This window comes from Staurois parvus, unplaced genomic scaffold, assembly GCF_062004578.1.
Source record: "Staurois parvus isolate SC_StPar_1 unplaced genomic scaffold, SC_StPar_1.0 ptg000086l, whole genome shotgun sequence".
Taxonomy (NCBI): Eukaryota; Metazoa; Chordata; class Amphibia; order Anura; family Ranidae; genus Staurois; species Staurois parvus.
The window spans coordinates 1,296,538-1,365,947 of record NW_028317882.1 but is presented as its reverse complement, the minus strand read 5'-3'; the positions used below and the strand labels follow the sequence as shown (position 1 = coordinate 1,365,947).

General features: G+C 42.6%; 1 protein-coding gene across 1 annotated transcript; it reads right to left on the bottom strand.

Annotated features, from left to right (window-relative positions):
• Nucleotides 1-15,554: 15,554 nt before the first annotated feature.
• GSR (glutathione-disulfide reductase) lies at nt 15,555-68,945 on the bottom strand. Its single transcript, XM_089669975.1, has 13 exons — nt 68,470-68,945; nt 55,103-55,129; nt 52,892-52,980; nt 49,229-49,298; nt 48,068-48,215; nt 41,765-41,819; nt 38,566-38,665; nt 35,318-35,404; nt 32,847-33,005; nt 32,190-32,301; nt 27,244-27,375; nt 23,338-23,471; nt 15,555-15,976 (listed from the first exon to the last, which is right to left on the bottom strand). Exons 1-13 carry the CDS (start codon nt 68,899-68,901, stop codon nt 15,827-15,829), a joined length of 1,695 nt encoding a protein of 564 aa, XP_089526101.1. The 5' UTR covers nt 68,902-68,945; the 3' UTR covers nt 15,555-15,826.
• Nucleotides 68,946-69,410: the final 465 nt, after the last annotated feature.

The following is a 69,410-nucleotide window of genomic DNA, read 5'->3' as shown; positions in this document are numbered from 1 at the left end:
AGAATTCATGTAAAAAGTCGCTTATGAGTGACGGTCCATGCAATCGCCAAGGGTCGGATACGACTCAATGGATAGATAGATAGAATTTCAGCTAAATCCCATTCAGATATTACAAACTCCATTTATACAGATATGTTTAAATTGAATATCAAAAAATGTATTCACGAGGCAATGGGCCGCACACAAATGACAACACTTCCTTTCATAAAACTTTATTCACCTGCATGCTGCATAGCCTCACCTGAGAATCACTCATTTCTAATGCATTTCACCCTTCCGAGCTTGCTGTTTGGGTTAAGCTGGTAATGGTGAAATACGTCATACAATATCCATTGCTTCATGAATAGATTGCACAATGGAGCAAGGATGGGCTTCCATAGTCTGCACCCAATGTACCCCCAGTGAAAAGTAGGATTGATGTTTAGAGTGCTGAGCATTTCATGGAACATCAAATAAATATAGTTTTAATTTCAACTAATTTAAGTACCTGAACCCATCTAGTTATCAACCTTTTGGTACACTGTAAAGCAGCACTGACCCATAGAAGAGGATGGGTCAGTTCTCAGAGCCAATCAGACTGCTGCATTTACATGTAAACTCACAGAACATGCTGGGAGTTGCAAAGAGTAAAATGATGACCCTGTCTTCTGCATTTCCTTCAATGCCCAAACACTGGCTGGGAGCTGACCAGGCTGTATTGTTTAACTGCAACATAGAAAAGTGGCCATCAGGACTGTGCTAACCTCAAGACAGGTTAAACAAAGTTACAAACCTTTTGGCAGGTATAATAACTTTCATATATGTATCTTAAATGATTATCTAGCTCCTTGCCTGGAGTTCATATTTAAGAGCAAGATGGCTATAAAGATGTATACTAGTAAATAGCTGCTGAGTACAATCTTTGGTTCGGTATGACAACGCTACAAATGCTTTGTGAAGCATTAGTATTGAACAGTTCTAACCATATTTCTACTTGTATTGAATGTATCATGGAAGACTGGTTATATATGTGATAGTTTATATTATTCTTTATCACTAAAGTTAAAACACAATTTTTGTTTTTATTTCTAGGTGATGATGCCTATCCCGTGACAAAGTGGCTTCTCACACCTATAAAATATCCGAAAACGAAAGCAGAAAAGAATTATAATGCAGCACACAAGACTGCCCATTCAGTTATTGAGCGCACCTTTGGATCTTTAAAAAGTCGTTTCCGGTGTCTTGATCGGTCAGGGGGTGTACTACAGTATTCTCCAGAAAAAGGAGCACAGATTATACTGGCATGCTGTATTTTACACAATTTAGCTGTCAGCCGAAATCAGCATGTTGACATCCTTGATGATCTTGAAGCACCACCACCAGTGCCACCTGTTTCACGAGAGGAGAACACCGAAGCAGGAAAACAGACACGGATCAAAGCGATTAACCAGTATTTCACATGTAAGAAACTTTTTAATTGCTTATTTTTCTTAAAAGCTCAGTCCATTTTATTTTGCAGCTTTGGGTATGCCTTTTAGGCATCAGCTACTCACCGAATATACTCTTCAAGACTCTTGGTGGGTTTTCTTCACCAAAGTTCCCACCTTGTACCCCTGTCCATCACATTAGAATGTATCATTTCAAGTCTCAGTTCCCCATCTGTATTGGCATGAGCTTGGCAGGAGTGCAGAATTGGGACCTTGTGTACAGTAATTCCACCATCAAAGCCTTTTAGAGACAGTATTCAATACCAGGATGGGTTAAAACTTGCCTGTAACAGTGATTCAAGGTTTCACTGCTGCAGTACAATGCATCTATAGGTTTGTGCTTGAGTATAATCTAGGCATACCTATCAGAATACTGCGTGGATTATGCAGTATAAACACAAGTACTGAATAGGAGACAGGGATACATGACTGAGTGCCAGATTGCAGAAATGCCCTTGACCTCACTCATTGGGTCTGGATTCCTGTTAGTTCTCTCAGATGGTCAAGGAAGCCTTGTACTGTAGTTCTGGCGGTCCTTTTATTGTGTGGCCTTTGAGGAGAAAGCTACATTAAATCATACTTGTTGCTTTCACTTGAATAGACTCTCACAGTTTGGTTTAAAATGTTACTAAACCCACAACAGTAAATTCAGTCTGTATATGCAGAAAAGCATGCTTCTTATACTCACTGTGGAATCTAAGGAGTTAATCTTCCGCATTGTGTAAAAAAGATGTTTGATCCTGTCTTCTCTGATCCTCCCCTTCTCTTGTCCTCAGTATATCTCCTGATAGAACAGAGCCTGGGGGCAAGCTGCACGTGCTCCGTTTGGTGTATATTGCTAGAGTTTTTCTCCTTGGGAATGTGCATGTGATCAGCACAAGGCCAATCAGCGCTATCCAGACAGAGGGTCAGGTGTCATGCAGCCTCATAGGGGAGAATGAAAACTCCTCCTACAAGCTTTAGCCAGTGCTCTGCTGGACACTGATAGAAGTCACAAGACTGCTCTAATTGCTTATGAGAAAATATATTTAGAAATTTATATTTACTAAAATAATTGCATTTCCGTGTTCTGTGTACTGTGGAAGAACAGATAGAGTGAATGCAGGGTCCTGGGTTTAGTAACACTTTAAGTGTATCGTTACCAGAGTCTCTTCGAGATGTGGATAACAGTTAGTTTAACTTCACCATCTCCCAAAAGTAGAAACTTCGGGGTTTGGCTGATGTGGGTCCTTAAAGACAATTTGCACAGAATTTCCTTCTGCATTTTAAAAAAGCTAGACTGCAATAGCTGTAACTACAGATTTACTTAAAATATGTTTACACAATTTTAATGTACCATTACATTTACAAAAGTTTAATTTGTATAACTTGCTGAAATAATATATTTATTGTAAATATATAGTATCTACACCAAACTGATCCAACGTTTATATAAAATATGTTAGGGAGGGGGGCATGCATGTAACACTGTAAGAGTTCCTCGGATTTAATTGTGTGCACCCTATTGATCATGCTGTAATAAAACCACAGCATGGTTCTTGGTCATGTGATCATAACAATTAGTATAATATAGTATTTAGTATATAGCCATTGTAACATGTCTGCAGGAAATCATAGATGTAGATCATAGATTTTTTTTTTTCTTTTTTCCCTTTTAGGAACTTTGACTACTTCATTTCCATTGCGGTTTCCTTATAACATGGATTGTGTACACTCTTCTACATGGACTTACAATGACATGTGTATTGACCTTAATTCCTGCATACAGTTGGGTATTTAATCATGTATAAGTTTAGATTTATAGAATTTGTCAGCGTCATACTTTTGCTCTACTTTTCCTTGTATCAAAATAGAACACTATTTTGTAGCGTGCATCTTATACTTTATTTAATTTTTTTTAAGCTAGATTGAAAATTGAAATATTTCAACAAATTCTTTTAGCAAGTCAAAAATACTTTTTTGTAATGTTGACTCTATATCTATACAAAACCTAGCTAGTGCACCTGTCTTCCTGAAGCTTAACTAAGCAAATTGCTTGCTATTTATGCATTCATTTTATGTTTTCTACATTTATACCCCATTAAGTAAGAACCTTACTTTTTCAGACTCAAATTGATATGGATTAGTCAGAAAAAAGATAAGCAGTTGGCTTGTTGGTGTTTTAAACCTTTGCTATTTGTTCCGCAAAGTATAATGTAAATTGTGCAGCTAAATATATGTTCAGATTCTTACATGTGTAAGTATTACCATTGTCACTCGCACTTTGAATTAAACTTCGGTATGCAGATCTCTCACAAGATCTTATTTATCTTAATTAGTTTTATTGCAGTAGTCTAGTGATTTTTTAATGGTGTGACTATAGGCACATTTTTTTTTTGACTGAACCCAGCCATGGGCTTGACAAAAACATATATTCACTATTGATAAAATGAGCCATTGGTTCCTGCTGCTGTCAGTCAAAACCTGTGAGCAGAGAGTAGGGGGTGGAGCCGAGCTGTGTGTCTGAATAGATGCAAACAGCCCAGCTCGAGATCAAGCATGCACAAGTGCTCCCATAGGAAGCGACTTCCTATAGTAAACACCCGGTGGAGGGGAGGAGCCAGGAGCGATGACAGAGGACCCCAGAAGAAGAGGATTGGGGTTGCTCTGTGCAAAAACATTGTAATTAGGTACATTTTACATGTTTATTAATTTAACTTAAAAATGTAAAGCTTTAAAATCACTTTAAAGTAAAAAATCTTTTATGTGTGCCCTCATCTCCAAAATACTTATCTGATTCTAATCTTGATCTAGCATTTGGAATGACTGCTCTGTCTGTAACAAACTCAGGGGGGGTGGAGGTTAAGTTGAGAATCTTCTATCCCCACAAAGCACATTTCAGGGTCTTCGCTCACCTCTCTGTCTGTCCCGTGCAAGACGATCACACACGCATGCACAGTAGCGGCCAGAAACAGAAGTCGGCCATATGTTTTTCTGGAGGGCAGGACACACATGGGCTGCTGCTGAGGGATTCCTGTGGCCAGGACACAGAGCAGGCCATTCAGTGGGGCACGTGAGTAGTCCCCTGAGGAAGCAATGGCCAGTCAGTCATGAACCGTTCTTGGTGGCTCATAAAGTCAGCAGTAGCAATGAGTGTTTTTATTCAGCACACTACTTGCATAGCTGTATCTTGTGGTCTGTGTTTACTAGTGAAGGTGCACAGGTTTTACACTATCTGAAGTAATGTCATCCAGAGAGAGGAGTGGGGGAGGTGCAGCAGGAAAGGGCACTGAAGAAAGGGTCCTGAGGAACCTAGCCGTAGGTCCGCTGTATTATACTCTCCTGAGAGGTCAGAAGTGACTGGGCAGTCTGAGCCGCTGCGTCTATCTGGTATTGTGGCTAGGCTACTACTGGGACATCTGCTTCGGCATATGTAACCAAGGATGACCTTGTTTCAGCCTTAGTGGGGTTAGAAGATAAGATTGCTGGGATGATTGCATCAGTTTCTCAGGGGACTAAGAAACGGGATAGATCCCGTCATTAGAACCACCAATACTGGAGCAGGAATGGGTGGAGCCTGAGGAGAAGGAAGAACTGGAGGAAGGTTAGGCAGTAGAATCTCTGTCTGAGAAGTCACAGCCTGAGGAGAAGAAGGCGGTCTCTGCCTCCCAGTCTCAGAGATTTTTAGTCCAGAACCTCACTGATATGGTACGGTCTGGATTCAGGCTACCTCTGATAGAAACCTCGGAAGTTATTTATTCTTCTCTGGGCTCTTTGAAGCCTCCACAGAGTACTCAGGCCTCTCCGGTGCATCCTCTTCTGGAGCAAATTATGTATGCTGACTGGGATCACCCAGACAGGGTTTTTGTTCCACCAGAGAGGTTTTTTGTTGTACCCCATGGAAGAAATGGGGTTTGCCTGTAGTGGATGCAGCTGTTTCATCTCTGAATAAATCTTTAACATGTCCTGTGGATAATGTCCAGGTTTTCAAGGATCAAGCAGATAAGAAGCTAGAATCTCTCCTTAAGAGCTCCTTTTCGCTGGTAGGTTCTGCCGCACAGCCAGCAGTGGCAGCTATTGGCATTTGGGTGGGGGAAGGCTTTTAAATTTTGTGGCTGCATGGAGGGTTCTAATGCAAGACAAATGGGTCATTTCCACGATCTCTCTGGGGTACAGACTAGAATTTTGGGTCTTTCTTCCTTCCCGGTTTCTAAAATCAAATGTACCTATAAATCCAGAGAAAAGAAGAGCTTTATTTCAGGAACTCGATTGCCTATTGTCTCAGGGAGTGATCACAGAGGTTCCAGTGGATGAAAGGTTTCAGGGGTTTTATTCAAACCTGTTTACAGTCCCAAAACCAAAATGTGGATGTAAGGCCCATTTTGGACCTCAAGGGGCTAAATCAGTTTCTAACTGTCCGGTCTTTTTGTATGGAATTGGTTCAGTCAGTAGTGGCCTCCCTACAGGAAGGAGATTTTTTTTAGCGTCTATAGACACCAGGGAAGCATACCTTCATGTACCAATATATCTGCCTCTAAGGAAACGTTGTGACTGAGGAATAAGGTTTGCAGTTTGAAGGCCAAGAGGTATCCTTCAATTCGCCTCTGTATGAGGTTGCAAGGGAAGATGGTATCCACATTCGAGGCTTTTCCCAATGCCCAATTCCACTCCAGACCACTGCAAATGTACATTCTGTTTGTTTGGAACAAGACAATTCCGGCCCTGGATTACTGCATCCAGTGGTGTGGAAGTTGGTAACCACCGATGCCAGCCTTTCAGGTTGGGGGGCTGTGCTGGAGGAGGCCACAGTTTATGGAACATGGCTTCCATGTGAAAGGGTTCTTCCCATCAATGTCCTGGAACTTTGAGCAGTGAGGCTGGCTCTGAGTTATTGGACATCCAGGCTTCAGGGTTAGCCTGTAGGGATTCAGTCCGAAAATACAGCAGTGGCATACATTAACCACCAGGGTGGTACCAGGAGTCAAGGTGCTCAGAAGGAGGTGAACTACATTCTCACCTGGGCAGAGAGATATGCTCCAAGTTTGTCAGCAGTTTTCATTCCAGGTGTGGAAAATTGGCAGGCGGAATATCTCAGCTACCGTCAGTTGATTCCAGGGGAATGGGCTTTGCATGACGATGTTTTCAAGGAAATCTGCCAGCGATGGGGTTGCCCAAATATAGATCTGTTGGCATCCAGGTTCAACAACAAGGTCAATCTTTTTGTGTCCAAGGTAAGGGACCCTTGCGTGGCAGGGGTAGACGCCTTAGTGATTCCTTAGAACCAGTTTTCACTGATTTATACCTTTCCTCTGATCCAGCTGCTGTCACGTCTCTTAAGCAGGTTTCAGGAGGAGTCTGTTCCGGTGATACTGATTGCTCTGGCCTGGCCCAGGAGGGCCTGGCACATGGACATAGTGAAGATGGCAGTGGATGGGCCGTGGTCCCTGCTGTATCGGCCGGGCATTGCTCCGTGCTGTATTGGCCAGACCTGTTGTATATTGCACCCAGCTTTAAGGTCGCTAAATTTGATGGCATGGCTATTGAAACCCAGATCCTGAAGGATAAGGGAGTGTCTGAATCTGTCATCCCCATCATGTTGGGTGCTAGAAAGGTAATTTCTAGGAACATTTATTACAGAACCTGGAAGGCTTACATTTCCTGGTGTGAGGTTCACACATGGCACCCACTAAAGTATGTGACTGGTAAAATTCTGTTGTTTCTTCAAGCACGGTTGCAGAAAAATTGGCTGTTGGTACCATTAAGGCACACGTTTCAGCATTGACTATTTTTTTTTACAGAGGCCTGTTGTGTCTCACTCTTTGGTCCACACTTTTTACAAGAAGTGATGCGTATTGCCCCTCCTGTCAGGTTGCCTTTATGTCCTTGGGACCTGAACTTGGTTTTGGAGAGTTTGCAAAAAAACACTATTCAAACCCTCCTACTGGAGAGATTCTACTGGTCCTATTGATTCCTAAGGTTTTGTTTCTAGTGGCAATCACTTCTGCAAGAAGGGTGTCAGAGTTGGCAGCTCTATCTTGCAGAGAACCATTTCTGGCTTTGCATCATGATAAGGTGTTGTTGCAGCCTCAACCGACTTTTTTTTTACCAGGGGTGGTTTCTAGTTTTCATCTCAATCAGGACATCGTTCTGCCTTCATTCTTTCCTAGGCCTCAGTCAGCAAGAGAAAGATCTCTGCATACCTTGGATGTGGTACGCGCTGTAAGGATCTTCTTGAAGGTGACAATACAAGTCAGGAGGTCAGATGCTCTGTTTGTGCTGCCAGTGGGGCCTATGAAGGTGCAGGCTGCATGCAAGGTGACTATTTCACATTAGATCATTCAAGCCTATGGTTGATAGGTAATATCACACTCTTTTGGGTGAAAGCACACTCTACCAGGATTGTGGGGGCATCTTGGACAATCCACCATCAAGCATCAGTGGTTCAGGTTTGCAAGGCCGCTACATGGTCTTTGGTTCACACATTCACAAGGTTCTACCAGGTCATTATCAGAGCCACAGAGGATTCTGCCTTTGGCCGCAGTGCTTTACAGACAGCTGAGTAGGTTCTGAGGAATTATTGTCGATGGCTATCATGGTGTCACCCTCCCCTCAAATTTCTTATTGCTTTGGGACATCCCACATGTCATGAATAGCCTGCTCTGTGTGCCGTGATGTACGATAAAAAAAACTGGATTTTTTCTACATACCTGTAAAATACATTTCTTGGAGTACATCACGGGACACAGGTACCTTCCCTCTTTTGGGAATTTTATTGCTTGCTATAAAAACTGAAGTACTTCCTGTGTAGGAGGGGTTATATAGGGGAGGACCTCCTCTCTGATTGATTGGCCAGTGTCCATTCACCTATAGGTGACCTATAACCCATATAGTCATGAATAGCCTGCTCTGTGTCCCTTGATGTACTCCAAAAAATGGCTTTTACAAGTAAGTAGGTAGAAAAAATACAGTTGTTCTCTAGTTCCCTTGTCGCCTCTTCCCATGTTTGCTTTCAGGACTTTTCCTCAGCCTTTTTCCATCCTCTGGAACTCCCAACCCCAATCTGTCCAACTATCTCCTACCCTGTCAACTTTTTGGTGATCCCTGAAAACCCTATCCTGCCTCCACATAACAACTGTACTTTTATTTTCTCCATAAACTCATCCCGCACAGTGATTACCTTTTGTATCACTTGAACATTTGGTTTAGATTGTAATGTAAACTCTAACAAGCAGGGCCCTATGATTCTTCCTGTATTGAACTGTATTGTAACTATATAAATCCTGTATAATAATAACAATATAATACTGTCTGCCCTGATATTGTAAAGTGTTGCACAAACTGTTGCTGCTATATGTATCCTGCATATGAATAAGTACACCTGTCTTGCAATCCTTAATCCAATTTATCCCAAAAAATGTGCAAGCCACTTACAGTGTCAGAATTTAAAACCATTTATTCTTTTCCACATTGAAATTAAATTATTTCAAGCCATCCCATTACGCTAAATGATTTTGAAAACTTAATTTTTAAAGAATCTCACACATCTTCTTCATTGAAGTCTGTGAATGTACACTGTATCACACATTTTACAGAGCCTGCTGTCTTAACTACAGAGGTGTTGGCAGGAGAAGTTTAAGGAGATGCAGCCATACAGAAATCACATTGCAGGGAGCAGAGTACCATGGGCTATATAAACCAGAAATCGAAAGTAAACCAAAGGAATGCGCAGTGAAGAAGCCGTGGAGCATGCAGGGAATCGGGAAAGTTGTTGAATGTGCCTAAATGAGCTATTTTCTACACCTGGGGTGTCCAAACCTTTCAAAGGGCCATTTTACTGTTCTTCAGAATTTGAGGAAGGGCCAGTTTCTGGCCAGTGGGGGTAGAAAATGTCCCAGGCCCAGCATCCGTTAGAATAAACTTGACCTCAGGGTTCGTGTTCAGTAGGAGAAGTAGTAGTGGCCCATCATTGGTATTAGTTGGAGAAATAGTGCCCATCATTGGTATCAGTGAAAGAATGGTGTCTCCTTGTTGGTGTCAGTAGGAGGAATAGTGGCCCTACCATTCATAGCTAGCTTTGTATTCTATGAATGAATACAAAGCTTCCTCTGGCTGAGCCAGAGAGGCTGGTGGATGACATCATAATCTCTGACTCAGCAAATCAGAGGCAGCTTCGTGTTTATTCATTCATAGAATACAAAGCTGCCTATGAAAGGCTGCTGAGTGTCGCTCAGCCTGACTCTTATTTTGTTCTGAGTGTGAGATAAGAGGTTCTTAATTCACTGCCGGAACACAAGGCTGTATAGTGTATGCAGCTGAGGCTACATACAGTATATACAGTGTGCCCAGTGAGAACACCTGTTAGTGTAGAACATTAGTCTCCAAACTGTGGCCCGAGGGCCGCATACGGCCCTTTGCTAGCCTTTATCTGGTCCTTGGGGCACTTTTCCTCCCAATGATATGAGGCACTGTTCCTTCCACTAGTATCAGTGATGGGGCACTATTCCTCCCACTGACACCAACAGTGTGGAATAATTCCTGCCACTGACACTAATGATGGGGGCACTATTCCTCCCAGTAGTATCATTGATGGGTCACTATTCCTCCCACTGACATCAACAATGAGGCACTATTCCTCCCACTGACACAAACAATGTGGCACTATTCTTCCACTGATGCCAGTGATGGGGCACTATTCCTCCCACTGACACCAACAGTGTGGAATAATTCCTGCCACTGACACTAATGATGGGGGCACTATTCCTCCCAGTAGTATCATTGATGGGGCACTATTCCTCCTACTGACACCAACAATGGGGCACTCTTCTCCCACTGTTACTAGTGATGGGGCACTATTCCTCCCACTGACACCAACAGTGGGAGGAATATCAATGAGGAGAGAGCAGGGGCTGTGCCAAGCTGTGGCTCTTTGTGACTTATGGATGCATAGAGCGGGGCACGGTGGCGAGCACGCACCAGTGCCCCTATAGCAAGTGGCTTGCTATTGGGGGCACTGGTCAAAAGGGAGGAGCGCTAGCGGGGAACCCGAGAAGAAGAGGATTGGGGCTGCTCTTGGCAAAACCATTACACAGAGCACATAATAACATATTCGTTATTTAAAACAAAACTTTACTATCACTTTAAGCATTTTTGTTATGCGTTGTGCTTACAACTATACATTTAAAATGATTGTACTAACAGATTGATATATGGTTGAGGGGGTTTAAGCACCCTATTGTTTGTTGCTAAATGGTATAGATATTGGTTTTCAGACCTTTATTGCTAATTACGTGAAAACCTGTCCCCTGCTTTAGACACCTTTGCTTTTCTAAAGCTGAAACTTGAAATTGCAGCTCTTCCCACCAAAACAGGCAGTAACAGAAATCAGCTTAATCATGCTTGGCAATTCCTTGCCACTTTGTCTTACCTTTTTCAGTCTTCTAATTGATTTACTCTTGTTCCAGATACGTTGGTAAACTATTAACTTACCCTAAGTTAAGCAGCTGTCCTCTTGGCCCTACACAACATTCAGCTATGCAGCTGCTCTTACTGAAAAACATCTATTTCAGCTGGTATATCTAGTAGTATTAAAACAAAAGCAACTTGTGAATTTGTTTTATCTCTCATCCGGTGGGCTTCTTAGTCAATTTATGAGGGGTTCCCTACCATTCACACAACTTTGGGTGGTCCATTCACCATAATCTATTTAAAGATTAGAGAATGTTCACCTGATTGGTCCATTTATGGTTGCAAATATGTCTGTTGGCATGTCCATGACTGTGAATGATGCTTCCTAGCACAGCCTGCTTGGTCAATGTTTATCATCCAAGATGGATTTTCTGAGGTGATCAGATTGTTTCCTCTGAGACAGGTAAGTGCCCAAGTAGTCCCACCTTTTTCCTCTAACAGCATAATCATGTTATTTTGCCTGCTTTCATTTTTGTAGGAGGATCTTTCCTTAGAAAGGTAAAAGGTTACTAAACCCACAACAGTAAAATCAGTCTATGTAAGCAGTAATGCATGCTTATTAAACACACTGTGGAACCTAAGGGGTTAATCCTCTGCATTGTGTAAAAAGGCTGTATGATCCTTATTTCTCTGCTCCTCCTCTTGTTCAATGTCCACGTCTTATCTCCTGATAAGACAGACTGAACCGTAGCCATTCTGCACATGCTCAGTTTAGTGTGTATTGCTAGAGAGGTTTTTCTTTTTTTCTTGTTAGAGTGCATGTGATCAGCACAGGGCCAATCAGCACTGTCCAGACAGGGGTCAGGGGTTTTGCATCCTAGAGCAGAAAGAAAACTCCTCCTACAAGCTTTAACATGCTCTGCTGGATACTGATAGAAGTCACCAGAGTGCTCTAACTGCTAATGATAAAAGGTATTTAGCAGTTTATATTTACTAAAATAATTGCATTTCCATGTTGTGTGTACTGTGGGAGACCAGATATAGTGAATGCAGGGTCCTGGGTTTAGTAACACTTTAATTTGGCAGGCAGTTTGTGTACTGCCCTCTAATGTCTGTACACTAATTTAACTGGGGTGCATACATCAATATGTAATTTATTTCTAAACATTCAGGCAGATGTAATCTGGAGTTTGCATGTTTGGGGGTGCAGAACTGCAGATGTATGGGTGGTAAAGCAGTATTTTAAATTGCAGACGGGTGGTGGCACAAGTACCCACCTCTGTATAGGGTTGGTTACCCCGGATGTTGAATAACTGGGCATCTTTCACACTTTAATACAGATTTGATGCTGCAGTATCAGAAAAAACTGGATTGTGAATAAACATCACAGCTAATAGCGAATTTATTAAGGCAATTAATGTCATGTCTTTAGAACCCATTTAAGACAAGCATTGTACAATAAGTAGTCCACTGCAAGGAAGAGTCAAAGCCTCAGTTATTTAAGAGACAAAACACACAATCAGCAAATGTATGGCCCATCTGTAAAGGGTGAAAGGTGCGACACTGGGCCATCTCTGTTAAATGAGAACAGCCTTCCCCAATAGTTGGGGATGTAACACCTATCGCTGCAGTGCGGGTGTGTTGCCTGCTACTGTATTAGTGCATTAGGGTGCCTTGCAAGAAGTAACACACTGCACCAAGGTATGCACATTATACTAAAATGCATGTTTTACTGCCCATTACAGTAGTGTATGAGTGTAGAGATGAAAGGAAATCCAGTTGCATTATACACTGCTAAAAAATATTAAAGGAACAGCTTTTAACCACTTGCCCTCCTGAGGATTTACCCCCTTAATGACCAGGCCTCTTTTTGCTACTCGGTGCTGCACTAATTCAACTGATAATTGCGCGGTCATGCAATGCTGCACCCAAATGAAATTTACGTCCTTTTTTTCACACAAATAGAGCTTTCTTTCAGTGGTATTTGATCACCTGTCCGCTTTTTATTTTTCACGCTACAAACAAAAAAAGACCAAACATTTTGAAGAAAAACTATATTTTTTACTTTCAGCTATAAAAAATATATAGTAAATTCAAAGTTGGTTATAAATTTAGGCCAACATGTATTCTGCTACATGTTTTTGGTAAAAAAATAAGTCCCAATAAGTGTATATTGATTGCTTTGTGTGAAAGTTATAGCATCTACAAACTATGGTATAGATACTGCAATTTACGCCATTTTTTTGCTATACAGCGCTGCGCTAGTTTAACGGACAATTGCACGGTCATGCAGTACGGTACATAAATGAAATTTACATATTTTTTTCCCACAAATTGAGCTTTCTTTCGGGGGTATTTGATCGCCTGTGCGGTTTTTATTTTTTGCTCTATAAAAAAAAAAAGGCTGACAATTTTGAGGAAAAAAAACAATATTTTGGACGTTTTGCTATAAAACATGTCCAGTAAAAAAAAAAAATGTAAAAATCAAATTTAGTCATAAATTTCTGCCAAAATGTATTCTGCGACATGTCTTTGCTAAAAAAAACCCCCAATACGTGTAAATTAATTGGTTTACGTGAAAGTTATAGCGTTTACAAATGGCGGGAAAGATACTGGGATTTTTAATTTTTTTTTATACTTATAATGGCGGAGATCAGCGACTTATGGTGGTGATCAGCGACTTATGGCAGGACTGCGGCGGCCATTCTGACACTGGGGGGGAACTGACTTGGGGTCACTGACATCCCCAGTGACACCAATACAGTGATCAGTGCAGAAAAAAAAAAAACCACTGACCCTGTACTAATGGCACTGGGGAGGAAGGGGTTAGGTTTATTTACTGAAAGGGTTAACTGTGAGGGGAGTTTGTACTGCACGAAAACACCGCTGATCCGGAGAGATAAACTCTTCTCTCCGGATCAGCATGTCAGGAGACTTGACAGAAAGCAGAGCTACTGCAGCCCTGCTCTCTGTTAGTGATTGCCGCTAATCGGTGGGACACGGCCAGTAATGACCGGCCGTGACCCGGCGACTAACACCCGCGATCGGCAGGACGGGTAGGGCGGGCACGCACCTTGCTGTTTTGCAAACGCACAATTTAAAACGTGGTTTTGCCCAGCCGTTTTTTATTTCCGTAGTATTTCTACAGTGGCTGGTCGGCAAGAAGTTAATCAGAATATAGCATCAAGTCAGTTAAACCCCTGGGATATTGATCTGGTCAGTTAAGTAGCAGAAGGGTTGTTAATCAGTTTCAGTTGCTTTGGTCTTAATGAAATTAACAACAGGTGCACTAGATGGGTAACAATGAGATGACATCCAAAACAGGAATGGTTTTACAGGTGGAGGCCATTGATATTTTTTTCCCTACTCATCTTTTCTGTTTTTTACTAGTTTTGCATTTGGCTAGGGTCAGTGTTACTACTGGTAGAATGAGACGATACCTGGACCTTATAGAGGTTGCACAGGCAGTCCATCTGCTCCAGGATGGCACATCAATACGTGCCATTGCCAGAAGGTTTGCTGTGTCTCCCAGCACAGTTTCAAGAGCATGGAGGAGATTCCAGGAGACAGGCAGTTACTCTAGGAGAGCTGGACAGGGCTGTAGCAGGTCCTTAACCCATCAGCAGGACAGGTATCTGCTCTTTTGTGCAAGGAGGAACAGGATGAGCACTGCCAGAGCCCTACAAAATGACCTCCAGCAGACCACTGGTACAAATGTCCCCAACCAATCAGAAACAGGATTCAAGAGGGAGGCCTGAGGGCCCTGTGCTCACTGCCCAACACCATAGAGATTGATTGGCATTTGCCATTGAACACCAGAATTGGCAGGTCTGCCACTGGCACAGATGAGAGCAGGTTCACCCTGAGCACGTGACAGATATAAAAGGGTCTGGAGAAGCCGTGGAGTACGCTATGCTGTCTGTAACATCGTTCAGCATGACCGTTTTGGTAGTGGGTCAGTGATGGTCTGGGAAAGCATATCCATGGAGGGACACACAGACCTCTACAGGCTAGACAATGGCACCCTGACTGCCATTAGGTATCGGGATGAAATCCTTGGACCCCTTGTCAGACCCTATGCTGGTGCAGTTGGTCCTGAGTTCCTCCTGGTGCACGACAATGCCTGGCCTCATGTGATGAGAGTATGCAGGAAGTTCCTGGAGGATGAAGGAATTGATACCATTGAATGGCCCCCACACTCGACCTAAATCCAATAGAACACCTCTGGGATATCATGTTTCGGTCCATCTGATGCCGCCAGGTTGCACCACAGCCTGTCCAGGAGCTCAGTGATGCCCTGGTCCAGATCTGGGAGAAAATACCCCAGGACACCATCCGTCGTCTCATGAGGAGCATGCCTCGATGTTGTCAGATATGCATACAAGCATGTAGGAGCCATATAAACTACTGAGTACTATTTTGAGTTGCTGCAATGAAATTTCAGCAAAATGGACTAGCCTGCTGCATCATTTTTTCACTTTGATTTTCTGGGTCTTTGAATTCAGTCCTCTGTAGGTTGACAATTTTCATTTCCATTAAACGATGGGGCATCCTTACGTTCCTAACACATTACCCAGTCCATATCAGTATAGATATACAGCATGATATTTTTCCCCAATGAGATCTGATGTGTTTTCAGTGTTCCTTTAATTTTTTTGAGCAGTGTATTACCATGTAATAAGAATCTGAAAAAAAACAAACATATTACCCAACATTGGAATTATTTATTTTGTAGATTAAGTAAATACAACTGATTCTGTATTCACTGTTTAGTTTTTGGTAGGAATGCATTAAAAAGCAAATATACTTTCTCAAAAATATTATGAAATATTCTTTTGCGGAGTTACCAAAGACTTACAAAAATTCAAGAAACTGGTTCATAAATAAGGATGGAGTAATCCGTGGGAGGTGGCTCCAAGAGAACATAGAAGTGCTAGTCGGAAAATATTATCTAATCAAGGCACAAAGCAACAGCTTCAGCGTAGAGTAACCAGCTCCTCTGAAGAGGTGGGGTGAATGGCAACAGTGTTATCAAAGTCTTTTTTTGTAGCTCCCATTTTAATGGCCACAGCAAATCCTTGCAACATCTCATCACACCCATGTCCTTGCATGTGCAAACCAACTACCTGGAAAATAAAATTTCACACTTTCAACCAATGTAAATTATTTCTGATTCCAATCTGTAGTAACACAATACCACAAGCATTTATATAAATTCTGTAGAATAAGCCTCGGTAGTAAATCATTTTTGTATATTTTTGAGCTGTATAAGCAAGAACATGGTGAAAATAAAGTAAGCAAGTAGACCGTATCACTGGTGAGAATACAGCTGAATAATCTGTCAATTCAAGATAAATGTATTAACCAATCAGCTACTGTTCTGTTTTTCTTTTTTATAAGAGTGATGGCAGTAACAAGACCAAATGGTCCATCAAGTCTGCTCCACTTATTTATTTTATACATTTTAACTTTTTTTGCGTGAATATATATATATGTTTATTCCAAGCATGTTTGAGCACTCTTAGCCCTGGTTCACACATCCGTTTTTGGATGTGTTTGAACTGATGGATTCGCACGGCAAGTGAAATAAAATGTGTTCTTATGGAGGGTGCTCACACATATGCAGTCCAGCCACAGTGTAGTTTTGAAAATGGGTTGTCTGCGAGCTTGGAGCTGTGCGATCCGAATTTGAAGTCTATAGAGTTCAATTGGAAAAGGAGAGAGCGAGAGCGAGCAGAAAACCAGACTGCAGCTGTTCATTGAACCTAAAACTGAACATTTTCACACTGCTTATGTGTGAATCTAGGCTTACTGTTTACTGATGCACTACCGCTGCTGGAAGTCAGTTTCTGAGGTCTCATTTGAGGTCAAGATCCCATGTTCCTATCCTTGTATCCTTAACTGCTTCCCACCCAGGCTATTGCAAAATGATGGCTGGGCGGGAACCCTAGTGTTCTGGGAGAACGTCTAATGACATCCTCCCCAGAACGCATTTCGGCACAATCTGTCACTCGCTGTGCCCACCGCACACAATGACAGATCACTGTATCAGTCCACTGTTGGTACCATGTGATCGCTGTGACCAGTTCATGTCTTTCATTGGGTACAATTGTATTGCTAGCTGTGATTGGTCACAGTGATCACATGGTACAGACAGGGACAATCACAGTCTATCTGTACCATGTGATTAGCTGTGGCCAAATCACAGCTAATTACAATACACACTGAATGAATCAATTTCATTCAGTAAAAATATACTTGCTTATAGCAGTGAAATTCACTTCTATAAACAATCATAGTGTGTAAAAAAAAAATACTACTGATCACCTCCCTAGAGAAGTACAGCGTTACTATGGTAACACTGTATTGCTCTGGCCACAGTATGTAAAAAAAAAAAAGTTTTTAGAGATTGAGAATAAAATGCATAATACGGTCACCAGTCAGTGTCCCTGCTCACTGTGAAACCAGTTATATGATAACGTTGTACTGCAATGGTGTATGCTAAGATCAACATGTATAAATACATCAATGGTTCATATAGTGAACTCAGTGTAGAGTTATTCACCCTGAGGTCATCACAGAGGACAAGGGGGCACTCTTTACATCTGGAGGAAAAGAGATTTAATCTCCAAACACAGAAAGGTTTCTTCACAGTGAGAGCTGTGAAAATGTGGAATAGACTCCCTCAAGAGTTGATTCTGGCCAGCTCAGTGGATTTCTTTAACAAAAGGCCTGGATTCTTTCTTGGATACACAGAATATAACTGGATACTAACATTTATAGGTAAAGATGATCCAGGGAATATCCGATTGCCTCTCGGGGGATCAGGAAGGAATTTTCTTCCCCGGCAGGAGCAAATTGGATCATGCTTTGCTGGGTTTTTGCCTTCCTCTGGATCAACTGTGGGTGTAGGATTATAACTTTTTTATGGTTGAACTGGATGGACTTTTGTCTTTTTGTCAGCCAGACTAAAAAAAAAGGTGAAAAAACTATTTTTTTTTTACATTCCTTTATTTCCCCCCAAAAAAATACGTACAACTTCAAAAAACGCGCCATGCCGCTTACTCAATACCTTGGACTGTCTACTTTCCAAAAGGTTAATTTGGGGGATATCTGTACTGTCGTGGCATTTTAGGGCACCAAGAAACGGCAGTCAGTACATCGGGATTGATCAATTTTCAGATATATCCCATAGTTTGTGGACTCTATAACTTTTCAACAGACTAAATAATAAACACCAATTTTGTTATTTTTACCAATGTATCAAAATACATTTTGCCCTAAATTTATAAAGAAAGATTATTTGCAAAAAGTTTTCATTTATTTAGCAAAAAATAAAAACCCCAATGGTGATTAAATGCCGCCAAAAGAAAGCGCTGTGTGAAAAAAATCATAAAAATGTCATATGGTACAGTGTTGCATGACCCCACAAATGTCATTCAAAGTGCGACAGCGCTGAAAGCTGAAAATTGGTCTGGGCAGGAAGGGAGTGAAAGTGCCCGGCCTTGAAGTAGTTTATGTCTTTCCACACACTACATATTTATTGTACACCACACAAGCAGGATTCAGGTTGCATCGAACTTAAAGTGGAACTAAATCGTCCTATCCTTTTCAGCCAAGGGAAGCTGCCATCTTGGCTTCTCTTTGATTTGCATTTGCCATGGTGCTGCACGTGTGATCAGTTATGACACGATTTGATAGAATGATAGTTCAGTTGAGAGTAAAAAGCAAATGTCACAGTTAGCATTTACTACGGCATGTCTTGAATTTAACGTTTAAAAAAAAAAAAAAAAGTTAAATTAATGGGTTTAGTTCCTTTAAAGTCCCTTAACATATAGCACTGACACCTTCAAAACTCAACATTCCAAATAGCATTGACACCTTCAAAACTCAACATTCCAAAGCAACACAACCGAGCATCAGATATACAGTATAGAAGATTATTGTGCTGGGTGGACTGTAAGACTACAGACCTAAAAGGACAATACTTTTACATAATCTGATGCCCACCTTTCTCCCACATCCCATCCCTGCTCCTTCCTATGGACTTCAGATTAGCCAGTGATCTCGACAGGCTGAGGCTTTCTCTACATCACATGATGCAGAGTCACAGGGAAAGTCTAGGAATGTTGACCTGGATCACATGCTAATCTGAGTAAGCACCTAGGCAGAGAAAGTACTACCAACTGGTTTGCTGGGGCCTTGGAGCTTTACAAAGAGTACCATGGGAAAGCAGGTTAAGCACCAGAGATCTAGACTGTTTGTGTATTGTGATATTGGAGGATTTTTAGCTCAACGGTAGAAGCAATTTTAGTGAGTCCATGCCAGTGTGAACTGAGGTTTAGGGCTTGATGGTGCACTTATGTTAAACAAACTCTAAGCTCAACAGGAAAAATAGTTCCTCTTGCAGGGTTTCCATCAAAACATTCAACAAAAAATGTCAAGCCATCTGACTCTCCCTTTAGCAGCACCACTGCTTAGGTCTTAACCTTGGCTTTTGGCTGGTCTCCAAGGCCATCTTACACATTACCTCTGTGTTCGTTCAGCTTTCCCAGCTCTTTCAGCCATTTCAGTTGCAGCACCCTGCTGCAAGGGCCCTCTCCCTGCCTCTTTGGTAATCTGACAACCCAGGCTCTCGCACTCCTCCGAGACCTCCAGATTCCCTCAGTCCTCCTAGACTCGCCTCATTGTCTTGGCTCTACCAGTCCTCCAGACTCCTTAGCCGTCTTAACCCCTCAGCTCTGAGGACATGGAATCTCTCCTCTCCAGCATGAAGTACTGTCTCTTGAGTGGAGAACACCTGTTCCCTGACAGAAGCCCTGAGCTATGCTCAAGCCTGTCATTATAATGGGTGTACACATCTGCACACTCGCCTTGCTGGTCTTCTGCAAGACCTGGACACTGGGTTGGAGATTTTTTTTCCCCTCTCAAAATTCTTTCAAATCTCCAAATTCCAGAACCCATTCCAGGAGTACCAAAACCCAGAGAAAATTAAAAAAAAAAAAAACACTTTTCTCTGTTCAGAATCAATATTCTAGAGCCCACACCATGCAGATGTGCAAACCCTGTGTCACATCTACTTCCATTTTCACAGTTGCAGGGCCTCGCACTGTCACAAAAGACATAATTTATCAATTTAATTGGCAGTTTACAGAGAGGGTGTATTATAAGCTAAGAACAACAGTTTATCAGTTAACTGCATAAATGATATCATTTTGGGTTATAGACCTGAAAACAGCATTTTGGCATCTGTTAGTGAGTGATGGCAGGAAGGGTTAATAAACACCATGAAATTTTAGCACATAGAAAAGTCTCCCCCCAGAGGAACAGAGCACTGAGAGATGCTACTATTTTAGTCTGTTTCATTTGCAGGATACATTCATTATGCTAATTTACATAATTTACTCTTGGAAAAATGATCTGTGCTAATCTAATTAGAACAAGGGCAAATATAAATATAACCCAATTCAACAGTTTCCAAATGGGATTTATGTAGATGACTAGAAATGGAACAGTCTACAAAAACTGTCTGATTCCTGTTGTGTGGATTGCAGCTGAGCAATACAAGTTAGCCCTGTGTGCTCTGCTATTGCAATGCACATACAGTCAGGTCCATAAATATTGGGACATGGACACAATTCTAACATTTTTGGCGCTATACACCACCCCAATGGATTTGAAATGAAATGAACAAGATGTGCTTTAACTGCAGACTGTCAGCTTTAATTTGAGGGTATTTACATCCAAATTAGGTGAACGGTGTAGGAATTACAACAATTTGCATATGTGCCTCCCACTTGTTAAGGGACCAAAAGTAATGGGACAATTGGCTTCTCAGCTGTTCCATGGCCAGGTGTGTGTTATTCCCTCATTATCCCAATTACAATGAGCAGATAAAAGGTCCAGAGTTAATTTCAAGTGCGCTATTTGCATTTGGAATCTGTTGCTGTCAACTCTCAAGATGAGATCCAAAGAGCTGTCACTATCAGTGAAGCAAGCCATCATTAGGCTGAAAAAACAAAACAAACCCATCAGAGAGATAGCAAAAACATTAGGCGTGGCCAAAACAACTGTTTGGAACATTCTTAAAAAGAAGGAACACACCAGTGAGCTCAGCAACACCAAAAGACCCGGAAGACCATGGAAAACAACTGTGGTGGATGACCGAAGAATTCTTTCCCTGGTGAAGAAAACACCCTTCACAACAGTTGGCCAGATCAAGAACACTCTCCAGGAGGTAGGTGTATGTGTGTCTAAGTCAACAATCAAGAGAAGACTTCACCAGAGTGAATACAGAGGGTTCACCACAAGATGTAAACCATTGGTGAGCCTCAAAAACAGGAAGGCCAGATTAGAGTTTGCCAAATGACATTGAAAGAAGCCTTCACAGTTCTGGAACATCCTATAGACAGATGAGACCAAGATCAACTTGTACCAGAGTGATGGAAGAGAAGAGTATGGAGAAGGAAAGGAACGGCTCATGATCCTAAGCATACCACGTCATCAGTGAAGCATGGTGGTGGTAGTGTCATGGCGTGGGCATGTATGGCTGCCAATGGAACTGGTTCTCTTGTATTTATTGATGATGTGACTGCTGACAAAAGCAGCAGGATGAATTCTGAAGTGTTTCGGGCAATATTATCTGCTCATATTCAGCCAAATGCTTCACAACTCATTGGACGCCGCTTCACAGTGCAGATGGACAATGACCCAAAGCATACTGCAAAAGCAACCACAGAGTTTTTTAAGGGAAAGAAGTGGAATGTTATGCAATGGCCAAGTCAATCACCTGACCTGAATCCGATTGAGCATGCATTTCACTTGCTGAAGACAAAACTGAAGGGAAAATGCCCCAAGAACAAGCAGGAACTGAAGACAGTTGCAGTAGAGGCCTTGCAGAGCATCACCAGGGATGAAACCCAGCGTCTGGTGATGTCTATGCGTTCCAGACTTCAGGCTGTAATTGACTGCAAAGGATTTGCAACCAAGTATTAAAAAGTGAAAGTTTGATTTATGATTATTATTCTGTCCCATTACTTTTGGTCCCTTAACAAGTGGGAGGCACATATGCAAACTGTTGTAATTCCTACACCGTTCACCTGATTTGGATGTAAATACCCTCAAATTAAAGCTGACAGTGTGCAGTTAAAGCACATCTTGTTTGTTTCATTTCAAATCCATTGTGGTGGTGTATAGAGCCAAAAATGTTAGAATTGTGTCAATGTCCCAATATTTATGGACCTGACTGTATATTGTGCATTTATTTTTAGTGAGCTAGATATTAACCACTTCAATACCTGGCACTTTCACCCCCTTCCTGCCCTGGCCAACTTTCAGCGCTGTCGTGCTTTGAATGACAATTGCGCAGTCATGTAACACTGTACCCAAATTACATTTTTATCTTTTTTTTTTTTTTCACACCGAGCTTTTTTTTTGGTGGTATTTAATTAGCACTGGGTTTTTCTATTTTTTGCTAAACGAACAAAAAAAACCTGAAAATGTTTAAAAGAAAAAGAAACAAAAAAACAACAACACTTTCTTTGTTCCTATTACAAAATTTTGCAAATAATTTTTCTTCTTTACTGATGTGTGATTATGAGGCTACACTGATGGGCACTAATAGGCTGCACTGATGGCACTAATGAGGGTGCACTGATAAGGCGGCACTAATAGGGCTGCACTGATAATCAGTGTAAATGTCCCATCACAGGAAAGCCGGTTTTCGGCTTTCACAGTGATGGTTATACATCTGTAAATCCGGATGGTTATGCATCTGTGAAAGTGTTGCAGAATACAAATGGAAGTTGTGCTATTCTTCTTACATAGACTACTTTCCCTTAGGCCTTGTCCACAAAATACTGCCGCTTAACAAACACATGAGTTAATGGAGTTGTTTGTTGAGTCCATGTCATGTTTAACACCCATTAAAGGCGAGTTACAAATGCTCCCGAAACACTATGCGTGTTTGACAGGCATTTGACGAGTTAAGAATGCACCCACATACCTAGGTTAGCCTAGCTGCAAACACGTTGAAAACTCACCAATGAGTTTACGGTGTGTTACCATAGACTTGAAGAGAAGCAGTTGAGATGTTTTAACTCCTTCCAAACTCCCAATGAAGCGTCATTTTTGAAGCACAACAATGTGATGGAAACGCTCATGTTCTAATAATGTAAACAGCACTTTGTGCTGTCCATATTATCAATTGCAGACTGTTTTACCATGTGTTTGAAGATAGTTAAAGATGTGCCCCAAACTTCTTTTAATGCCAGTATGAACAGTAGCTTATAGAATCACTACACTCATTCTGGACAAAATCAAAAAGGTCTGACTTGTATGAAGAACCTTCCACCCACTGACACTTTTCCCACATTCCCTTGTCTTTAGAGCCATTTCTCCATTGGTGTCCAAAGCCTATGTAAGCTCTTGTCACTTTGTCCTTTAAAATGTTAAACTTGGCAAACTGAGGAAGCCTCCATTATCTCACCTTTTCTTCTTTATCCACACAGACCAACTTCATGACACATTTTGTTTTCCTCCTGGTAACAGCATGGTACATTGGTGAAAAAGAGGTAGTGTAAATCTTGACATTCTCTCTGCCCTTGGCCTGTACTGCTTCCTCTACAATGGAATTATAATCAGGAAAATGTTATAGGATTATGGTTTACATTTTGGAGATTCCGTTACCCCACCAAACATACTGCATAAAATGTCTGTTCAAATGCAGAATTCAAGATGAATGTAAACAATTAAACAGTAAGTGATATTAAATCTTCAATTTTTTAAACACTTTCAGCAGCCGATGTAATCACTTGCAATGTATGCAGCTTCTTTATTCCTTGCCTATGTTACGGTTTAAGTTGGTGCCATGACTGCTGCCCCAGGTATCCTGTTTCAAGGTGGTTCTTTTCTCTTGCAGTGTCCTATGAAGCCACCCTTGCATGCAGGGACTAGAATTGTGTCTCGCTACGTCATGTTCATCAATAGAATAACACAGACCAGGCACCATAGGATAGCAACCTGCTTCCCTCTCCTTCTCCCCCTTCCTGTCTCCAAGCTAACAAACTGGCTCCAGACTATAGTGTCCACTGTTAACCCTTTCCTGTGAAGACCAGATATTCAGGGAAGCAGCACTGATAGAGCAGGAATCAGCAGCATTGAAAGCTGTAAACTGCAAGTGCCGGGTTAAGAGTTTTAACAAATAGTTTATTGGGGAATGTTTATTTTTTGTGCTCAATAAGTTAAGCTAAAAAACGCTAGGGGTTAGGTTGAATAAAAAAGGACACAATTCCATCAAATTCAACCAATAATTATATAGAAAGTAAATAATATATGTGCAAAAGAAGTTTCGGCTAATTCCTCTAGATCACTATAGATTGGTAGAAGTAGTGTAAGCAGCCAGCTATTCTGCACCCATGACATATTGAGACCTCTAAGATCAGAACAGATCATTAAAAATAATTCCATTTATATATTTTTAATCCACTCATTATTGTTTTTATTTAACTGTCAGCAAGAATTTGTTTTTTTATTGTTAGTCTGGAGTTTTGCTTTAAGATATTTTGGCTAAACCCTATACAACTTACTTTTATCACAAAATATTTGGATCTCTAACTCTTAAAAGCAATCAGAATATGGAACTGTAGACTTTCTGATGAGGAATTTTCTGCCCCTTTCTCTAAATGCAGTGTACTAGCCAAGCAGACCTTTTTATTAATTTGCACAGGGCGACTACTGCACTGCTTGGATCACAGCATTCTACAGCACATGAGCATTGTTTTTTAGTAATGGATTCATCTCATGAAACATTTGGGTGAAAAAGGCAGTTACACTAGACTAGTAGTCTTCAAACTGTGGCCTGCAGGCTGGGTTTGGCTCTAGCTTGCCTTTATCCAGCCCTTGGGACACTATTCCTCCCACCAACAGTGGGATAGAATTCTTCCCACTCCCATTAATGTTGGGCTAGATTTCTCCCACTGACACCAGCCGGGGGGCACTATTCTCTTAGATTGTAAGCTCCAAGGAACAAGGCTCTCCTAACCCTCTTGTATTGAATTGTATTGTTGCTGTATTGTCTCCCTTTATTTTGTAAAGTGCTGAGAAAACTGTTGGCGCTATATAAATCCTGTATAATAATATTCCTCCCACTGACACCAGTGATGGGGCACTTATTCTCCCAATGCTCATACACACAATGAGAATATCAGACGAATGATCGTCCATTTTTTCCCCCCGCATGCTAGTCTCATATCAAAAAAGAAAAGATTACTAAAGTTATGAAAATTCTCATATGGCAGAATACTATTTCGGAAAGTGATGTAATGTATTGTATTGCAATGTATTCTTTCATTTCCGAGCATGTGTGGTCCTAGTCACTCGATTTTTCTCGGACGAATACTGTACTGATTAAATGAAAATTGTTCATTCTGGTATCGGATGAGTAAAAAAAATTTGTGCTTATCCGTTCAGATAATTTTGCACGAACTGTCGTGATCGGCTCTCAAAAGTTGTGTATTAACAATCAGATTATCGGCCGATTGCTCTGAAAGCAGTATTTTGCGTCCGATTTTTTCATCATATGTACTAGGCATAACAGACACCTTCTGCTATCCCCTGTATTAACAAACACCAACACCCATGGTGTAAGATGGTCGACACTAATGACAAGCCACAATCCCCAAAGACTGATGGATAACACCCGAAAGCAACAGAATCATCACGCTTCCCTCTCCCTGAACTGATGGCTAGTTACACTTTTACTTGGTCACTGGATGGGTGTTCCATTCCTGCATTACCCCTGGGAGGGCAGCAATCCATACAAAATTGCAAAAATATGTATCTTATATATTTTTATTAAACATATTGAATACTAAAATATTTACATGAATCCTGTATTGAGGAACAGGGGTTGAACAAAAATAATGAAACACTACATAATTTGCAGGTGTGAAAAGTGACGACATGTTTTGCGTTGAAAGCGGAAGTGATGTAACATTCTTTTGCTTCTGCCACCTAACAGGTGGGAAGCCTCGTTTTCGTCATTCACTGAGCTGCTAGTAATATGGAGTAATGTCAGAGCTTACTGAGATTGAAAGACGGCAAATTGTTGGTGCCGCTTAGCTGTGGCCTCTGTGACTGAAGTTGCCAATTTGTCTGCTGTGTGATGAGACACCTAGCTAACAGGTGGGAAGCCTCGTTTTCGTCATTCCTTGTATGCACTGGTAGTAATACAGAGTCATGTCAGAGCTTACTGAGCTTAAAAGAGGGCAAATTGTTGGTGTCGCTTAGCTAGTGCCTCTGTGACTGAAGTTACCAATTTATTTGCCGTGTCACGAGGTACAGTATCAAAGGTTATGGTGCATATACAGTTTCTGGGAAAACTTCATCTGATAAAGAAAAAGAATGGTCAACATGATCAACTGACTGAAAGAGACAAAAAGGACACTGCGCAGGATTGTGACCCAGAATGGGAAAATAACTGCTGCAAAAGTGACTGCGGAGCTCAATTGCAGTCTTCCGTATCCACAAAAACTGTGTGGAGGGAACTCCATAAGCAAAACATTCATGGGCGAGCTGCAATTGCCAAGCCACTAGTGACTGATATTAATGCTCAGAAGAGGAGAGAGAGAGGTAAACACCCATAAATCATGGACTATAGATCAATGGAAAACTAATATTGTCCAATGAAATCGAGCTTTACACTGTTCCCAACCACCGGACGTGTTAAAACATGGCAAACGCTAAGCTTACGTCTAGTACTGTCTTGTAGCAACAGTAAAGCATGGTTGTGGCACAATCATGGTTTGGGCAGCCATGTTTTGGTATTCTGCAGACCCCATCATCAGCTTGAAGGGTAGAGCCACTGCCAGTGACAATGTACAAATTTTGGCCAACTATGTGCACCCCATGGTGCAGACAGTTTTCCAAAGACCGCGCCATTTACCAAGATGATATTGCTTCATCAGATTTCATCATCCACCATCTAAGATTTATATTTGTCAATTCCCAGGAGAATTTAGGCCGTCTTGGATGCCAAAGGCGATTCAACACCTTATTAGGTAACGATTTTGTTCTTTTACCTGGTGTTTCCATAAATTTGTCCAACCCCTGTATGTAGGCTGCCATTGCTGATCTTCTTCTGAACATGATGATTGCTTGGCTATAAATGACTTTAATACTTGACAATGACCTGGAAAATGTACACAGCCAGGCAAGTAACATTTTCAGAAGTAGAAGTCAATTGTGGCACGTTTTTTTCTATTTGCATGTTTTTTTATCTTCTACATTTTATATACATCTACATTTTACAGATCATCTTCTATATAACCTATAACACGATAGTATACTGTACTTTTTCTAAACAGGAGCTGCTTTCTGGTTATGTACTTCTCACCTTCTGTAAGGCCAACAGTCCCTATTGGAGGGTGGCTAAAGACCACTGTTGGGATGTTGTTATAGTCAAGCTTGGAATCCTCTTGACCTTCAAACAATCTTTGGGCCAATCTTCTTCCAGCTGCTATGGCAACTAAAATCAGAAAACACGGTTATAATGTTGATATTTCTGCTGAAATCACAGGCATGACAGAGTATGGTGATGTTACATAAATGTGTTTTAGGAGTATGACATTCTGTATATTACAGAATAAGAGACATTTGTGGAATGTAAGGCACTATGCTCATAGCCCATCTGAAGTCACAAAAATTCATATGCATTCAGACACTGTACGAACAACCTCCATTTTCATGTCTTGTCTTAAAGGAGAACTCCCGGTACACTAATGTTATTCAAATATATTCCCCAATAGCTACAAAGCATATAAATCTGCTTTGCGTGCACCAAAATGCTTTTGCAAACCTTGTAAAAGCAGCGATATCATCGCTGTACTGCACATAGACAGTGCAGAAAGCAGAGATGCGGGAGGGGCCTAGCAGGTCCACTCACTATAGGCTGTCTGTAGAAAACTACATGGGGTGGTGGAGGATAGAAGTCCAATCACCCTGCACAAGGAGAGAGCTGCAATGACTGGTCTTCATTACAGGAAGTTCCTGCACAGAGGCAAACTTTCATATTGGATTACTGCACAGACCTGGATGATATACACTGAGATTCAAGTACGACTATACATGCCTCATGTATTTAGACGATATTTCCTTATCTCAGAGTACACTTTTCTGTCACAACAGTGTAATTATGACTGGGCAGTCCGATAGATGAACTCAAAGTATAAACTGTTTTGAATAGGTACAAAGGTCCTGTTTTGACCAATGTATGTATGCATATACAGTTGCAAGAAAAAGTATGTGAACCCCTTGGGATTACGTGGAGTTTTGCATGAATTGGGCATAAAATGTGCTCTGAACGTCATCTAAGTCACAACAATAGAAGAACACAGTCTGCTGAACATAATACTACACAAACATTAGATGTTGCCATGGTTTAATTGCACATAACATGTAAACATTCACAGTGCAGGGAGGAAAAAGTATGTGAAGCCCTAGTTTAATGACTTCTCCCAAAGCTAATTGGAGCCAGGTGTGAGCCAACCTTGACTCCAATCAGTGTGATGATATTGGATGTGTTGCTGACAGCTGTCCTGCCCTTAAAAAACACACACCGGTTTTGGGTTTACTGGTTTCAAGAAGCACTGTCTGATGTGAACCATGTCTCGCAGAAAAGAGCTCTCAGAAGACCTACGATCAAGAATTGTTGACTTGCATGAAGCTGGAAAGGGTTACAAAAGTATCTCCAAAAGCCTTGATGTTCATGTGTCCACAATAAGACAGACTGTCTACAAATGGAGAAAGTTTAGCACTGTTGCTACTCTCCCTAGGCTTGGTCGTCCTGTAAAAATGACTGCAAGAGCACAGCGCAGAATGCTGCATGAGGTAAAGAAGAATCCCAGAGTGTCAGCTAAAGACCTACAGAAATCTCTGGCACATGCTAACATTTTTGTTGACACATCTACAATAAGGAAAACATTAAACAAGAATGGAGTACATGGGAGGACACCACGGAGGAAGCCATTGCTGTCCAAAAAGAATATTGCAGCACGTTTGAAGTTTGCAAAAGAGCACCTGGATGTTCCACAGCACTACTGGCAAAATATACTGTGGACAGATGAAACCAAGATTGAGTTGTTTGGGAAGAACACACAACACTATGTGTGGAGAAAAAAAGGCACAGCACACCAACATCAAAACCTCATCCCCACTGTAAAACATGGCGGAGGGAGCATCATGGTTTGCGGCTGCTTTGCTGCCTCAGGGCCTGGACGGATTGTTGTCATTGATGGGAAAATGAATTCCAGAGTTTATCAAGACATTTTGCAGGAAAACGTACGACCATCTGTCTGCCAACTGAAGCTCCGCAGAGGATGGGTGATGCAACAGGACAATGACCCAAAGCATACAAGTAATTCAACAAAACAATGGCTGCAACAGCACAGAATATGCCTTCTGGAGTGGCCCAGTCAGAGTCCTGACCTCAACCCGATTGAAATGCTGTGGCATGACCTTAAGAGAGCGATTCACACCAGACATCCCAAGAATATTGCTACACTGAAACAGTTTTGTGAAGAGGAGTGGTCCAAAATGACTCCAGATCGTTGTGCAGGTCTGATCTGCAACTACAGGAAACGTTTGGTTGAGGTTATTGCTGCCAAAGGAGGGTCAACCAGTTATTAAGTCCAAAGGTTCACATACTTTTTCCTCCCTGCACTGTGAATGTTTACATGTTATGTGCAATTAAACCATGGCAACATCTAATGTTTGTGTAGTATTATGTTCAGCAGATTGTGTTCTTCTATTGTTGTGACTTAGATGACATTCAGAGCACATTTTATGCCCAATTCATGCAAAACTCCATGTAATCCCAAGGGGTTCACATACTTTTTCTTGCAACTGTAAACAACACAAAGATAATAAACAACAATTGTGCGCTGCCAAAAAGGATAAATAAACTCAAATATAAATAAGCTGCTGCAAACACATGGGATGTGTGCTCGTTTATAAAACTCAATATATATGTGTAAAAGTGATGCGCTGCTCAAAAAACATAAAGAACACAAAATCCAAACAACACCTATGTGCATATAAACGTGAAAGTTCAACATAAAGAGTCCAAATGAATACAGAAAAAACAACTCTTCAGGAATTCTTGGTGGGAAGGACCATGTATATACTGGAAAGTAAACCCACAATCCCGGTGCTGCAAATCTATAAAGGAATACACAGCTACGGTGAGTATATGGTAGTGATGGACCCTCATCTTCACATGTGGACCCGTATGAGAAATAGGTCAATCTCCCCTCTTAATGGGGTTAATGAAGTGATCTCTTCCATGAACAAAATCTTCCCTTTGTATATGGTCACTGTGTCCTCCAACAAGCCCTCTAAGTAGTCAGGTCGATTCTGCAAATGGAACTCAACAACCATATAAAAGCAACCATAGCGCAGTACATCCGTTAAAAACTCATAGAAGTTTATTTAAATACACTCACATGGTAACAGTACATAAAGTGCAGTATATCAGTAATGATAGGCTGTATGAAATGTCTCCTACTGAACTGTCAGCGTTCCGGCTCTGACGTCTCCCAAGCTCCTTCCCACACGTATCGTTACGCATCACGTGACTTCATCAGGGGCATGGAAGAGATCACTTCATTACCCCCATTAAGAGGGGTGATGCCCTATTGACCTGTTTCTCATACGGGTCCACATAAGAAGGTGAGGGTCCATCTCTACCATATACTGACCGTGGCGGTGTATTCCTTTAAAGACTTACAGCACTGGGATTGGGGGTTTACTTTCCAGTAGATACATGGTCCTCCCCACCAAGAGTTGTTTTTTCTGTATTCATTTGGAGTTTTTATGTTGGACTTTCACGTTTACATGCACATAGGTGTTATTTGGATTTTGTGTTCTTTATTTGTGTTTTTTGAAGAGCGCAACACTTGCGCACACACACACACACAATGTATGCATATGCCATACTTGAGGGATCTCTGTAGAAGCACAGAATCACTGTAGTAGTAGCAGCTACTACAGCAATCACCACTGTTCTCCAAGTCCTGTGTCTGCTGTATAGTAACCTCAGAAGTCACTCGCCTGGCATGAGCGTCGTTCACAAAACACCATGTATTTTTCAATGAAAGGTATTCTCTGATTGGACGAGGTGCAGATTGTGATGTGACTGCTCCACATCTTTGCCTTGTTGAATCAGAGAGTGCTTTACATTCAGTGAGAAAATGCAAGGCGTTCTGTGAACGGCTTCCATGCCCAGCGAGTGGCTCACATAATTTTTATGCAGAAGGGCAGCTGCTCAGAACAGGACCTAAAAAGATAGCAGCGATCACTGCAGCATCAGCAGCTAGTATAGCAGTTCTCTGCTTCCACAGCACTTCTCAGGTATGGCATATGCACACTTACAATGAGTGGTCCAACCTGCAACTATGCAGTAAAAGCCATACTTTATGTTCAGCTACAATATCATATGAGCTGTGTTCTCAAATGGATTCTGAGAAAAGGATTTCACAGTGGGTACAAAAATCCTAGCTTTTTCATTCGTTGGAGGAACAAGGCTCTGATGATATTAAGGAATATAGGGTTATACTACATCCTTTCCTAATATCAATAAAGTGATTCTAAACGTTCTTTTTTTTTTGTAAGATAACAACCATGTCTATACTTTCTTGCTGTGTGCATTGTTTTGCACAGAGCAGTCTGGATGCTCTTCTCGAGTTCCTGCAGGCTCTCCTGGCTCCTCCTTCCTGTCGGGTGCCCCCACAGCAAGCAGCTTGCTATGGGGCACCAACTGCTCCATGTCGCCATTCACACACGGAGCCACGCCCCTCTCTCCTCATTGGCTGGCTGTGATTGACAGCAGTGGGAGCCAATGGCTCCCACCTGCTGTCTCAGCCAATGAGGAGGCAGAGACCTGGGACAGCCAAGGCTGCCATTCACATTGCTGAATAGCAATGAGGCTCATGTAAGTATTGAGGGGGCTGTGGAGCTGCTGCACACAGGTTTTTTACCTTAATGCATAGAATTCATGAAGGTAAAAAAATGTCAGGCTTTACAACCACTTTAAATCTAACCCCTCAGTGTACGCTGAGAAAATAATGTTACAGTGACTGCAAAAATCCTATTACTCTGCTTTTAGACTCATAAAAAAATATGGCTTTCCATTCTCAAATCACAGATGTAATGCAGCACCTTCAGTATTTGATTAAATAATTTCTTTACTAGCACTTAAACCTGGCAATATAGAGTACTGAATAATACTGTATATACTTTTGTGATAAAAGGAGTGTGCTGCATAAAATACAAGAGAAATGTTACCAGGGGTCAATAATGCTCTTCCACATACATCCCCTACAGCGTAAATTCCCTTTCGGCTGGTGTTCTGGAACTCATCCACTATAATGTGACCTTTTTCATCTAACTGAAGACCCTGTAAGATAAAGCAATCACACACTGAACTGAATTCAGAAGCTATAATTATTAAAAACAAAATATTGTCTAAAATTTGTTTATTTTAAAAGAAAGTTTAAGCACAAAGAAGTAGTATATTTTTTCACTAGAACTAATACAGTCAGGGCCGGTTCACACCTGAATCACACAGGAACTCTGTTTGCATTCCAGTGTGATTACATGTTTGCTGAAATCGCACCAAAAGTAGTGCATGCACTATTTTTAAAAATGCAATGCAACCGGATCACATGGTACATGCAATGCGTTTGCGATCTGCGTTTGGGGTTTCATTAGGAATACACTGACACCCGCAACAGACTGCACATCCAGTGCATTTTGAATGTGGTGCAAGAAACGTGCACAGAATGTGGTGTGAACGGGCCCTCAAATAAATTGTATTTTTGCTAACTGGACAAATAAAACATATAAATAATAATAATAAATATCATCTGCCAAAATAGAATCTGTGAAATGCCAAAATATTTTCAATGTTCCATGCTTTTACATCCAGAAGTAGGTTCTTACCAGATAGTCCAGGTTCAAACCCTCAGTGTTGGGATCTCTTCCAATAGCCCACAGTAGGCAGTCAACATCTTGGATTGTTCTCACTGTTGGCTTGCGCCCCGGGACAGAGCACTGTACACTGATCTCTAGACCTTTATCGGTCTTCTTAACAGATTTTACCTACAGAAACAACAAATCCACAAGTGTTTTTAAATGAAAAATAAAAAAGCAGGAGAGTTATAAAACGGTTTTACTTTCCCTGATCTGTGGTTGGTTGGGCTCCCATTTGATGGTGCCTGCATAGACCAGGCATGCATCCAGAGTGGCCAGGAACACCACTTAGCATTAGAAGGCATTCTTCCCACCACTGCATCTATTTATTGCAGGTACTTATATAGTGCCATCAATTTATGTAGCGCTTTATATATATATATATATATATATATATATATATATATATATATTATTATTATTACACAGGATTTATATAGCGCCAACAGTTTGCTCAGGGCTTTCGAATATAACGGGAGACAATACAGCAACAATACGAGAGGGTTAGAAGGGCCCTGCTCCATGGAGCTTACAATCTAGGAGGGAGGGGCTAGTGGTACAAAAGGTAGTAACTGTGGGGGATGGACTGATTGGAAAAGCAGAAGATTCCAGTATTAGCTGAGGGCAGGATAGGTTTCCCTGAAGAGAAGGGTTTTCAGAGATCGTCCTAAAAGCGAGCAGAGTAGGCGATAGTCTGATAAATTTGGGTAGAGAGTTCCAGAGGATGGGGTAAGCTCTGGAGAAGTCCTGGAGATGAGCATGGGAGGAGGAGACAAGGGAGCTAGAGAGTAGGAGGTCTTGTGAGGAGAGGAGAGTACGGTTTGGGTGATATACATATATATAGTACATTCACATCAGTCCCTGTCCTCAAGGAGCTTACAGTCTAAAAAGGCATGATTTCATGTCAGCAGGGGTTCCCAATATCTGGACATTTTTTCAAGGGTTCATCTTGAATAAAATTCTTGAGAACGGCTGCCTAAAACGGTCATTCTAGCACAGACATAATGCAAACCAGTTATATATCTCTTCTAATAGTACTGTTTCAGAAGCATTAACCAATTCAAGTCCGGACACTTTTACCCCCTTCCTGTCCATGCCAATTTTCAGCTTTCAGTGCTGTCACACTTTGACAATTGCGCGGTCATGCAACACTGTACCCATATTAATTTTTTAGCATTTGTTTGAGACAGATAAAACCTTATTTTGGTGATATTTATTCACCACTGGGATTTTTATTTTTTTTGCTATATAAATTAATAAATCCAAAAAAAAGTGTTTTTCTTATAAAATTTTGCAAATAAATAATTTTTCTTCATAAATCTTGGCCAAAATGTATTCAGCTATATTTTTAGTAAAAAAAAATATAACCCAAGTTAGTTTATAACCAAACATTATACATTTTTCAAAATTGTTTTACATTTTTATGTTATTATTTATGTTTTTTCTTTAACATACTGTCACCCTAGCAGTACAGTGTCACCATAGTGACACTGTACTTACTTGTGGGGGGTGATGAAGATTTTTTTTTTTTCCCCATTTACACTGATTGCTTTTACACCCATAAAGGCTGTAAAATCAATTGTTTCTCCTTCCCTCTGGCTGGAGTACTGCTTGGACCTTGAAGAAGGGGACATTCCCCGAAAGCTTGTCCTCAAAATTGTATGTTAGTGCAAATAAAAAAAAGTATCACGGACAGTACTCAATTGTTTCTGCAGCCATTGAGAAATACTGTGAGAGCTGTGATTGGTTGTTGTGAATAGCCTTGTACCATGTGACCTCTGTGATCATTCACAGATTTCACAAGAAGTAAGCAATGATGTCAGGAACTGACATCTTGTTTACTACTATTCATGTGATCACTGATTGGCCAATTGGCACAGAGAGGTCCCGCACAGCGATCAGTGTTCTACTGTGTCCTCCGGACAGAGCGGGCACCTAATTGCGGTGCCGTGCACTCCAAGGGAGTGTGCACAGGATAAAAATGCGGGCGCTGTTTAAGAACGGCAACCCGTTCCTACACTGCTCCCGTCCAGCCGTTTATATACATGGGCCGGACGGGAAGTGGTTAAGTTTCTAATTTCTAAACAGAATACTAGACATTAGGTGTAAACTCCACCAATCGGAATCCTGCTACCCTCTTACCATCATAAGAGTTTTAGTAATTATCATCAGATGTGGAGGAAGAACGGGCAAAAAGAGAGGACAGGCAATATTAGTAAAAGAGGGTCGGTGGATACACTTTGCAGAGACACAGTCCCTTTGCCTTGCATTGACAAGTTGACAGTGCCTCTTTAAATGGACAACCTCCAAAGCAAGACTAACATTCTACATGTCAATGCAGGGCCAAATGTGACATCACATTTTCTGGTTTATGCTAAAAAAGTAATTTAACAATTGCATCACAATGGAAAGTTGTAGAAGCACTCTAGGACTTAAATTACCTCTGCATATTTCCAGACATCAACACCTGCATTTTCAAGCTCTTCTGTGCAGTTTGTGCTAATCATGGAGTCAAATGTCCTCAGCACCTGCAACAACATGAAAATGACATCAATGATAGTTTGGTAGCTATGAAGTGCCATCAATAATTAAAACAAATGGTGCTATATGTAAGCACTTATATAAACTATGATGCTCCTTTTACAGCCTTTGCAATTGCACATGTACATATGGGCACTCAGAAAAAAAAAAAAACAGATTTACATATTTCAGACTTGTTTCACCCATTAGAATAATGTTGTCTTTCACTCTTTTCACATGTATTATGTAACGGCTTTATTACATCTGTGCAAAGTACAACAAGCATTAGCAATCAAACATTCATCTACTGTAGTCAAATCACCGAAATTCTGATTGACTTCTATGAATTATTGCACATCATCATTGTCTGACCAGATGTCCACCCCCTACCAGAGGAATGAGCACAGATGTACATTAGTAGCCCTTAACCATTCCCATAAAGGGGGATATTTATTAACCCTAGGTTCACACCTAAGTGTTTTCTGCAGCGTTTTGCAGAGACACACTACAGTCCATTTAACATGATTTGCTATGGGACAGGTTCACATCTCCACATTTTCATCCGATGCGTTTTTTGGAAAGGGTTAGGGACTTTTTTTTTTTTAAACGCAAAAAGTTGCATTTATAGTTCTATAGACTTCAATGGAAATGCTGCAGAAAAGTATGTAGTGCCTTTTTTCCATGTTTTGAGTTTTAAATCTGCCTAGCAACAAGAAAAAAAGAAAAAAAAAGAAAAAGGAAACCAAAACATCAAAAAAAACCCAAAATGCATCAAAAACATTGCAAAAACACTTGTGCAAAAACCACAAAATGCAATGCAGAAACGGATCAAACGCAACCTGCATAGGTGTGAACCTAGCCTAAGGCTCCATGCATGCTGGTAACGTTAGCTGTGTAAAGTCACGTTAAAACGTGAGTTTTTCAGCATTTAGCCGCGTTTACGGATTTTAGCAGATGTTTAGAGGGTTTTTTCACAAAAAAATTTTATTTTTCCATCAACAAAATGTCCAAAAATGCTGGTTTGCCGCGATTTACTGCGCTTTTCAGCGTTACAGCATTTTTCCAGCTAAAAAAAAAAAACTCTAGAAACCCACTAGTTCTGTTTTTTTTTTTCAAGCCAAAAAAAACGTTGATTACAGTCTATGTGTGCATGGACACGGACACATTGGATAACATGCTGGGGAGTTTACTGGCTGTAGAAAAAAACATCAAAAGCCAAAAAGAGCTGCTGTAAAAACATCCAGTGTGCATGAGGACTAATGCAGGCCATAGATGGGTCGAAAATTGGCGGATTTTTTGGCCGAAAATAAAATCGGCCGATTTTCAGATCGTTAGTGGGTTAATAGGTCGGCCGTTTTTCGGTATTTTGGCAGATTTTTTTTATCGGTAAAGTTTGAAAAAGATCGGCTGATTTTTGCGGCAATGATGGGCAAATCTTTTTACCGATAAAAAAATCTGCGCATGAGCAGTGACCTGGAAGAGAAGAAGAAGAAGATGAAGGAGGAGAAGGAGGAGGAGGAGGAGGAAAGAATTCCAGTTCGGCAAAAAGTGTCCCTGCAGAGAGCTCCGCTATTTCTTCGACAGTTCTTTGATATTTATAGCGGCTGCAACATTGTATCTATTTGTTTCTGAATAAAACCATCTGTATCCGAAATGGATACAAATAGATACAATGTTGCAGCCGCTATAAATGTCAAAGAACTGTCAAAGAAATAGCAGAGCTCTCTGCAGAGACACCTTTTGCCGGCTGTAGAGGGGATGAAAATTGGTAACGTCGGCCAATTGAACGACCGATTTTTCGTTTCTTTAAAGAAAAATCAGCCGGTTTTCTCCCCATCTATGGCCTGCATTAAACTGAAGCACTCAGGATCTGGTGCAGCTGTGCATGGTAGTCAATCAGCTTCTAACTTTTCAGCTCGTTCAATTAAAGCTTTGACAATAAAACCTGGAAGCTGATTGGATTCTATACACAGCTGCACCAGATTTTGCATGCTCCAGTTTTAATGAAATACAATTTATGAATGCCAGTTCAGTCAAGGCATTCAGCAAAGTAATCCATGTCAATCACAATCACCTGTCAATTTGTGCATGACGCTAATAAATGACAGGTTCCCGCTGGGAATCCAAAGTAAGGTTGTTGACCAAATTTGGTCAATGAGGTCACCTTGGATTTCTGATGCCATTACTGCAGTCAGGAATCTGTCATTTAGTGTGAGTGTGACATGTACAGCCCACCTACCTTCCATTACTATTTTCTTCAATGGTGTTCCGTTTAACAGTTTGTTTTTGTCCTGTTCATGCGAACTGCCAGTAAACTGAACACTTAGGCTAGGTTCACACCTATGCAGATTGCATTTGAAGTGTTTCTAAATTACGTTTTGTTTTGTGTTTTTTTTTTTTTTTCTTGTTGCTAGGCAGATTTTAAACGCATCAAAAACACGGCAAAACCGCAACAAAAATGCAATGCATGCTTTTCTGCAGCATTCCCATTGAAGTCTATAGAACCAAAAACGCAACATTTTGCATTCAAAAAAGTCCTTGACCCTTTCCAAAAAACGCACTGGGTGAAGACGCAGAGATGTGAACCTGTCCCATAGAAAATCATGTTAAATGGACTGTACTGCATTTCTGCAAAATGCAGCAGAATACGCACAGGTGTGAACGGGGCGGACTGACCATTTGGAAACTCTGCCACTGCCCGAGGGCCCGAAGTAAGTAGAGGGCCCGGGGTCAGTAAGGGGCCCCATGAGATGCCCCTGGTACCTTTTTCATAGGCTTTTTTGAGTTTGGGCAAGGACACAGGGGCCCCATGAACCCCTATTGCCCGGGGGCCCCATGAGTTGTTAGTCCGCCCCTGGGTGTGAACCTAGGGTAAACGTGTTTGAGCAATACTACTTGTAAATCGTGTTATCTTTGGCAGTGATATAGCTGCAATGCTTTACATGTAAAGTGCAAATGTGAAGAGCTTGCAAATATAATATAAAAGTTGTCCTATACATAGGCAAGTAAATGCTGTCGGAAACTAGATTTAAAGTGGTGCAGGTAAAAGAAAGTATCATTCCCTGCCATGGTAAAATTTTGACATGGCCTTATGACAAATTGCAGAGAACACTACAAACACATTCCAAATAATTAATCAGGTCCATCAGAGAGGGTGAAGCATTTCTACCTTGTCCTGGCGAATCAGCAGAGCAGCTCTAGATCCTAAAGCTGAAAGAATGCCAGCTATCTCAACAGCAATGTAACCAGCACCCACAATGACACTCCGCCTAGAATAGAAACAAAGAAGATGCTGAGTAAAACTGGCACCTGTGACATTTTATTTTAGTTACAGTAGAGCAAATGCAAAAAATTCACAAATGATTCAAGCAACAGTAACAAAGCGGCCATTGTCGGGAGGTTCCTCTCCATGCCTGGTGCATTTGCTTTAACAGGTACAAGGATGAAGAAAAAAAAAAAAAATGGTGCCTTGATTGCCCATGGCAAACAAAAAAAAACTTGATTCATTTTTGCAGCAGTGGAAGAATAAAAACAGATTTTTTTTTTTGCTCTGGGAAGGAGATAAACCTTTCTATTCAGTTGCTATAACTTAGATTATGTCTCCCTCTTTTGTCTCAACCTCTTTTTTAGATTGTCCACTCAACGTATTGGAATAAAGTTGTACCTTGGTCTTTTAGCAGTGGTGTGGCACTTCAATTTACATTTTTGTTACATTACACAAAGCAACCTCTAGTCTATCAAAAGCAACGTGCAGAATTTATTCTTTTTTTTCTTTGTGCTATTAACCATTTGCCTACTGGGAACTTATACCCCCTTCCTGTCCAGGCCAATTTTCACCTTTTCAGTGATGTCACACTATGAATGACAATTGCACGGTTATGCAACACTGTACCCATATGAAATTTTTATCTTTTTTTTTTTCACACAACTAGTTCTTTCTTTTGGTGGTATTTATCCACCACTGGGTGTTTTATGTTTTGCGCTATAAACAAAAAAAGCGCAAAAAATTTGAAAAAAAAAAAAAGTTTTTCTTTGCTTCTATTATAAAATTTTGCAAAGAGGTAATTTTTCTCCTTCACTGATGTGCGTTGATGAGGCTGCACTGATAGGCAGTACTGATGGGCGGAATGGATAAGCGACACTGATGAGGTGGCACGGATAGGGACTGATGAGTTGGCAGTGATGATGCTGCTCTGATATGCAACAATGATAGGCACTGATAGGCAGCACTGATGGGTGGCACTAACTGCCAGCACTGCTGGGCACTGGAGGGTGGCACTGCTGGGCACTGATCATCAAAGCCCTGATGATCGGTGCCGATCCGTCTAACAATTGCCGTTTATCGGCAGTACTTTCCTCACGCTGTAACAGCATGAGGAAAGTGCAGCCGATTTCCGGAAACTGTATTTACTCGTTGATCTGCTGTGTCATTGGACACAGCTGATCACATGGTAAAAGGCCGCTGTGATTGGCCTTTTACCACATCACATGATCAGCTGTGTCCGTAGGACACAGCGGTTATGGAGATCGCCGGGTGCACGTGTTCTGGGAGGACGTCATATGACGCCCTCCCAGGACTGGACAACCGTGCTGTAGCCATCATTCGGCTATAGCACAGTTGCCAAGTGGTTAACAGACCTAGGGTGATGGTATTGTATATACTCAAAATGGACCTCAGAATAATACAATATATATATATAAAAACTTCACAAACATATAGGATATCTGCAAAACTCAAACATTAGACACCGAAGCCAAACACCCAGATCATGCAAATGATAATTGCATTTAAATATACAAATGTAGAATATTAAAAGTGTAGAACAGGGGGGGGCTCAACCTTATGAAGGGTGAGGGACACTTAAGTGATTTGGTAACCAGTTGCGGGCCACAAGGAAATGAAATGGTTGAGAATTTAGCAAAAGAAAGAACATATTCCTCCTACAGCCGCTGAATGCCAGCAGGAGGGAGAGGAGGAGGAGGAGAAGCCAGCTTTCAGTGGTTGCAGGAGGAAAATGGAGAGGATCGGTTCCTGTATATGCCTCCCGCCAAAGTGAACAACAGAATGTGACAGAGAGGTTGCACAGGCCCACTAGAGAATGAGGCCACTGCAACCCCTGATGCTACACCAGTAGTTGGGGGAAGAGTGTGGTTAAAACACAGGGCTTTACCGTCCCTCAAACCACAAATGTAATTAAGCCCTTACTGTCCCGAGCCCCCTAAAAGGCTGCTGTCACACTGATGTGTTGCAATTTACCTGCACCGGCTTTTCTGCAGGATAGCTGCGCTTTGCCATAGACTTCTATTACATCCTGAATGCAGATTCTGGTGCTAATATGTCCATTGCGAAAGTGCAGTGTATGTGTTGTTTAATATACGGGACCTTCTTTTTCAGCTTCTCCCGGCATCGCTCCCCTTCTCCAGGCTGCAGTGCACTGGTCTCAGGTGCAGTGCACTTAGTAACACTCCACCTGGGACAGGAGCCAGGTCTACAGAGGAAGCATCAGCTTATGTGGCTCCTGCTCCCTCCGCGGCCACCTGCTTTCTCCGCTGCCGGCGCAATGCACTGGGATGGTGAGTCAGCGAGCTTACTGTCCTGAGCCCCCTATAAGGCTGCTTTCACACTGATGTGTTGCAGATTACCTGCATCAGCTTTTCTTCAGGTTAGCTGCGCTTTTCCATAGACTTCTATTACATCTTGTGGGTGTGGTGCACTTTCTGAAAGTGCACCAAAGCTGACTGCAGATTCTGGTGCTAATATGCCCATTGCGAAAGCACAATGTATGTGTTTAATACACTGACCTTTTTTATCAGCTTCTCCTGGCATCGTTCCCCATCTCCAGGCTGCTGGAAAGGTCCCAGGCCAAGTGCACTTAGCAACACTCCACCTGAGACAAGAGCCAGGTCTACAGAGCAAGCATCAGCTTATGTGGCTCCTGCTCCCTCCGCAGCCATCTGCTTTCTCCGCTGCTGGCGCAGTGCACTGGGATGGTGGGTCAGCGAGCCCATATCGCAATCAACTGGTTGCCGACCCTGTGCATGCACTTCCCCGGTTTGTGGTCAAGGGCCACATCAGAGAGCTCCGCAGGCCACATGTTGGGCATCCCTGGTGTCTACACCAGGAGTGCCCAATGTGTGGTCTGAGAAGCTCTCTGATGTGGCCCTTGACCTCAAACCAGGGAAGTGCAGTTCACAGTGTCGGCAACCCATTGATTGTGATATGGGCTTGCTGACCCACCATTCCATGTGCCAGGAAAAGTGGGCGGTTTATGGCTACATTACTGCTAAATCCTGAAACTCTGACTTTGCTTATTGACAACATACTGTATAGGTAAATAGTTTTCCAAATTATAAATGAAATTACTTACTTTGGCAAATCTTCAAGTTCAAAAAAGCCATCACTTGTGATACCTAAGCTTGCTCCTTCAAAGTGAAAAAAAATAAAATGTTACAAATCAGTTCAGTGAAGTAATCAAAAATGCCACAACTATAATCTATGCTATCTTTTCTAACTAAAGCCAAAACTTTTTTTGTGGTTTAGGACATAACAGGAAAGGGTTACCAACCCTGTTAGCTTTCTATTATCTGTGTACCCACTAGGTAGCTTTTACCTCATTTTATGTGCAGTGACAGGGAGTGAAGGAAAAAACACCAACAGGGACGCAACAACAATAAAAAGCAATGGAGAATTTTGGTACTCTCTGTGAAAACTTTTTCCTTTGAAGGACATAGGAATTCAGAGACTATTGGGTTATACTGCCATATACAGGGGGACTGGCAAGAAAAACAAATGTAGGCAAGCTCCAGGATAACCCCTCCTCTATCCAGGATGATTCAGTTTGTACCATGTACGTGAACAATAACACAGAGTGGTAGGACCTGTGTCCCTCAATGGACTTCAAGAAAAAGATTTATGGTGATTACAAAAATCTTATTTTTTTTCTTGTCCACTGAGGGACATAGTAAACTCAGCAAATATCGCTAACAAGCCCAAGAAAGAAACGGGGACTGTCTGCAGCCCAGAAGCCACTTAAAGCGGAATTACAGTGCATCTAAAGCGGAATTACAGTGCATCTAAGCACCACAAACCAAAAACACTATTTAATTCATTTTTAATATTCAAAGCAAACCCACCCATCCATCCATGTATCCATGATTTATTTTGCTAATAAATCACTTTGAAAAACACCCCCTAACATTTCTGGCTGTTGCCATCTTGAGTAAGGGCAGCCGATTCATGTAGCATTTACTTCCTGGATTCCATCTGCCCTTAGCTCAGGCATGCAGGCAGGAGGGTGTGCTTAGTTGAGAAAATCCCTGCTCCCCTCCTGAAGACTCCTGGGAAAAATGAAATCATTTGCATAGGCTAGTAAACCAGGAAGTAACTGAAGAAATGTATAAAACAAGTAAATACACCATACTTTCCCATCTATTTACTAATGCTAGCAACATAAGGATTAAAAACAGTCAATGCTGATTGAGAGAGTGAAGTTCCATTTTAAAGACCAATACCCGATTCTGAAGTGGATGAGCCCAAGCCCCATACCAAAAGAGGAACCTGCCAATGTGACCAGAGAGAGGACACAGAGAAACAACCTGAAGCTCCAGACCTAAAAAGGTCACCACCTGAGGGAATGATTCCACATAAAGGGGCACCGAGCCTGAACAAACAAGAGGATGATCTTCCAAAACCTACCTACAGCAGGTAAAACGATACTAGATTACCAAAAAGGAAGAGAAGACCCACAACATGATGTGGCCAACAGAAGCCCCCCAGAAGAGCAGGTCTAAAGAAAGGACCTAGGATTCAAAAGGACCTACATCAGGTGGATAAAGGGATGAGAACTCATCTGGGGGGGGAGCATTAAAGGCTAAGTTTGTCTTTCTTGTTTCTAAAATCCAGCTCCCCTATGCACCAATAGACCATTAATGTACCTCAGTTGCAAAAATATACAAGCTCACTTTAATCTGGAGAACAAGGTCATACCTTAGCCTTTGCAAAATTTCTTAGAAAGCTTTATCACTTCCTGGAATGTAGACAGAGGACATAGGAGCCAGTAAGACCTGGAAACAAATTACCAGCTGATCTCATTAGCACACACATCCTGCACTTGCCTAATTAAACCCACAACCCTTCACCCATCAACTTTTTTTTCCCACAGTATCTGTGGCATCTCTCCCCACATGCATTTACCTGGCTACCCCAGCGTCTCTACAGACGGGCTCAGGCTGCATGATAAACTCCCTGGGGCCGCATGCAGCCCATGGGACACCCCAGTTGTAGTGCAAGGGCCTGCTTGATTGGATATAGAGTGATTGGATAGATGGTGTGTCCTCCCATTATATAGTTTTGGTAAATCTAAAGGAGATTGTACAGTGTATGGTCACATTTATACATCTAAAATTACCTAGTTGTGCTTTCAGTGTCATTCATTGTTAATGGCACACCAAACACAGAAACAAGCACACATTTCGCCACATGAAAAAATGGGTGACAAATGCAGCAAAACAAGCCGTAAAAAACATGCAACATGCACCACGCCAAAATGTCCCATAAGCTACTTTGCCACATGTAGCGCAGCCCATTGAAATCAACGGGCTGCCCTGTGTGTGTCACTGGAAAAACAAGCCAAAAAACATGCGCTTCCTCCACTCTCGGTGTGAACGGGGCCTAAAAGTGAACAATGAGGCTTCATTCACATCTGTGTGTTTCTGAGCACATATCAAACGGCACAAAAAATGTGCACTTTGCCATGTGTTTCAGAAACACGCTGCAAATAAGCATCGTGTTTGTGTTGTCATTACACCACCCCAAGTGCGGCAAACACATGAAAAACTGCAGTAACGCACCGTGCACAGCTCCGAAGATAGTTCTGGAGTTTTTCTGGGGTGATTGCTGCGTGTATGGCAGCCCGTTCAACTGACGTATGCGTGACAAGTGAAACCGCTCCAAAACAAACGCATGCAAGAATGTCAGTCTTCACTAGGTTGAGATGTGAATGGAGCCTGACAACTGAGTGTCTCCATCCACTCCCTCCTATGTACTTTTATAAAGATGGTCATACACTATGCAACCTGATTGTACAATCTCTGTACAATTTCCTTTAGATTTACCAGAATTATGGAATAGGAGGACACACCTGAACAATCTATTCAATTGATATCAAATCAGACAGGCCCTTGTACTACATAGTTCATGGAAGGAAGGTAGTATTGTAATGAGGGAGGTGTGGTCCAGAGTGGTGAACACACCCTATCAAACCCTCTTCTGTGATGCAACAAAGAAATGAAGGCTTCTGGGAAGTGGCCTACAGGAAGTGAATGCTGAGATATCTTCTTCAAAATTATGCAACATGAAAATCTGTTAAAGCATATAAATAAACTGACAAAAAATTAAACCTCCTGCGGATGAAGTGAGTGAAAAGCACATTGGGATGGCTGGGCCAGATATGGCATTGAAAAACGCTTCTATTTATTATGAAAAGTGAAATTCTGCCCAAAAAAGGTGAACTTATTCTTTAATCTGTGCAATGGCACAGGGAAAAAAAAAAATGAGCAGCTGACGGGAGCATTAGAGGCTGGGGATTATCCCAAGAGCCTAATGAGACACCCTCTGAATGCAGGAGATGCAAACTACCTAAAAACTCCCCAGGGTCCCCAGAGATATAAAAGTTGGGGCACACCTTTATGCAGAATACCTGTCAGAAGCTTTTGCTGCTATCTGACTTCCGGCCATATGGGCTGTCTAAGGGTCAGGCTTCAAGGGCCGGAGGGCACCTATTGCAGCAGTAGATGCAGGAGAAGGATGAAATCCAGCCAACATCTCCCTAGACCTTCCATGTCAAGGAAGGAGTACACTCAGGCCTCATGTTGCAAGCACAGGACCAAAAAGATAACATCCCTTGAATGCCAAGCAAGTCATATTCTTTTTGTTTTATACATCTGTAGTGACACTGACCCCATGTAGGAAACACATTTAGATGCTTATAACAAGCCATCACAAATGAAGAATAATGCTCCAGACACCTGTTCCACACCCTCAATTAAAAATGGGTCTAACCCAGCGGTGGAGAGGTCCTTTTTGAGGGATCTAGCCCATTCTGCCACAGTTTGACAGACTAAAGTCACTGCCAACACAGGGCAGAGGACACAACCTGCCAGATCAAACTGGGATTTAAAGAGGGATTCCAACTGCCCATTAGTATAATCCTTTAAGGTAAGCATGTGTCTAGTAATTTTCCTGTTAAGGTGGGTCACTGATGGATGCACAGTGGGTAAAGATCACTCTTTAACAAATTATCTCTTAACCTCCCTGGTGGTAATCCCACGTGTGGCTCGGGGTTAATTTACAGTACCAAAAGCGGTAACCCCGAGTCACACTCGGGATTACACTATAGTGCTTGTCCTGCGATCCCACGATGTCCTCCGGCCAATGCTGGTATCCACCGTCCGGGTTCCCTTCCCTGCAAGCGTCGGGATGCAGGGGCGTGGAACCGGCAGGATATTCAAAGGAGTAAAAACATGAAATACACGCAATACATTGCAATCTGTTAGGATTACATTACTGTATCAAACCATTTCACCTAAATTTTGTCTCTAGTGCTTTGTCCAGTGCACTGCCTGCACTTTTACCGTACTTTCTGTCTGTAGACCTGAGAACGTCCATGGCATCCAAAAAGTGCCCCTTTAGCTCAAAAGAGGTTTTAGATCAGCTAGAAAACAGCGATACTGAATTAGAATCACTTGCAGAATTGAGCGATAGTGACTCGTGGGGAAATTGGTCATCAGACACTGAAAGTGACGACAGCGACGATTCTGCGACTGAGCTCAGTGATGTGCGAACTTGGTGCTTTATTTCAAATTTCAGTATTTTTGGTTTGATTACATTATTGAAATGTATTAGATTATTTTTTATAATTATTTATTATATTATAGTTTCAAACTTTATCATACCCGGGATGTTTACTAGACTCTTGTTTGGACAGATTTAAGTGGGTTATTCCTAAGAATTACAGGCCCACAATATAAAAACAAATTTCCATGCAAAACAATGTACCGCTTTGACATTCAAAAATATGACATAATCAGACTGCCAGGGAGGTTAAAAGGGAAGATTTCCAACACTCTCAGGTGGGGCCCAAGACTCTTCAGGATGCTTCCAGTCTGCATGCCTTAAATAGAAGGTATAATGGAGACAGTAGGCCGATCTTCGAAATGCAGGGTAGCATACATTGCATCAATAAAGTCAGATTCCTTGCAATTCTGAGATATTGGAAACTGTGGAACCTCAAAAACATTCTCCTCAGAGATAGACTGTTGGGACTGTTGCTTGGTTGCCTGGGCTGTTCTAAGATCCCAGGAATGTCAAAGACAGACTCTGCATGGGAGAGCGCTGGCGCAGACTTCTATCCTATGATTTCAGTTTTCACAGGGAACTAAGTGAATCTGACCACCAAATCCTGAGTTGTTGACACCTTGACACTTTGGAGGGGGACTATGCCTCACATGATGGAGCCGAGGAAGACTTCAAACCGAGAAATCTTGAAGTCAATGGAAGAATCCAGTGGAAAAAAATAACAATGAACAAAAAAAAATACTAGCAAACACTGGTTGGACTTTTCTCTGGAGAGCTCAAGAAAAGATATCCATCCTCACAAAACATGGCTATAAATGGAGGCATGCTGGTTAGAGGAGGAGTTATCCTGGGGCTGGTCTAAATTTTATTGTTTGTGTCCAAACCTCCTGTAGTAGGCAATATAACCCTTATAATAACATTTCTGTATCCCTCAATAAACAAAGAAAAATGTTTTTTGTTTTACTTTTTTCCCCTCTTTTCCTTTCCTGAACTGTTGACAACATAGTCACCAGGGCAGGAAATGAGGGAACTCTCCAAAGGGGACACAGCAAGATTAGGTACAGAGCAGGTTTACTCAAGCATTTAGCATACTGGAATACCAAAAGGGATAGGTAAAAAAAAGGGTTTGTGAATGTTGTGTATTTTCAACATTTTGGATTTCACATGACAAGATTACTGTACCATAAAAATACTTCTGACACATCCCCAAACACCAGGCCAACTTTGATAGGAATGCTGAATAAAGTGTGATCACAATCATGACTATACAGGTGTACCTCGGTTTACGAATTTAATGCGTTCTCTGGGACGTTTCGTATTGCGAAAAATTAATAAACCGAAACGCGGTTTCCCATAGGAATCCACTGAAAACCAATTAATCCATTCCGGAGGTCGGAAAAAAGTAAAAAAAAGTCGCTGTCACTATAGGTCAGTGCCAGTTTTTAAATGTAATTACCGGCTTTTTTTTTTCACTATAGCTCAGAGAATAAGCTGTCACTTTCCCCCCAGCTAAAAGAAAGAAAAAGTTTCCTTTTAGTTTATTTCCCTGAGTTAAAAGAAATAATGTTTCCTTTAGCTCCGGGGAAAGTGACAGCTAATTCTGTGAGCTAGTGAAGAAAAAAAAAAAAGCCGGAAATTGCATTTAAAAACCAGCACCAACATATACTTCATATTGCGAAAAAAATTTCGTAAACCGAGGCATTATTTTCAATGGATTTTTATTCGTAGACCAAAAATTACGCTAACCGAGGCGTTCGTAAACTGAGGTACAACTGAGGTACACCTGTATCTTGATCATTGAATATAGTGTACATACCCGGTACTTCTTCATCTGTTGGCATTGAAGGCTTGCCTCCTGTGGCAATGAGAATGTGAGGGGCTGTGTACTTCCGCCCATTCACTTCTAGTGTTGGCTCTGGGTCAGATGTAAATGTTGCATAACCTCGGATTATTTCAATTTGAGCCTGTGCCACAGAAAGGAAACATTGGATTAATTTTTAGCCAAGATCCTATACATGATCATCTCAAGGATTAAACACCAGTTGCATGACCCCACAGGCATCCCACAAGAGGAATAGGCAACTATGTGTAGTTCAAATTCTGCCTTGCCTTTGCCAGGCAGAGTTTGAACTACACGCAGTTGCCTATTCCTATATACATTATATATAGTACATATTGTAACTACAGTGTTACATAGGAGAGCAACGACAAGAAGATGCTTCAGGAGCTGCCCGTTTTGTACAGCACAGGAATATAAGGAGGGAAGAGTCAGGAGGATCCCACACCAGCTCCCCTTAATCACGGCTTCACAGCAGCTCTGAAGTCCATTGCTACAATAGTTCCATCAACAATAAATTGTTTTACATTTTTTTTACAGGAATTTTCCATCAACAGGGACACTGACTTTTTCCCACTGGACCCAAAACTAAAACCGTTATTTTCCCTGGAGTTGATCTTTAAGTTATCCTTGCACATCATACCAATTCATACACCCGTGTGAAGGCCCGTCCTCACCCGCACAGGTGTTCCATGCAGACCTGTGCAGGTAGCCTGTTCAAAGCAATGATCGGCAGACAGCTGCATGTATCTTGAAGCGCATCCTGAAGTCTACATGCAGGTCAGATGCATGAATTAGGATGCAGTCTGTACCGTAATCCATGCATCAGAGCTGCATGAATTATACACTACGGGATGTGTTTGGTGATCCATCTAGGCCCATGCCACTGGCCGCCTGTCATTCATTTGAACAGGCTGCCTCATTGGTTTGCATAGGATAACTGTGCATTCTGCACAGGTGACGCTGGCCCTTCACACTGGTGTTTGGATCAGTGCGCTCATGTAAATGGGCCTTACAGTTCAGAACTGGAATTTTGAATTTTATAATCTGGAGTTGGAATGTATAGTCTAAAAGTACCACAGTTCAGAAGCAAATGATACTGCCAGTACTTGATCAGCTAGGGGTTTAAAGGAAATTTACCTTATTAAGATTATTTTGGTAGATGTCATTGAGGCGGCTTACATAGGCATCTCGTTTGTCTTTAATAACCCTAAGAGGGAAAAAAAATATAAAAAAAATTCTAAAATGATTATTCACATCACTAACAAAAGTAAACCCAGATATAAAAAAAAAAACAAAAAACCTTTTTCTATTGATTTCTTGAATAAATAAAACAAAGTAATTGGTCAGAAGCTACCTGTACTTTAACATGGTTTCCACCTTATGCACTTTTTGGTCCACTTTAAAGTAGTTCCAGAACAGGTAAATTTGTGGAGAACAGATTTTCTTAGCTAAATGTAGGTGAGGAGGCTAGGGAGGAAAATACTGGGAGTTGGGATAAGGATGTGCTATGAGCAGGAGGGTTTAGTTGTCAAGGGGAAATGCGTTGTCAGGAAGGAGGGGGGTGAGGCAAAAGAGTGATACGGCGTAATTTAAGTTTGGTCGGTAGAGGGGAGATGTACTGTGAGCAGGGGGTGAAGTGATGAGGGAGAAAAGTTCTACGACAAGAGAGTGAGTTGGGTGGTAGGAAAGAGTGATGCACTGTGACTGAGGGATTATGTAGGTGGGGGGGGGGGGGGTGCACTATTAGCGAGGGTGGTGTGGCTGCTTAAAGCCTGCCACCTGTCCCTCTAGGTCATAGGTGTCAAACTTGCGGCCCTCCAGCTGTTGCCAAACTAGTCCCATGAGGCATTGCAAGATTGACAGTTACAAGCATGACTCCCAAAGGTAGAGGCATGATAGGACTTGTAGTTTGGCAATAGCTGGAGGGCCGCCAGTTTGACACCCCTGACCTAGGTCCATTCTACCATTTGTTCCTGCCACTAGTTTTTCTCCACTGTTCTGCATTCTGTGCAAGGAGATCAGTACAGGGGAGTTAACTGATCTCCTACTACACCTGTAATCCCATGAGGCTTCACACCTGCTACTTGTAAGAAGGAGTTAAGGTGGCCATAGATGAATAGAATGTTCTAAGAAAGCTCATTTTTCTAATCATTAGTGGGTCAAACATTTGTCTTCTACAACAGTGACAAGAAAATTCGAAAAAGCAGGATGGAAATTTTTTCTTGAACAAATTCATTTCTAACAGTGAACATGTTTTTTGTTTGATAAAGTCCATTCATTCCAAAATCAAATGTTAAAAGCACATAAAAACTTTAGATCGACATCCAAATGTTCTAAGTATTTTTGTACAAATTTTCCCTAAGGCTTTTTCTAAGAATTGTTATTCACAATTCTATCCATCTATGGACAGCCTCAGGATCAGGAAGGGGTTGGTGGGGAGATGGTGAGGAAGAGTGGAATGTGTCTAGAAAAGCCAATAGGGCTACTGGTCTGCAGATTATTTTCAATATTGTAAGACTGAGGCGTGGTTCACACTAGTGCAACGCCAAAGCTGCACAATTTCCATTGTGATTTTGCAGTGAGACTTTGATGCCACTTTTTATGCAACTTTACACTCTATGGCATTCAAGTTGCAAGAAGGTTGCATCAAAGTAGTGCAGAAACCTTTTTTAACCACTTCAAGTCTGGACACTCTCACCCCCTTCCTGTCCAGGCCAATTTTCAGCTTTCAGAGCCATCACACTTTAAATGACAATCGCACTTTTTTTGAGACAGATAAAAAATTTATTTTGGTGGTATTTTTTCACCACTGGGATTTTTATTTTTTTGCTATAGAAATGAAAAAGTCCAAACATTTTGAGAAAAAAAAAAAAAAAAAAGTGTTTTTCTCATAACATTTTGCAAATAAATAATCTTTCTTCCTAAATCTTAGCCAAGGTGTATTCAGCTATCTTTTTACTAAAAAAAAAAAAAAATTAGTTTATAACCAAAAATTATAATTGTTTTAAATTTTTTTTACATTTTTTATATTATTATTTTTTTTTTTTACATACTGTCACCCTAGCAGTTTTTTTTTTTTTTTACACGGATTGCTTTTCCATCTATACAGGCTGTAAAAGCAATCATTTCTCCTTCTCTGGCTGCATTCTTGCAGCTATTGAGAAATACTGTGAGAGCTGTGATTGGTCACAGCTTGTCACATGGTACAAGGCTGTTGTGAATAGCCTTGTACCATGTGACCTCTGTGATCATTCACGGATTTCACAAGTAGTAAGAAATGATGTCAGGAAGTGACATCTTGTTTACTACCATTCATGTGATCACTGATTGGCCAATCAGTGATCACATGAATCGGACCTCACACAGAGGACCTGTACAGCGATCAGTGCCATGAGCTCCCAGGGAGCACGCACAGGCAATGAATACACAGGCAGTTTATAAACGGCTACCCGCTTCGGCACTGCTCCCGTCCGGCCGTTTATGTTCATGGGCTGGACGGGAAGTGGTTAAAGTCGTTGCAACTTTAGTCGCATAGATTGAAACAGGTGTCAATGAAATAAAATGGGCTATGACCTGTCATGCGACTTTATGTGTCGCATGACAAGTCGCTCTAGTGTGAATGGAGTCTAAGGGAAGGAGGAAATCTTTTCCCTGTCCAGTGGTCCTGCAAAAGAAATTCATTTTTTAAAATAGTTACTTTGGTGCTACTTTTCACTTAAAGTGGAGTTCCAGTCAAACTGTAAAAAAAAGTCAGCAGTTATAAAAACTGTAGCTGCTGACTTTTAAAAAACAGCCACTCACCTGTCCCTCGATCCTGCAGTGTCCCCCCTGCAGCTTGTTTCACCGACCATCCTGTGTTCAAGGCGCCGGCATCTCCAGTGTGGGCACCCAGTTGTGAGAGGAGCCGGATGCCCACTGTGAATACATGAGAAGTGCTGCGCTTTGTGAATAGTCCTGCAGTCGTCTGGAACCTGTCACGTGTCCCAGAAGACTATGAGGAGGGCCGGGGGGGGGGGGGGGGGGAGAAGGGGACGACGACAACTTCTGCTTCGATCGCCTAGGCAATCTCAGCAGAAGTGGGAGCGGGTACCTGTAAATTTCGGGTACCAGTTCTCCAAAAGGTGTCAATCCTTAACAGGGAGCAGAGACCAATTCTTAAAGCGTAACTTCCCCTTTTGGGTGGAGCTCCGCTTTAACATTAATAATGTCTACATCAGCAAATTTCAATTTCTGTATAAATGTTTTGCAATTTTTTGTGAAACCCTCAAAAAAGTTTTTATGCCAGACATTACAGCAAAGATTGAAAACAGAGGTTGCGCAACACCGTTCATTTAAACATTTGAGATAAATTTCAGTTAAACACGTAAGGAGAACAAACATGTTATTTATAATATCAATAATAGTAGAAATATTAGCAGGTAGACATCACCATTTTTACAGTAACAGCCAGTTCACACTACATGTGTTTCAATTGCTTTTTTTTCTGCATTCAAAACACACAGAAAGCAGGTTATGATAGTCAGTGTCATAGTTCACATCAGTGCTTGCAGTTCAAAAGCATTCCAGATGCAGAAAAAAAAAAAAATTAAAGTAGAACAGGCTGCATTTTTCCTGCACAGAACTGTACTGGAACACAGTGAAACGCATCAAAAACGAACCGCAACGTGCCAAAAACGCATCAAAAACGCACATGCAGAAATGCATCCTGACTGCGTTTCTATGGTGTGAAGCAGCCCTAAAAGCAGATCAGAAGCACTTTCATTCATCATTCTGTGTATATTGCCAATTTCACATACTTACTTCCAGGTAAATTTCACATCTGAAATCTGAAATCCATAGTCTTCATGATCATGTATGTACTCTGAGTGAATGGCAGCATTCCACATTACCTGTTGGTTAGGCACAATATTCTTAGTATGACTTAGTTTATAGTCAACAAATTACCCAGAATGAATAATAATAATAAATGAATTGATGATCTATGGGGTACACATGACATAACAGGAAAATTATCTAGAATAATAAATAAATCATCAATAAAATCATCAGTGGAATATTTTGGTAATGTTCAGAAGTTCTGGAACTTCTTTTGCATGAACCGCATCGCACATTTTGTTTGAACTATCATGGTGCGTCTGTCACGTGAAAAACCGCGCGGCAATCATGGCAAAAACACATTTCAGGTGCCATTGAAATTATTGACACTTGAACACGCTAATGTGTGATTTCACATTTTAACAGTGCGTTTTCAAATCGCGGGCAGAATCGTGGCGATTCCACCCACGATTTAAAACATCTGTATGTGAACAGAGCCTTAAAGCGGCGTTCCACCCAAAAGGGGAAGTTCTGCTTTAAGTCTTTGTCACCCGCTCCCCATTAAGGACAAGCACCTTTGGGGAGCAGGGGGAGGAGAACGGGTACCCGAATTTGACAGGTAGCTGCTCCCGCTTCTGCTGTGATCGCCTAAGGCGATCGGAAGTGGAAGTTGTCCTCCCCCTCCGTAGTCTTCTGGGACACGTGACAGATCCCAGAAGACTATGGGACCATTCACAAAGCACAGCGCTTCTCACGCATGCGCAATGGGCACCCGGCTTTAAAGCAGCAAGCTGTCACAGCCGGGTGCCCACACTAAAGATGCCGGCGCCAGGGACAGAAGACGGCCGGTGACACCAGCGGTGGCGAGGACACTGCTGGACTGAGGTATAGGTAAGTGGCTGTATTGTAAAAGTCAGCAGCTACAGTTTTTGTAGCTGCCGACTTTTTTTTTTCCCAGCTGGAATTCCACTTTAAGCAGTCAGGCTATCCTCTTTTTATGTTTTTATGTTACTGGTCCATTGTTATAGAAGGGTGGTAGTTTATATGACCAGAGTTGGCATTAGATGCACAAAGCTGCACAAATAATTGCCACCCATATATAGGCCTCAAGCATTCCTTTCTAGGGCTGAGCTTGAGCAAATAACAACAAAAAACCACAAGATTATTTCAACTTTCATTAGCCTTGGTTGTGAAATAGGAAACTGAGATAATAGGGAAGCACTACAGTACCTAGGAATTGACCAACTGACACCAGGAACAATCTGCTTGGATTCTTTATGTGTTCTCTTGTGGTTTCTGCCCATGTTTCACAAATAGACTGTACAGTTAACTTGCTCCAGCTCAGACTGATCCTATAGTGCTTATGTATATACTATAATTACAGAATAAGTATTGAGGTCTTGTATAGAAGACAAATGCACTCAGAACTTTCCGAGTTTCTTCAGATTTGCTTTTGGACTACTTCAAGGTGTTTTTGCATTTTCATTCACATGCATAAGTCAAAAAGCAGTTCTGCTGCAAACAAAACCCTATGTACAGTACCATTTAGTGACTTTCCCTATTTGGAGAATTTAACAATTTCAACAAGAAATTTAATTTTTTATACTACAATTTCTAATATCACCTAGTAATAGCAAATTGGAAGACCAGCAAAACTCACCTTCTCACATTCTCCATAGTTATAGAGGGGGCTTGGTTATCTTACTTCCTTGAACTTATAAGAGGCCTAGCTATCTTGCTGGCCTGAATTAATAAGGGACCTGGCTTTTTTGCTGGCCTGAATTAATAGGAGCCTGGCTATCTTGCTGGCCTGAATTCATAAGAAACCTAGCTATCCTGCTGGCCTGAATTTATAAGGAACCTAGCTATCCTGCTGGCCTGAATTCAAAAGGGATCTAGCTATCTTGCTGACCAGAATCTGAAAGGGACCTAGCTATCTTGCTGACCAGAATTTGAAAGGGACCAAGCTATCTTGCTGGCCTGAATTTAAAAGGGGCCAAGCCATCTTTCTGGTCTGAATTCATAAGGGACCTAGATATCTTGCTGACCTGAAATTAAAAGGGGCCTGGCTATCTTGTTGGTCTGAAATGATTAAAGGCCTAGCTATCTTTCTGGCCTGAACTTGCATGAGACAGCAATGGCCCTGTGTATGAAAGAATACATACAATTATGTGAAAATATATACAGTAGGTTTACCTTTTTCGGAACACAACCAACATTGACCTAAAATAAAATAAAAAGGCAAAATTGAAAGTTAGCCATGTTTAAAACAAAACCATGTTACCAACCAGTTAAATAAATATTTCACTTTGTAATAACTTAAAGAAGTTGTAAACCTTCTTTTTTCCCCCTAAAATAAAAAACAGATTTATACTTACCTGCTCTGTGCAATAGTTTTCAACAGAGCAGTTCCGAGCCCCCTCTTCTCCATTGGTCAAATGTTTTTTTAATTTTATGTTCAACATTTCCTAGAAGTGTTACTAAACCCAGGACCCTGCATTCACTCTATCTGGTCTCCAACGGTACACAGAACATGGAAGTGCAATTATTTTAGTAAATATAAACTGCTAAATACCTTTTCTCATCAGCAGTTAGAGCCGTCTTGTGACTTCTATCAGTGTTCAGCGGAGCACTGGTTAAAGCTTGTAGGATTTTTCTCTAGGAGGATGCAGAACCCCTGACCTCTGTCTGGACAGTGCTGATCACATGTACTCTCCCAAGAAAAAAAAAAAAAAAAGCCTCTCTGCTATTGCTAATACACATTAAATTCAGCATGTGCAGACTGACTCCACATGATATGTCTTATCAGGAGATAAGAGGGAGACATTGGAAGAAGGGGAGGATCAGAGAAGTCAAGATCAAACATCCCTTTTACACAATGCAGAGGATTAACCCCCTAGGTTCCACAGTGAGTATACCAAGCATGTTTTACTGCATATACAGACTGATTTTACTGTTGTGAGTTTAGTACCACTTTAAGACTATTTTTCCCTTAGGGTCAAATGTTTGGGAATGTAACATTCGCCCTGCGAAAGGTGACTACAAGTAACTGACATTTCACACATATTACAAACATTACTCTATTATTCATGACTTTTGCACAAATGCTGAGACATTTTGACAGCAATTTATTTAATAAACAGGGTCCTTAGTGTTTGCCAATGCATAACACATTAGTCCATTTCAATTTTTGCAGAAAACAGTGTTTTTAGAGGTTTGTGCATATGGCTTTACATTGTAAGTTTGCATAAAAATGTATATGTGTGTACTACTCTGGATGTAAAAATTGCATCCATAGTAGTACAGCAGTAAGCATGTGCATGTTTATACAAGTACTTGCGTATACATGTGTATAGCCATATACAGTCACTGGCATCTACAGGCAGCTAAACACAGCACCAGTGGGCTCCCGGATGGGAAACATGCCCGAATTTGCTTTAAATGGCCGGATACAGGTGTTTGCATGAGCCTTAAGAAGTGAAATGATGTACAGTATGTCATAAACTGTATGTTACTTGTCAACACAAACATTTTTTAATGCATGTATAAAAATGAATTCTGGGCACTTCCCACCGCCCCCCTAACTAATTGACGGGGTGTTTTAAATACTCACCAAAATCTACCGTCATGTGATTATTATTATTATTATACAGGATTTATATAGCACCAACAGTTTGCTCAGTGCTTTACAATATAAAGGGAGACAATACAGCAACAATACAGTTCAATACAAGAGGGATAGGAGGGCCCTGCTCCTTGGAGCTTACAATCTAAGATGTGATGCCCAAGTCTTCTTCGCTGCACAGGAAGTGTCCACGTGGCCCTATCGAATGATCAAACAAAATTCTGCTAAAGTATGGCCATCTTAAGGGCTCATGCACATGGGAGCACGCAGCTCAGGGCTAGGATAGAAAAGTAAACACATTTTGGGTTGAGCACCCGTATAATTGTGCCCTTAACCACAAGGCACTGCTTGTCACTGCTACTACAAAGGGGACACCAGCCACTCACTAAAATGGAGTGTTTTGGTGTGTGGCTGGCGGAAATGTGCCTTTATATAATTGGTGGGTGCTCCAAGTAATTGCTATGGCTGGTGCTGTGCTAAAAGGTCTCCGACACGCCAAATGAGCACATTTCACATACTATTTTGAAGACAACATCACATACAGTATCTCACAGAAGTGAGTCCACCCCTCACACTTGTGTAAATATTTTATTCTATCTTTTCATGTGACATCACTGAAGAAATAACTTTGCTACAATGTAAAGTAGTGAGTGTACAGCTTGTATAACAGTGTAAATTTGCTGTCCCCTCAAAATAACTCATAACAGAGCCATTAATGTCTAAACTGCTGGCAACACAAGTGAGTACACCCCTAAGTGAAAATGTCCAAATTGGGCCCAAAGTGTCAATATTTTGTGTGGCCACCATTATTATCTAGCACTGCCTTAACCCTCTTGGGCATGGAGTTCACCAGTGCTTCACAGGTTGCCACTGGAGTCCTCTTCCACTCCTCCGTGACGACATCACAGAGCTGGTGGATGTTAGAGACCTTGCGCTCCTCTACCTTCCATTTGAGGATGCCCCACAGATGCTCAATAGGGTTTAGGTCTGGGGAAATGCTTGGCCAGTCCATCACCTTTACCCTCAGCTTCTTTAGCAAGGCAGTGGTCGCATTGGAGGTGTGTTTGGGGTCATTATATTGGAATACTGCCCTGTGGCTTAGTCTCCGAAGGGAGGGCATCATGCTCTGCTTCAGTATGTCACAGTACAGGTTGGCACTCATGGTTCCCTTGATGATCTGTAGCTCCCCAGTGCCGGCAGCACTCATGCAGCCCCAGACCATGACACTCCCACCACCATGCTTGACTGTAGGCAAGACACAGTTGTCTTTGTATTCCTCACCTGGTTGCCGCCACACACGCTTGACACCATCTGAACCAAATCAGTTTATCTTGGTCTCATCAGACCACAGGACATGGTTCCAGTAATCCATGTCCTTAGTCTGCTTGTCTTCAGCAAACTGTTTGCAGGCTCTCTTGTGCATCATCATTAGAAGAGGCTTCCTTCTGGGACAACAGCCATGTAGACCAATCTGATGCAGTGTGCGGTGTATGGTCTGAGCACTGACAGGCTGACCCCCCCCCCCCCACTTCTTCAACCTCTGCAGCGATGCTGGCAGCACTCACACGTCTATTTCCCAAAGACAACCTCTGGATATGACGCTGAGCACGTGCACTCAACGTCTTTGGTCGATCATGGAAAGGCCTGTTCTGAGTGGAACCGTTCCTGTTAGATCGCTGTTTGCTCTTGGCTACCGTGCTGCAGCTCAGTTTCAGGGTCTTTGCAATCTTCTTATAGCCTAGCCCATCTTTATGTAGAGCAACAATTCTTTTTTTCAGATCCTCAGAGAGTTCTTTGCCATGAGGTGCCATGTTGAACTTCCAGTGACCAGTATGAGAGAGTGAGAGTGATAACACCAAATGTGTGTGTGTTAAACACCTGCTCCCCATTCACACCTGAGACCTTGTAACACTAAGGAGTTTCATGACACCGGGGAGGGAAAATGGGTAATTGGGCCCAATTTTGACATTTTCACTTAGGGGTGTACTCACTTTTGTTGCCAGATGTTTAGACATTAATGGCTATGTGTTATTTTGAGGGGACAGCAAATTTACACGGTTATACAAGCTGTACACTCACTACTTTATATTGTAACAAAGTGTCATTTCTTCAGTGTTGTCACATGAAAAGATAGAATAAAATATTTACAAAAATGTAAGGGGTGTACTCACTTCTGTGAGATACTGTAAGTCATAAGAAACTGAAGTTTCAAGGCCTTTCAGGGTGACATAGTGACGGGTCACATGATGGAGGGACCCTGCAATGTCCTGAAACATTGGTTTCTTATGACTTTTGTGATGTTGTCTTTATGATAGTTATGTAAAACACGTTTATTTGGAGTGCTGGTGACTCTGTGAGGGAAACTTACTAATACTGAAGATTCTGTGCATAGCAACCAATCAGCTTATATCCTCCATTAGAGTTAGAGGGGCATTAAAGTCTATTTTTTCATAAAGTAGATAATATTAAAATAAGTTGCAAGTATTTACCGTTTTTTCTTCCTGACTTTTGAATATTTCCCCCGGAAGCACTGACATTCCCCGTTCTAAAAGCCCCCATGCTGCTAAATTTTGAAATCCCATATGAGTCCCCTTTACATGCATGCTCCTGTTCTGTACTACAACTGTACGTGCCACATACAGAGAACTGCACACACCAGAAGTGCGAGAGGGGCACAGAACCACTGTCCATCACTGCTGTGGAGGAAGAGATGTGCGGATTTAACTCTGCACATACAGTCGTAGTACAGAGAAGGAGCACAAACATAGAGGTGACTCCTACAGGACTTCATAGGTCCTGGTAGCACTGGGGAACATATGGAATGGGGAGGGTTTCAGCGTACCTGTGGGACACTTTCAAATGTAAACACAGAGATAGACATTTTTAGAAGGAACAGCAAAGACATATAATTGTATCCTTAGTCTCCAAAATTGATCTACTACTTAATGGCCCTGTAATCTATATTTCATGAAATCATTACTTACCGGATTTGTCTGTTCAGGTGTGTTCAGAGACTAGCCTCAACCTGCATAAGTTATCCTGCCAGGAAGCTGTCACTGTGGACTACCAACCATAAGAAGTTCACGAAATCCCTGGCACATAGCTGTGTGTATTAAAGTGTAGGTGGATTTGGACTAGTATCCAAACACACCTGAGCTCTTCCCTACTAATGTCCTCCAGAACATTAGTGACCTGGAAGTAGTGGTTGGTAGTGCAAAAGTGAACAAGGGACAGCAGTATGTATTAGGCTGGTTATTAGGTATATAACAGAACCTGTGCCCCTTTATATGAAGTGTCTTTATCAGGGTCCCCCCTTACATCAACTGTCCTAATCAGACTGTCCCCTTACATCAATTATCTTAATCAGAGTGCCCCCTTACATCAACTGTTCCCATCAGAGTGCCCCCTTACCTCCGTTCTGCTCATCCGAATGCACCCTTACATCAACTGTCCACATAGGAGTACTCCTTACATCAACTGCCCTCATTGGCGTATCCCTTTTACATAAGATGTCCCCATCAGAGTGCCCCCTTACATAAGATGTCCCCGTCAGAGTGCCCCCTTACATCAGCTGTCCCCGTCAGAGTGCCCCCTTACATCAGCTGTCCCCATCAGAGTGCCCCCTTACATCAGCTGTCCTCATCAGAGTGCCCCCGTACCTCAGGTGTCCCCATCAGAGTGCCCCCTTACTTCAGGTGTCCCCATCAGAGTGCCCCCTTACTTCAGGTGTCCCCATCAGAGTGCCCCCTTACTTCAGGTGTCCCCATCAGACTGCCCCCTTACAACTGTCCCCAGCAGACAGCCGACTATACAATAAGTACCCCCTTCCATCAACTGCCCCCATTGGAGTTTCCTTTTTACATCAAATATCCCCATCAGAATGTCCCCTTACATAAAATGTCCTGATCCGAGGTCCCCTTACATTGAATGTCCACGTCAGAATGCCCCCTTACATGACATGTCCTGATCAGAGTCCCCCTTACATTCAATATCCCCATCAGAGTGCCCCCTTACATTAAATTTCCCCATAAAAATGTCTCCTTACATCAAATGTCCTGATCAGACTTCTCCTTACATTCAATGCCCCCATCTGAGTGTCTCATCACATTAAATGTCCCCTTACATCAAATGTCCTGATCAGAGTGCTTCCCTACAATAAATATTCCCATCAGATTGCCCCCTTACATCAAATGTCCTGATCAGAGTGCCCCCTCACATTAAATGTCCCCATCAGAATGCCCCCTTACATCAAATGTCCATTAGAGTGCCCCATTACATCAATTGCTCCATCACATTGGTTATTGGATCAGTGAATGCAATCTTGGGGGGGGGGATTTACTAAAACTGGTGTACTCTGGTGCAGCTGTGCATGGTAGCCAATCAGCTTCTAACTTCAAGTTCTTCAGTTAAATACTTTACTATTGATCTACAGCCGAAAGATGGCTACAGCTTGGCTCTTTTGCTCTGGGAGGGAGTCCATGGATGTCCTCCCAAAACCTCGCCCCTGTATGCCCCTTGGGGTGCGCATCAGTCACTCTGTGACCACTGTGTCCTTTGGACACAGTTGATCACAGATCATGGTAAAGGGCCAATCAGAATGGCCATTTACCATGTGATCAGCTGTGTCCAATCACAGCTGATCACATGTAAATAGGCTTGCCGGTCATCGGCAGTCTTTTCCTCAAGCACTGAGTATTATTTACTAAAGCTGGTTCACTCAGAATCTAGTACACTTCTGCATGGAAACCAATCAGCTTCCAGGTTTTATTGATAAAGCTTAACTGAACAAGCTGAGGTTAGAAGCTGATTGGCTACCATGCACAGTTGCACGAGGTTCTGAGTGAACCAGCTTTAGTAAATATCCCCCACGTATGTGAAGAAACAACAGTTGATACACGCCAAGACTGTCAGTACTTTGTTTGCACTGATAATCAGGGCACTGATCCTAAGTGACCTGATTATCAGTGCAGCCCCACCGGTGCCCATTAGTGCAGCTTATCAGTGTCCATCACTGCCAACTCAACAGTGCCCATCAGTGCAGCCTCATCACTGCCACCTCATCAGTGCGGGTTCATCAGTGCCCATCAGTGCAGCCTCATCAGCGCACATCAGTGAAGAAGAAAAATGACTTAACTGCAAAGTGTTATAACACAAACTAAGAAAAACTTTTTTTTTTTTGCAAAATGTTTGGTCTTTTTTTGTGTGTTTAGCAAAAAAAAAAAAAGTGATGACTAAATACCACCAAAATATACCACCTTTTTGCCTGAAAAAAACTGATATAAATTTCATATGGGTAGTGTTGTATGACTGCACAAATGTCATTCAGCCCTGGTCACACTAATGCGGTGTGAGGAACGCAGTGAATCCTGTGCGTTTCCTGCACTGCAATAACACACCATCCATGCGACCTGGTACGGGTGTCAATGTTAAATCAACAACACCCCGAAACAGATGGCAAAGCGCAGTGTGATTACCAGAATTTGCATCGCATGGGTGTGAGCACACGTGATGCGAATCAGGTGCGGGGAAAAAAAGGGTCCTGCACCTTTTTGGTGCGGATGCAATGAGATTTGAACCATGCAAAATATATGGCTCAAACTGCACCACACAGACATCGCATGCAATGTGTCGCACCGCATTATTGTTAACCAGGGCTCAAAGTGCGACAGCTCTGAAAGCTAAAAATTGGCCTGGGCAGAAAGGGGGTGAAAGTGCCCTGTACTGAAGTGGTTAAGCTTTGACAATAAAATCTGGAAGCTGATTAGCTTCTATGCAGAGCTGCACCAGATTCTGCCTTCTCCAGTTTTAGTGAATATCCCCCATAGAGACCTGGGAGGTGGAACTGAAATCTGGATGGGAAGGGGGGGGGGGTAGCTGACCCCAGCACCCCTCTAGATCTGCGCCTGCTTCCTGAGCTCCTGATCCTCTCTGCTCTCTGTTTGGAAAAAGCAGTGTATGTTAGTTGTTATCCTGCCATGTGCTCTGCTCTATGCACACTACAAATCCCATAGTCCATAGTTCATAATCCATAGTCCATCTCAAGCACAAACAAGTGAGGATAGCTACGTTCCTACATACAGGGAGAATGAATGTAGTCACCCTCTAACAGCGCATAGAATTCTAAGATGCATCAGTAAAGGGGTCACCAGCAGGAGGAAGAAGATCCTGATTCCCCTATATAGACATTTATATCACTGTAGGGGTCACCAGCAAGAGGAAGGAGGTCCTGATTCCCCTATATAGATCTTTATATCTCCAGAGGGGTCACCAGCAGAAGAAAGGAGGTCCTGATTCACCTATATAGATCTTTATATCTCCAGAGGGGTCACCAGCAAGAGGAAGGAGGTCCTGATTCCCCTATATAGATCTTTATATCTCCAGAGGGGTCACCAGCAAGAGGAAGGAGGTCCTGATTTCCCTATATAGATCTTTATATCTCCAGAGGGGTCACCAGCAGGAGGAAGGAGGTCCTGATTCCCCTATATAGATCTTTATATCTCCAGAGGGGTCACCAGCAGGAGGAAGGAGGTCCTGATTCCCCTATATAGATCTTTATATCTCTAGAGGGGTCACCAGCAGGAGGAAGGAGGTCCTGATTCCCCTATATAGATCTTTATATCTCCAGAGGGGTCACCAGCAGGAGAAAGGAGGTCCTGATTCCCCTATATAGATCTTTATATCCCTAAAGGGGTCACCAGCAGGAGGAAGGAGGTCCTGATTCTCCTATATAGATCTTTATATCCCTAAAGGGGTCACCAGCAGGAGGAAGGAGGTCCTGATTCTCCTATATAGATCTTTATATCAGTAGAGGGATCACCAGCAGGAGGAAGGAGGTCCTGATTCCCCTATATCAGGCATGTCCAAAGTCCGGCCCGCGGGCCATTTACGGCCCGAGGGTCGGTTTAATACGGCCCTCCATGTCAGTGTGTCTTATGGAGCGAATATGGAGCGGCCGGTCCGGTATTTCCACCGCGGCCGTGTCAGAATACCGGGCCGGCCGCTCAGCTCTGCAGCGGGACCTTACCTGTTCCTCTATCCAGCGGCGCGCTGTCTTCCCGGCTTCTGTAGTGTGGGCGCTGGGCATGACAGCCGGGTGCCAAGTGCGCATGCGCAAGAAGCGGTGCTTTTTGTGAATGGAAAGGCGGTACCTGGGACACATGACAGATCCCAGAAGCCGCCGGACCAATCACAAAGCGCAAGTGCTTCTCGCTCATGCGCACTGGGCACCCGGCTGTCATGCCGAGCGCCATTACAGAAGCCGGGAAGACAGCGCGCGGCTGGATCGAGGAACAGGTAAGATCAAAGAACAACTGCGGAAGTGGGAGCGGGTATCTGTCAAATTCAGGTACCCGCTCCCCACCTCCCCAAAGGTCAGCAGTCATCTGTACTGTCCGCAGTCCATGGTCATCCCTGTGCTGTCCGCAGTCTCTGGTCATCCCTGTGCTGTCCGCAGTCTCTGGTCATCCCTGTGCTGTCCGCAGTCTCTGGTCATCCCTGTGCTGTCCGCAGTCTCTGGTCATCCCTGTGCTGTCCGCAGTCTCTGGTCATCCCCTGTGCTGTCCGCAGTCTCTGGTCATCCCTGTGCTGTCCGCAGTCTCTGGTCATCCCTGTGCTGTCCGCAGTCTCTGGTCATCCCTGTGCTGTCCGCAGTCTCTGGTCATCCCTGTGCTGTCCGCAGTCTCTGGTCATCCCTGTGCTGTCCGCAGTCTCTGGTCATCCCTGTGCTGTCCGCAGTCTCTGGTCATCTCCTGTACTGTGTCTGCAGTCCATTAGTTCAGAATTTTTTTTTTCCTGTTTTCTGCCTCTAAAACCTAGGTGCGTCTTATAGTCAGGTGCGTCTTATACGGCGAAAAATACGGTAACTTGGCATAAAATAATTTATTTGCATTTAATTGTAATGGTTCAAAGAATGTTTGGAAAAATGTTCGGCCCTCCACCATGTTCACTTCATCCAATCTGGCCCTCTTTGAAAAAAGTTTGGACACCCCTGCCCTATATAGATCTTTATATCTCCAGAGGGGTCACCAGCAGGAGGAAGGAGGTCCTGATTCCCCTATATAGATCTTTATATCTCCAGAGGGGTCACCAGCAGGAGAAAGGAGGTCCTGATTCCCCTATATAGATTTTTATATCTCCAGAGGGGTCACCAGCAGGAGAAAGGAGGTCCTGATTCCCCTATATAGATCTTTATATCCCTAAAGGGGTCACCAGCAGGAGGAAGGAGGTCCTGATTCTCCTATATAGATCTTTATATCCCTAAAGGGGTCACCAGCAGGAGGAAGGAGGTCCTGATTCTCCTATATAGATTTTTATATCTCTAGAGGGGTCACCAGCAGGAGAAAGGATGTCCTGATTCCCCTATATTGATCTTTATATCTCTAGAGGGGTCACCAGCAGGAGAAAGGAGGTCCTGTTTCCCCTATATAAATCTTTATATCTCTAGAGGGGTCACCAGCAAGAGAAAGGAGGTCCTGATTCCCCTATATAGATCTTTAGTTAAACCTCATTTAGAATACTGTGTCCAGTTCTGGAGACCTCACTTACAAAAATATATTGATAAGATAGAACGAGTCCAGAGACGGGTAACAAAAATGGTGAAATGCCTGGGGGATAAAACATCAGGAGAGATTTTAGGAACCTAACACATACAGACTGGAAGAAAGAAGGGAAAGGGGAGACATGATTGAAACCTTTAAATACATCAAGGGGGTGAATGAGGTTCAGGAGGGCAGGATCGTCAATAGAAAACCAAAATCAAGAACACGGGGACATGACCTTAAACTAACTGGATGAAAGTTCAAAACAAATCTCAGAAAGTACTATTTTACTGAAAGAGTAGTTGATGCTTGGAATAAACTTCCAGCAGTGGTAGTGAGCCAGCCAACAGTAAATAGCTTCAAACATGCCTGGGACAAGGATAGATCTATAGATTTGTATATTTTGCTGTTTTTGTATCTGCTAATAAAGATTTAGTGTATATTTAGCAAAAATATTGTTCTGATAAACATCTGTGGAACTATTGCAGGGTCTTAAAAATCAGTAGTGCCTTCTTTTTATTCTACTGGTCATGTGCTTTCAGAAAATATATGGTTCAGGGGGATCTTTTACAAACTCTGAAAGCTGTAAGGCTGCTGCTGAAGCCGCCGAGATTCGAACTGTCTATGGCCAAGCTTTAATTGTGTTTTATGTCTTTAGATTTCAGGGGAGACTGTTTCTTTTACCTGGTTCCAGCTGGCTCCAATGCTTTCCTCCACCTGAAGATCCAGGCTTTGAAACGAGCCTGGACATCATTACATACAATACAGGGACATGAACCCTGTATTGTACATTTAGGAGACTGGAGTGTGACAAGAGTCAATCGCAGCTTACAGACCTCTACCCCTAGACCAGTGATGGCGAACCTATGGCACGCGTGCCAGAGCTGGCACGCAGAGCCATCTCAGTGGGCACGCCAGGAAGAAGATGATGAGCGCGCATGGACCGGCCATCCAGATCTCGTCCACACTGGACCCCCATCAAACTACATTTCCCACATGTCTCTGGGGCCAGGGTGGGCGTGGACGAGAGGAAACGGCTCCAATGCGGCTCTGGCACCAGGGGTGATGTAGCCGGGGATGGGCGCGGAAGAGAGGAAGAGGCTCCCACACTGCTCCGGGGCCAGGGGCAACGTGTTCAGCATGAATGGGAATGAGCTGCTGGGCTGGAAGCCACACCGACGCTGCCAGAGGTGAGATTAACTGCTTGCAGTGTCATCCATCAGTGCCCAGCAGTGTCGCCTGTCAGTGCCCAGCAGTGTCGCCCATCAGTGCCACCCATCAATGATGCCCAGCATTGCCATCCATCAGTGCCCAGCAGTGTCGCCTGTCAGTGCTGCCCAGCAGTATCGCCCATCAGTGCTGCCCATCAGTGCCACCCATCAATGATGCCCAGCATTGCCATCCATCAGTGCCCAGCAGTGTCGCCTGTCAGTGCTGCCCAGCAGTGCCACCTGTCAGTGCTGCCCAGCAGTATCGCCCATCAGTGCTGCCCATCAGTGCCACCCATCAATGATGCCCATCAGTGCCATCCATCAGTGCCCAGCAGTGTCGCCCATCAGTGCCCAGCAGTGTCGCCCGTCAGTGCTGCCCAGCAGTGCCGCCCGTCAGTGCTGCCCAGCAGTGCCGCCCGTCAGTGCTGCCCAGCAGTGCCGCCCGTCAGTGCTGCCCAGCAGTGCCGCCCGTCAGTGCTGCCCAGCAGTGCCGCCCGTCAGTGCTGCCCAGCAGTGTCCAGCAGTGTCATCCATCAGTGCCCAGCAGTGTCACCCATCAGTGCCCAGCAGTGTCGCCTGTCAGCGCTGCCCAGCAGTGCCACCTGTCAGTGCCCAGCAGTGTCGCCCATCAGTGCTGCCCATCAGTGCCACCCATCAATGATGCCCAGCAGTGCCACCGATCAATGCCGTCTGTCAGTGCGTCCAGGTAGGCAAGTGGTTAATTGCAGTGTTGGCACTTTGAAATAAAAAAGTTGGTTTGTGTTGCAGTTTTGGGCACTCGGGCTCAAAAAGGTTCGCCATCACTGCCCTAGACTAATGCAGGCCATAGACGGTTTGAAAATCGGCCGATTTTTCCTCCGAAAGAATAATCAGCCATTTTTCGCACTGTTAGTGGGGCAATGGCATCGACCGATGTTCATGGTTCCTCCTCATTTTGTTTATTGGTCATGCTGGAAAATTCATGAAAAACTACCGATTTTCGAAATAATTGGTGGCAACATCGGATTACAGAACGAACGCGGTTTCGTTTTTCGGACAAAAAAAAAAATCAGTTGATTTTCAAACAGTCTATGGCCTGCATAAGGATGGCCATACACTATACAATTTTCTGTTTAATTTCCTTTAGATTTATCTTAAACTATGTAGTACAAGGGCCTGCCTAATTGGATATAATTGAAAGTGTTGTTCAGGTTTGACCTCCTATTATATGGTTTTTGGTAGGTCTAAAGCAATTTTCCAAAGAAAATTGTATAATGTATGGCCAGTCTTTGTCTGCCCATACATTATACAATTTTCCTGAGATTTTTGCTTTAGGTTTACCAAAAACCATATAATATGAGGTCAAACTTCAACAACACTTTCAATTGTATCCAATTAGGCAGGCCCTTGCACTACATAGTGGAAGGTAAATCTAAAGAAAATTGGGCAGAAATTGGACAGAAATCTGTAAGAATATTGTATAGTGTATGGCCAGCCTTATGCAGGCCATAGATGGGTCAAAAACCACGTGTTTTTTCGAACGATAAACAAAAAAAAAAAAAAAAAAAAAAAATCGGTCGTTCGATAAGCCGACGTTACCACCAACGGTTACAAAAATCAGCCGACCAAGTTATAAAGTTCACCCCATATAACAGCCAAAACTCCAGGTCACGGCTTATGCGCATATATTTTTTCGTTAAAACAATCGTACAATTTGGCCATCATTGCCGCGAAAATCGGTCGTTTTCCATGAATTTTCCAACATAACCGATAATCCAAAAGTGCAAAAAACCCGAAAACCAGCTGACCAATTAACCCACTAACAGTGCGAAAATCGGCCGAAAAATCGGCCGATTTTCAAACCGTCTATGGCCGGCATTAGGCTGGTCATAGAAAAGTCAATATTATTTCTTTCAACTAGCGGGTTGAAAGAAAAAAAAAAACTGACCTGTTCCACATATTAGAGTTGGATAGGAAAACACTCCCCCCTAAAAAAAAGTTGAAAAAACTAAAAAAAAACAACAAAAACCAGGCAGACTCCATGGACCACTCGCTCTTTTCTATGTTATTGTGCCTTTAAGTGAGCAAGCCGATTGGTTGTCATGGCCATGAATCCCCCTCATCTTCCTGTGTACAGAGGTGTAGAATGTGCCCTCTAACCCCTGTCCATGACACCATTGGAGGTGCTGTGCCCAGGGTCCCCATACTCACACAGGTGCCCCCCAGTTTGTTGCTCTCCACCACGGCCGCTCTGGCCCCCAGCTCTGCCGCCCTCCGGGCACTGGCCAGTCCTCCCGAGCCTCCTCCGATCACCAGATAGTCAAACGAGCAGTGTGGCCGCCTCTTCGGGTGACTCCCGCACACCCCCGCAGTGTCGCGGACATCGGAGGACACGGCATGGGACATGGTGATCGTCCTGCAGAGGTGTGATCGGTGCCAGGCCCCCGGGTAGAGATCGCTGCGGTGTCTGGATGACAGGAGTGCTGTGAAGGATGGGAGTGATGATGATGTCCGCTCAGGGTGACATGTGGCGGTGTGCAGTGGCCGGATCAGGTGCCTGCTCCCCGGGGACGGGAGGTGGAGGAGAAGTGCTGTACGGAGGCCTCGGCTCAGGACTTTAAATGCCATAACGCGGAAGTCCATGTGCTGGATGTCAGCGAGGGGAGGGAGGAGGGAGACTCTGCTTAGTCACACTGAGTAGGAGCTGGAGGAGCCATCCTAAGGAGACAGGACCTCCCTGACCTGGGAGAACCTCCGAGTCATCATGATGGCCTCATTCTGGCATCTATATTAACCACTTCATCCCCTCCACACACCTTCCTTCAAATCTGCCTGAGTGCCTACAACTCCAGTTTGGCATCTTCCTCCTGGGTACTAGATTACTGCCCTGTCCTGGAACAAGAAGAGGTCATCTGGTGCCCATGGGGAAAATGGCAAACTGTGGTCCCCAGCTTTGGTAAAAGTTTCAGCAATAAAACACCCACCATTAGTACCAGTTTATGTATAAATAACCCCCAGCAGTGGTGCCAGTTTACACGTTAATAACCATCAGCATTGGTTCCAATTTCAGCATTAATAACCCCCAGGATTGGGGCCAGGTTAAATGATAAGCCCCAGCAGTGGTGCCAGTTCACACATTAATAAGCCCCAGC

What these genes read in the sequence shown, in the direction of transcription:
- GSR (XM_089669975.1), bottom strand. Translation starts at nt 68,901, where the DNA reads ATGGACTTCCGCGTTATGGCATTTAAAGTCCTGAGCCGAGGCCTCCGT. An exon ending in TTGGTTGTGTTCCGAAAAAG is followed by an intron (nt 52,981 to 55,102) that starts GTAAACCTACTG and finishes CCTAACCAACAG; the next exon opens with GTAATGTGGAATGCTGCCAT. An exon ending in GACTGTTGGCCTTACAGAAG is followed by an intron (nt 23,472 to 27,243) that starts GTGAGAAGTACA and finishes ATTCCATTGTAG; the next exon opens with AGGAAGCAGTACAGGCCAAG.